Consider the following 72,089-nt stretch of genomic DNA (forward strand, 5'->3'; position numbering starts at 1 on the left):
TCAGTATGTAAATATGTGTTTGGTAGAACTGGTTATTTGGGTAGGTCAAGGCATGGAGTGAGGAAAAGGATTTTGATAACAGAAACTTGGATGTCCCTTAGATAAATCCCGTTGACTCTCTAGGGCAGTGTGATGCTGAGCAGATAAATTCACTCCAGAACTGAATTTTCTTATTGACAATGAGGAAAGTGATACCCACTGTAGATGATGCTGCAGGGATGAGAAGAGGCTGCACCTAGTCATGCCTGATGTGGAGCAGCTGGTTCCACAATGGCCTGATGCTTGCCCATCCATTTCTGACTAAGCCTTTTGCAGAGGGATGATGGCTCAGGGTTTGAGGAAGTGGCCTTGGTTTGTTGAGTATTAAGATAGATCTTTCTGGGATCTCTGTCTGCCAGTCTGTCTTTCTGTCATTCATTATCTCTCTCTCTCTCTCTCTCTCTCTCTCTCTCTCTCTCTCTCACTCACACACACACACACAGACAGACAGACAGAGAGAGAGAGAGAGAGAGAGAGAGAGAGAGAGAGAGAGAGAGAGAGCGCTCTATTCCAAACACATTTCTGCTGATTCATGCCTCTAGCTCACTAGACTCCAGTCAGGCACTCTATAACCGCAAAATATCTTAAAATATGGAGGCCTTTGCCTCCCAAGTGACTGGGATTATATGCCTGTTCTGTCTCCATTTTTTAGAGTTTAGTTTTGATTACGTTAAAAGTTTATGTGCATGTGTGTGCAGACATGAATTGGATCTTCATGGAGCTGGAGTTGAAGGCATTGTGAACCTCCTGATGTGGGTCCTAGGAATCGAGCTCAAGTCCTCCATTACAGAAGCCAGAGCTCTTAACTTCTGAGCCAGGTCTCCAGCCCATTGAGATGCTTTTGCCCAGAGTTCTGTTGCAGCAATGAGACAAGTAAGCAATATATTAACTCTATAGATCTGTGAGATCATCAATGGGATCATTCATGATATTTCTAGAACATTTGACATACACGATAGAAACCTGACAAGATATGATGATGGTGGTGATAGAAAGGAAGATGACAAAGGAAACGGTTGTTGAGGAGCCATTAAGCACTCTCAGCCTTTTCACAAGGTCCCATTTAAATTCTCATGAGCAGCAATGAAGCTAACCAACTCTCTTCTCTGAGCCCCAGTTTCTTCAATTATCAAATAGTCTTCACCAAAGTGGACACTTGTTCGGAACACTGAACTGGGTCATTTGGGATGCTGTGTGGGGTCTTTGGCTTAGAGGACAACCAAGAATAGTGCTGTGGAATGGTAGCAATGGTTTCAGACAGCGGGAACAGGGATTGAGCACTAGGTCTCATCTCTCCTATGTGGTGGAGATAGTAACAAGCTCATCCCATAAGTGATTGACACAGGGCACCAAAAAATATTTGCTCAGCAGTAGGGTCCCTGCCTAGAATCCCCCAGTGAAGGTCTGGGGTGTGTGGCTCAATGGTAGAGCTCCTGCCTAGAATCCCCCAGTAAGAATCTAAGATATAGCTCAGTCGTAGAGCACATGGTTCAGGCATGTGTCACAACCTTATTACACAAAATTTAGTTTAGCAAATACACTGTGCCAAGCACAAGCCAATACGTTTTACAAATGCTCATTAATCTTCAATAACTATAACAATATGTGTAAATACTTTCATAGACAATTATTCAGCCACAACATTTGCCCTCAAACCAGGAGTAACTGGGACTCCCAGGATCCAGGGGACACATGAACCCCGGCCCAGCCAGTGGCATGGAATCTTTCCTGTCTGAGCTTGTGTCCTGAGTAGACCTGGGGTGCTGGCTCCATACCCAGTCCCATAACACCCAGAGGGATCCCGACTCCCAGGTGCTCTGAAATGCCAAGGATCACAGGATCACAGGTGCTCTGACACTCACAGGATCACAGGCTCACAGGCTCACAGGCTCACAGAGGAAGCTTGATTCCTAGGAGATTGGACACACATGGGAGCACTGGAGATCTGACACACTCAAGATCACAGCTGAGGCCACAACATTTTCCCCAACACTCAGTGTAACTGGGACCCCCAAGGAACCAGGGAAACACAAATATCTGCCCAGACAGAGGCACGGATTCCTTCCAGTTTGCACCTGTGCCCAGAGCAAACCCAGGTCTCTGGCTCCCCATCCACCCCTGCAACACCCAGAGAAGCCAGTGACACCCTGGAGCTGGTGGTTACAGGTGAGGGTCCTCTCAGGAGTCTAAGATCCAGATGTTACTCTTAAGCAAATGCTGACCTAACAGTACCTTCTACCACAGGCCAGCTATGGAGGTCAATGTTGATTGCTTATGCTGATTTAATATTTCATATGTACCTTTCCTAGGAATCTATGTTAAACCCATCTTTCAGCCCTGCAAAACTCTGTTGTAAGCTTATGAGTATTTGTGACCATCTCACGTGCCTCAAATCAGAAATTTAACTGATTCATTTTAAGGAACGATGGTCATAAAATCTACAGATCGTTTGGCTTACAAGACCCATACTCTGGGGTGTCTCTCGTCAGGTTCCAAGTGGGTCCAATAACCTCTGAACAAAGGTAGAGATTCAGATGCTATGGCTATTATACAGATAATCCTCAGGTGTGGTCAAAAGCCAGTGACACATTGGAGTACCTGGTCTCAGATGAGGGAGCCAGAGAGTCTCTGTGGAATAACATTGCACCTAATGCTGGTTTCCAATGGAGACCCTGGTATGTGATATGTCTGAGGACCCAAGGCTCCTGAGCCAATGGACACAGTATGCAGACTGTGGCTGTCTTCATTCAGTAAATGGGGGAGGGGGGAGGAGGATGGGATAATGAGAATGGAACCTGGAATGGCCAGGCAAGTAATGGGTCTTCCCACGACATTACCTGTCCTTTGGATACTCAGGGGTAAAGTCAACAGTTAGCAGAGTATGGTTGATCTTTACTGTAAAACTGTGCAAAGTCCCACCTCTTACTCAGCTACTTCCTTGCAGGGAACCTCCAGAAACTCACCTTGTGGGCTGAGCCAGGTTCTGTGATTGAATCAGGGAATTCTGTGACCATTTAGTGTGAGGGGACCATGAGAACCCAAATATATTTCCTGTATAAAGAAGCATCCTGGGACAGACAACTGAAGGATGGAAAAAGAAATTGTGGTATGTTTACTCAATGGAGCATTAATCAGCTATTAATAAAATGGCATAATGAAAATTTCAGGCAAATAGATAGAACTAGAAAAAGACTTTTTGAGTGAGGCAACCTAGACTCAGAAATACAAACATGATGTGTACTCACTTAATGGGGATATTAGCATTATGTAAAGGATAATTACATGACAGTCTGCATGTCTAGAGAAGTTCGATAAAGAGGAGACATCAAGGAGAGGCAACTGAATCTTGCTAGGAAGGGCAATAGAATAGATGTGTTTGGATTGACTGGGGGGCTTCTGGGCATGGGAACCGGAGAACTAAGGACTAAGGTAGGGAGAGAGTGGAGAGAGAGAGAGGGAGAGAGAGAGAGAGAGAGAGAGAGAGAGAGAGAGAGAGAGAGAGAGAGAGAGAGAGAGAGAGAGAGAGAGAGAAAGACAGAGAGAGAGACAGAGAGACACAGAGAGAGACAGAGAGAGACAGAGAGAGAGAGAGAGAGAGACTAAGACAGACAGACAGACAGACAGACAGACAGACTGGAATAGAGTGCAGTTGAGGGGCAATGTGGAAACCTAGTCCAGGGGAAATTTCCTGAAACCTATGAGGGTGGCTCTAGCAAAGACTCCTAGTAAAGGAGGATAGAGATCTTGAACCAGCCAATTTCAATAACAAGGTGAGACCCTCAGTGGATAGATTGGGACATGAACACAGCTACAAAATCTGTGATCCACAACCTGTCATGTCTGTAAGATATGCTGGGGCAATGTTGGCTCATAGCTTGTGAGAATGGCCAACCAATGAGTGGCTTAACTTCAGGCCCACACTATGGAAAGGAGCAGATGCCCAAGACTGCCTGGATAACCATGATCTTGAAGCCAGATGCCACTGAGACCTAAGGTAGAATCAAACATGTCTGACAAAAATGTCAATGAAATGATTGATACCCTAATGGTATTCTATTATCCTCAGACTAGTGCCTAGCCCAATCATCATCAGGGAGGCTTCCTCCAGCCACAGATAAGAGCAGATACAGAGCCGCAGAGGCAATCATAAGGTGATTGGGGATTACTGAAGAAGAAGAGGAGGAGGAGGAAAGGGAGGTGGGGAAGGATGAGAACCAGGAGGACGAGGAAGAGGGAGAGGATGAGGAGGGAAGATTATTGGGACGAGACAAGGCGAAGTGCACTAGAAAGGCACTAGTAGCCCATGGTGTCAACTAAACAGACCTCACAGGGGATCAGACACTGAACCTGAAACCACAGAACCTGCATGGGTTTTTAAAATTAGGCCCTCTGTGTCCAGGCTGAGAGTGTTTAGCTTGAGGTTTTTGTTGGTCTCCTAACAGTGTGAGTGGGAAGTGTTTCTGAAACGTTTGCTGGCTGTGGGATCCTTTTTCCCATTGAGTTGTTTTGTCAAGCCTTGATGGGACAGTTTATGTCTAGTCTTTTCTCCCGTATCACATTTTGACTGCAGTTTCTCATCCTTTATCTGGAATCTCTACTGCATACCCTCACCTTCCCCCATTTCCATGCCTTCTCTGCCACCCCCCGCCCCCCAGGAAAGAACAGCTCTCCAAGGGATAGTAACCAAATATGGCATAACAAGCTATAGTAAGACCAGGTACATATTTTCACATCAAGGATGGATGAAGCAACCCAGTCTGAGTAAGAGCAAAAGGATTCCAAAGGCAGGGAAAACATTCAGACATAGCCCTTGCCCCCAATGTTAGCAATTCCACAAGAACACCAACCTACACAACCATAGCATATATGCAGAGGACCCATGTCAGACCCATGCAGGCTCCCTGATTTCTGTGATCTCTCTTGAGTCCCAGTTGTTGGATTTTGTTTTATTGATTCTTTCAGATTTTCACATCAGAAACCCTAATCATACTTGTTTTCCAGTCCTTCCATGTCTGCCCCCACTTTGGGAACCTTCCCTACAAAATAAAAATAAAATAAAATAAAGTAAGAATACTCCTTTTCAAAGTCCAGTTTATGTCATCTGTGTATTCACTGGAGCATGGTCAAACTCTCAGTGGTCTGTCCTTAAGTAGAACTGAGCCAGAAGCCATCCACTGTGGTGAGCTAACCACAGCATTCTTACCATACTTTGTTTATATTATTAATTATTTATTTTATTTATTTACATCCCACATGCTGTCCCTTCCAGTTCACTCTCGAAGAGTTCTTTCTCCCATACATCTCCCCTTCACATGTGAGAGGTTACTCCCCACCCCCTGTATCCTCCATCATGGGGCATCAAATCTCTACAAGATTAAGTGAATCTTCTTCCACTGAGGCCAAATAAGGAAGTCCTTCTCTTCATATGTGGCAGGGGACATGGACCAGCTCATGGATGCTCTTTGGTTGGTGGCTTAGTCTCTGGTAGCTCCCAGGGGTTCATGCTAGTTGACACTTTTGGTCTTCCTAGGGGGTCACCAGCTTCTTCAGTTTTTTCAATCCTTTCCCTAACTCTCCCATAGGGATCCCAGACCTCAGTCCAATGTTTGGTTGTTTGTATCTGAACCCATCTCAGTCATCTGCTGGTAGAGCCTCTCAGAGAAAGCCATGCTAGACTACTATCTGCAAGCACAACATAGTATCTGTAATAGTGTCAGGGTCTAGTGCTTGTTCATAGGATGGATCCTATGAAGTTGGGCTGGTCACTGCTCAGCCATTGGTTCAGTCCCTGCTCCACTTTTGCCCCTGCATTTCTTTTAGACAGAAACAATATTGGGTTGAAAAGTTTGAAGGTTGGTCAGTATCCCCAACCCACCACGGTGGGCCCTGTATATCTATCTGGGGTTGTCTCTTCAGGTTCCATCTCCTCACTGTTGGGTATTTCGACTATGATCACTCACACCGAGTCCTGGGAGCCTCCCCCATGCCAGGTCTCTGGGACTTTCTAGAGTTTACTCCCATCATGCACCACTCACTCTTGGCAGCTGCCTACTTCCATTCATTGTCCTGGCCCTCTGGGCTTTTCTCTTGTAGCCTCCAATACCTGACCCTGGCGCCCTGTACTCCTTTGCCTCAAGCTCCCTTCTTTCACCCAGATCCCTACCCTCATTGCCTCCCATGATCATTCATTCTCTTTTGAAGAGTAATTGAAGCATCCTCACTTGAGCTTTCCCCCTTGTTTAACTTCTGAGTGTCTATGGGGGGGGGGGTGCATCAAGAGTATTCTGTATTTTTTGGCTAATATCCACTTATCAATGAGAACATAACATGCATGTCCTTTGGTCTGGGTTACCTCACTCAAGATGATATTTTCTAGTTCCATCCATTTGCCTAGAAAATTCATGTTGTCTATGTTTTTAATAACTGAATATTCCATTTTGTAAACCAACCACATTTTCTATATCCATTCTTCCGTTGAGGGACATCTGGGTTGTTTCCTGTTGCTAACTAATATGAATAAGGCTGCTTTAAACATAGTGGAACATGTGTCCTTATGGCGTGGTGCAGCATTTTTGGGTATATGCCCAGGAGTGGTATAGCTTGGTCTTCATGTATAACTATTTCAGATTGAGGAACCACCAGATTGATTTGCAGAGTGGTTGTAAATGTTTGCAATCTCACCAGCTATGCAGGGTGTCTTATGCTGAAAGACTCCAAAACTCCCAAAGGGAGGCACTTACTCAAGCCTCGGGTCAGCCGCGCACCCAAGAAGACACTGAGACCGAACTTAAGATGTATAGAGAGCAAGATTTAATATAGCAACGACAAGAAAGCAGACAGAAAGCACATATACCAGATATCTGGGGTCGAAACTCGCAGAGGAGATTCGGCAATTAGCCCAAACTTTTCACAAGCTTTTATAGGAAATAGCCAGGTAAAAAGTACAAGTTTTACGTCACCAAGGTGTTCTGCCAAGGGGCTTTACATAACCAAGGGGTCGTGTCCTATATTTTGGCAATGTACTCGATCTATTGGAACATTCTGGGACAGTACCAGGAGGCCCCTATCTCAAAAATGTTCTTGGCATAGTCTTCAGTTGGGAGGGGTAGGACTAGGTTTTTTCCAGGAGACCCCTTTATCTAAAAAATGTTCTTGGAGCAGTTTCCAATTGGGAGGGGGTACCTTGGGGTAAAAAGTTCAGGAGTGCTCCGGGAACTATCTCTGGATGGGAGGGGTAAGAGAACTCTGAGCTGAAGAGTTCATGGAGAGTTCAGGTGTCCAGTAATTTTAACTCTTTCATTCCCCCCTTCTTTTAGGGACAAGCTCTAATCTTAGAGCTGGGTACCGGCTTCCTGAAGGACCCGATATTGTTGTTTTAATACCATAACTTGTACTGTATTTATTCTTTCTCTGACAAAAGCCACTAACTTATTAAGAATGCAGAGGCCGAGAGTGAGCAAAAGCATAAGTATAATTAAGGGTCCTGCTATGGAGGAGAGGAGAGTGGTAAGCCAAGGGGACTTATTAAACCAGCTTTCGAACCATCCTTGTTGGCTTTCTCTCTCTCTTTTACGCATATCTAGGCGTTCTCTAAGTCTGGCCATAGAGTCTTTGATTACTCCTGAATGATCAACATAAAAACAACATTCTTCTTTTAGGGCAGCACAAAGTCCTCCTTCTTTAAGGAACAATAAGTCTAATCCCCTCCTATTTTGCAGCACTACTTCAGACAGGGAAGTTAAAGATTCTTCTAATTTAGTTATAGACTGTTCTATAGTTCTAATATCAATGTCCATAGCTGTACGTAATTCTTCATAGTATTGGGGGGTCTGAATTAAGGCAGCGGTCCCTGTGCCTACTCCCGCTGCTACTCCCAATCCCAAAAGTACTGCCAGGGTTAAGGTAATGGGCTCTCTTCTCCAACGGACCCGATGATCAAACTTATCTAAAAAGGAGCTATCATCATGATACAGGAGTCTAGGAATAAGCTGAACTAAAATGCAGAAGTCTTTGGAACTATTAAAAACAGATATAGATACACAAGGAGTGAGACCAGTATTGCAAGCCCATACTGTGTCTATGGGAGGCACCAGATACTGACCACTTTTGCTAGGCTGGATGTTCTGGGTCTGATTACAAAGGTGCCGTTTATCCTGAGGTGCCTGGCCTAAACAGAGTCCACTTCCTGAAACTGCTTCCAGAGTCAGCTTTCTGTTTTCTCCCCAAAGGCATTGAGAATGATCTGAAGTAGTATTATAAGTCCTGATCTGAGCAATTCCTTCATAATAAGGGGGCCTAGAGTCATAGCATAACCAACATGATTGAGTCATATTAGGATTAGTCCTATTCAACACCAAAAAAGCTCCTTGAACTAGACTGACCAGACGGCTTTTTGTATCTAGGGGCGGTGGGGAAACTAAGGTCGGTAGGGAAGGTCTCACTGTTCTGGGCTGTGGAGTTGGTGGAGCTGGTACAGCCGGGACTTGTGGGGGAGCTGGTACTATTGGGGGACCCTGTTCTGTCACAGTCAGCCTGATTGTAAAAATGAACCCAGGGTCTCTCGGTGGACTGGATACACGCCAACCCCACTTATTTCCTTTAAGCCAACTTAAACGATTTTGTTTTCCTTTTTCAGTGAATTTTATAAGTAGGGGGTTGCAGTATTTACCTTTGCATGGTCCTGGGGGGCTGTTTTCAGTAGCACACCCATAAGCTCCTATGGCGGCCTCATCTGGATGGAGGTCGCCATAGTTTGGATATTTATGGGGATCTCTTTCTCCTTGATATGGCTTATCATAACCACTACCTCGTTTTACCGTGATTAGATCCCAGTCAGAGGAAGGCTTCCAGTAGGCCTCCCCTGTTGTTTCACATATCCATTTGCCACAGAAATAATCTGATGCCCCCCCCCATTTTTGTTGAAGCTCTTTGTTTTGACCCTGACCAGGGCAAACATAAAACTGTGCAGCTCTAAGATTAGCTCGGTAGAACTGCCCTGAACACCCATACATGTTCCCTATTCCACCTGAAACACACCGCTGTTCAGGGGGTGGGTTACTAAGATCAGTATGGTCAGGGAGGTCCCAATTGGGAGATCCTGCTACTAACTTACAAATGTCAGGTGTGAGATCAGGCCACCAAGTCCAAGGGGGATGTGCTGCAGTGATTGCCCATACAATGTTTCCCTCCCCATTAAGCACTTCCCATGACTGTTGAATCGGGGCAAGAGGGTTGTCGTTCCCTAGGCTTAGGGTGGCCCCCACGACACAAACGAAGTTTAAGAGGATTGTCAGTAGTTGCCACCGTCCAGTTGTCTTCATGGTTGCCTCTACCCTGGCTAGGAGCCTTCTTGACGTGGGAGGCGTGGAGTTGTTAACAGTATCAGATATGGTCCTTTCCACCGAGGCTCAAGAGCGCCGGTGCGATGTCATCTGACAAGGACCGAACTGCTGTAGTCTCAGGTGCATGAGCTTCTTTGATCTGGTCCCAGATCTGTGTTCTGACAACCTCCAAGGCCTTTAAATGGGTAAACAGAGCAGAGGGTGAGAAAGAGTCAACACAGGGATCCAATATCCTGCTAGACTCAGTCAAAGAAGTAAAACGTCCAGGTGTGTTTCGGACTCTGAGAAGCACAAAGGGAAGGAGGGTCACCCAGTCTTTACTGCCAGTCTCAATAACTAATTTAGTTAGGGTCTGGGCATGACACAGGTGCACGTAGATCAGATCTCTGGCTGGAACTGGTGAGATGTCCTTGGGATATCCAGCTCGTTCACTGTAACCAGTTGTGACCAGACTTTTTTCTGTATCACCTGCAAGCCCTTTTAACTTAGCATACAGAGCATTATTAACAACATAGGTTTAAACACATCATTTGAGACTATGATGGGCATAGGGGTTTCATAAAGGATCTTAAACAGAGTAAAACTGAATCAAGAGATAGGACATAGGGAAGGAACACCAAGTCCATGCCAGTCTCCACGATTAATTTTGTCAAGGTCTGTCTTAGAGTTTTAAACTAATTTTTATCTATCCTGAGCTCTGAGGTCTATACACACAATGTAATTTTTATTTGACCTCTAAATGCTTGGCCACACCCTGACTTACCTGGGCAACTATTGCTTTTGGCACTCTGAACCTTGGAAAAAAATTTTCTTTAATAGTCTTCTTGATGACTATGTGAGCAGTATCATTTATCCATATTGAGAACGTCTTTTTCTGCAGATGTCAACAGCTTTCTTTGTCTGCATATTGTTCCATACAGTGGCAAAAGCATACCCGCTGTCAGTGTCATTTATAAAGCTTGTATCAAAACCACAAGTTCAGCTTTTTGGGCTGAAGTCTCTTTAGGGAAGCTGCTGGCCTATATCACCTGCTTTTTGTCCACTGCTGCACTGCTGTCCCCGCCTTCCGCTTACCTTTAACCATGAGGCTACTGCCATCCGTGTAGGGTAAAAGGCTTAGTCAGATCTGGCAAAGCCAGAGCGGGGGCTGCAAGCAAGGCTGCCTTTATGCTGTCAAAGGCTTTTTGGTGTTCTTCAGTCCAGGTGAATGGGACTTTTTCTTTAGTCCAGAGTCTGTAAAAGCCCACCGTTCCCAGAAACTCACGTGGCGCGGGGTGGTGGGGGTTGGGATCAGCATCACAGCCTTTTCCTTGGCTTCGGTGAGCCACCGCTTTCCGTCGTCGGCACCTCGGTACGACATAGCTGAGCTTTCTTAGCCGATACCCGATATCCCAACTCACCCAGTTCATTCAGGAGCTTCTAGGAGGGCCAGAATTTTTCTTTGTCTTTGATGTCTCTGCCTTCAGCCAACCGCAGGGCTTGGGTTAGTGCCAGGAGTTCAACCTTCTGAGCCAAAGTTCCTTCTGCCAGAATGTCAGAGTGATGAGTAGGTCTTATTCTGTCAACAAAAAGCTCTAATAATGTGTCCATCAGCCAGGGAAACAATTGAATCATGAGTCTCTGACCAGAAGCCACTATGTGCAGACAAGCAGGCCATCCCTCAGTCAACAGGTCTAATTTTTCAAGTGCCACTGGTCTTTTAGGGTCCCAATTTCTGAGTAAGAACCTCTTTAGCAATACTTTTGTTCTCAGTCACATTTAGGAGTCCCAAAGTTGGGGACAACATTAGGGCAGTCTCAATAGCATCTAAGGCCATCCAAGGTTGTTCTTTATTTCTTATACGAGGGGCTGTTTATCTTTTTAATGCAGCAGAACCTGGGATCCACAGTTTGCAAGGACCTGTAGTGTCCAGGAACCTTTTAAACTTGCTTTGCATTGGTTAGTGGAGGAATATGAAAACACAGTCTCTTTTAAGGACTCAGCTTCTGTGTTAGCACCCCTTCTGTTATTTCTTTATTTTTAGCCACGAACAGGTGAAGGGTTTGGTCATGAGGGGGGGCTCCTCTTCTTTTTGTTAGGACAGTCTCTCACCCAGTGTTCTTCTTTTTCAACAGCAAACACTCTGATCTTTAGCCAAAAGCTTTCTTCTTTTTTTTGTTGCCAGGTACTAAGTTTTCTAGTCTCCCTGACTTTTGTGACCAGCAATTCATTTCTCTTATCTTTTTTGAAAATTTTCTGGCTCCCTATTTCTTACAGATCATCTCTAAGTGCTAGTATTATTAGCAAGTGTCACTTTGCTAGGTTCTAGTCTTTGTCATTTATCTCTCTTTGCTCCTGTTTCTTAACTGCAATGGATCTAATTATTACATCTATATTCTGTCACTTAACTTTTTCATAGTTTACCTCTTTTTACTGTTAGGTCAGATTGTCGGGGCACTAGTCCCACAGAGACGAGACCCTCAACAGAGCCTGGCAGTCAGGTGCTCCTTACCTTGTATGTCTCCCTCACCGGAGCTTAAAACAGATTCACTGCCAGCAACTCAGGGCAGTGCCTGAGAAGAGAAAACACATGGGGCAGAGAAGGGAGTGCAGTTTTCACATCAGACCACTGATATTTCAAAATGAACACAATTTTTTTCTCTGTTAACAAGAGACAGGATACAGGGGGCAGGAGAATGAGCCTTTCTCCCACCCAAGAGGCAGGCAAAGGCTGAAAACAGATCCTTTGATGTGAAGAGCCCAGCGCCGAGTCTCCGCTGCGCGCCGGAATGCAGCGTAAACTCCTGGGAGTGGCAAACAAACACTGGCAGGGAGGGGGAACTTAACCACTTGTTACTCTCTGTACTGTCCTCCCGCATGGCCCGGAGGCGGCGGCGGGCCTGGCGGAGCGCAGACAGCAGCCTCCTCCTGCGAAACGGCCCCGCCGCCGGTCGGGGCGGCAGCGGCTGCGGTGGGGGCAGCAGCGGCGGCGGCGCGGGCGTCGGACACAAGGGAGGGAGTGTGGGCGGGCACCTGTGCGCAGACCCCGGGAGGAGCCAAATGAGGATCAATTTAACTACTTGTTTTCCGGCATGGCTTGAGCCCCAGGCATCCACGGAGCTCTCTTGGCCGGAGGCAACGGCGGCCTCCCGAGCTTTGGAAACGCAAGGCACCCGCGCAGCAGGGCGGGGGAACTTCTCTGTGCGCCCCGCGGCGGGCGCGCAGACACAAGGGAGTGCGGGCAGACTCCAGGGGGAAGCCAAAGGAGGGACGGCGGCCACAGTTGGCCCCTCCCCAGCTGTGGCAGGCTTCACGGCTATTCCGGGGCTGGCAGGCGGGGGCCGGCAGGCCGCTGCACTCACTACCAGCATCTCACAACTCGGGGCACAGGCAGCCTCCGCCTCTGCCGTGCCTGCAGAAGCCAGAACCTCAGCGCCACTGCTGCTATCAAAGCCCCACCCGCGCTGCCGAAGCCGGAAATTCTTAGCCCAGCTCTGCAATCTCAGAGCTCTTTTGAGCAGCCTGGGGCTCCCCAGCCGAGTGCGGACCGTGTGCTGCCCCTGTCGGCCGGTGGCAGCTGGTCTTGCCCCACGATGGCCCCGCAGCCAGGCTGGCCGGCGCTGCCCGCCCGCTGCGAGCCGCTGGCACTGCCTCGCCGAGAGCGCGGTGGGCAAGACCGGCCTGATGGTTCTTTTTTCTCTTTTTTTTCCTTTTTTAAAACCATTGCTGACTAATTCTGTCCTGACGTCAGTCCAAGTCTACAGTCGACAAAGGGTTAACACACACACACACACACACAGTCTGTCATGTGGCCACAAACAAGCACACTCGTCCACGCCTGGACTTACACAACCAGCCAAACACTTTTTTTCTGACGGGGTCGGATTCTACATTGACTCCTTTTCCTGATAGGGGTGGGATTCCACATTCACTCCCGCTCTGGCAGAGGGAACACTCTCTCTCTTTCACTCTGCCAGGCAACAGCCAGGTCTTTTTGACTGTTCTGTACCCTGGGCACTCCTTCCAGGGTCTCCCTTGGAACATCCTTTTTTTGGGGTGCAGATTGTGAGGCCATAGACAGTCGTCCTCTCACAGCCACTGCCAGAATAAACCCACAATCTCAGAATACACAAATGCAGCAGTTCCACACCTACACACCCAGCAGATTGTCCCATTTCTAGAATAATAGCAGACACGACAAAAGCAGACACAAGACTTGAGACACTACAGGCAACTTACAGAATCAGATGGCCTCTCCAAGGCCGACAGATTGAGACTATCCCGGTCTCCAGTGGGGTCCACCAAGCGTCCTTGGTCCTCCCCTATCTCACCTGGGACGTCTCCCAGGGGCAGATCGGACGGTGGGCACCTGAGCACGTCTACTCTTACCCACTTCGCATTCCCTCCCGGAGTGCGATCTCTGGTGCTCTTACTGAGCACAGAGCGTCACGCAAAACCAGAACAGCGATCGCTCATACAGAATGGCCTTCCTGGCCTTTCAGAAATTAACAGAACACAGACACCAGACCAAAGCAGAGCAGTAAATCTTACTTCTGAGTGGGTCCAGGACCTCTGGGTAGACGCGCTGATTCCCGGCCAATGCACCAAATGAAAGACTCCAAAACTCCCAAAGGGAGGCACTTACTCAAGCCTCGGGTCAGCCGCGCACCCAAGAAGACACTGAGACCGAACTTAAGATGTATAGAGAGCAAGATTTAATATAGCAACGACAAGAAAGCAGACAGAAAGCACATATACCAGATATCTGGGGTCGAAACTCGCAGAGGAGATTCGGCAATTAGCCCAAACTTTTCACAAGCTTTTATAGGAAATAGCCAGGTAAAAAGTACAAGTTTTACGTCACCAAGGTGTTCTGCCAAGGGGCTTTACATAACCAAGGGGTCGTGTCCTATATTTTGGCAATGTACTCGATCTATTGGAACATTCTGGGACAGTACCAGGAGGCCCCTATCTCAAAAATGTTCTTGGCATAGTCTTCAGTTGGGAGGGGTAGGACTAGGTTTTTTCCAGGAGACCCCTTTATCTAAAAAATGTTCTTGGAGCAGTTTCCAATTGGGAGGGGGTACCTTGGGGTAAAAAGTTCAGGAGTGCTCCGGGAACTATCTCTGGATGGGAGGGGTAAGAGAACTCTGAGCTGAAGAGTTCATGGAGAGTTCAGGTGTCCAGTAATTTTAACTCTTTCAATGCCTAGTCTTACTACGCCATGTTATGCCATGTTTGGTTGATATTGTTGGGCAGTCTGCTCTTTACTTTTCTTTTCTTTTTAGAACAACTCAGCAAAATAAAATTCTGGTTTATTGTTGGACATTGTTTCACAAATACGTCAAACAGTCAAAAAAAAACAAAAAACAAAAAACAAAAAACAAAAACAAACCCAACAAAAAACAAACCAAGCCAAACCAACCAACCAAACAAACAAACAAAAACCCCCAGCAACTTCATAGACAAAAAAGGGAAAAAATCTTTTTATCTTTGGCCTTTTTAACCATCTCATACAAAACAACTACTTATAGTTCAGCTAGGTACATACCCAAAAAAGTTACTGGAATGCTCGGAATAAGATTGCTTTTTTTGTTGTTTTTGTGTTTTTTACAGGCTTTTTTTTTCTCCTTTGAGACTATAATGAACATGGTCACACCACAAGTAAAGTCTGAAGCAGGACGGAAGCTCTGAAGGCTGCTTTGGTTACTGGTTATCATTGAAAATGGCTGACTTCAGCCGGGCGTGGTGGCACACGCCTTTAATCCCAGCGCTCAGGAGGAAGAGGCAGGTGGATTTCTGAGTTCGAGACCAGCCTGGTCTACAAAGTGAGTTCTAGGACAGCCAGGACTCTATAGAGAAACCCTGTCTCGGAAAAAACAAAAACAAAAACAAAAAACAAAAACAAAAACAAAAAAAACCAAAACAAAACAAAAACAATGGCTGACCTCTAACAATATGTACAAAAATATAAAATGTAAATAAAAATACAAACAAAATCTCATTTTAAAGTATTTTTAAGAAAAAAAAAATGGGCTGGCGAGATGGCTCAACGGGTAAGAACACTGACTGCTCTTCTAAAGGTCCAGAGTTCAAATCCCAGCAACCACATAGTAGCTCACAACCATCCGTAATGAGATCTGATGCCCTCTTCTGGTGTGTCTGAAGTCAGCTACAGTGTACTTACATATAATAAATAAATAAATCTTTGGGCTGGTGAGATGGCTCAATGGATAAGAGCACCCGACTGCTCTTCCGAAGGTTCGAAGTTCAAATCCCAGCAACCACATGGTGGCTCACAACCACCCGTAATGAGATCTGACTCCCTCTTCTGGAGTGTCTGAAGACAGCTACAGTGTACTTACATGTAATAAATAAATAAATAAATAAATAAATAAATAAATAAATCTAAAAAAAAAAAAAGAAAAAAAAAAGAAAAAAAAAGCAGGGCATGGGGAGTTCTGGTTCTTTTATTCCCTCCCAAGTTGTCAATTCAAGTTGTGGTTTTGGTGGGGTGATAGAGAGCACATGTGATATGTGGGTGGCACGGCCCTCTGTGGGTGGGCGGGGCCTGTTTCTCTACTCAAGGGTGACCATGTTTAAATTCTGCTTCTTGGTGTCGACATCATCATCCTCATCATCCTTAGCTACCCACTTGACCGTAGGAGCCTCAGCTTCCTCATCTTCATCTCCACCCTCTTCCTCACCGTCACCTTCTTCCTCCTCCTCTTCATCCCCACCTTCTTCCTCTTCTTCATCTACTTCATTGTCAGCCTCCTGCTCCCCATTTTTCTCATTTTGAGCGTTCCTATTAGCAGGTGCATCTCTTCCATTGTCTGCCTCCTCTACAGCTTCTCTTTCAAGTCCTTGGTGGTGGTTTCGGAGCTGGTGTCCACTGCCGCATCTGACATGGTGGGGCATGCCTGTGATCTGATGCAGCAAGTGAGGAATTAGTTCAAGGACTCTGGTGAGGAAACTGCCAGAGTCCGCGTTGGAGGAGGCAGTGGGCAGCAAAGGTGACTGCAGAGAGCGCGGAGCACGAACGACCGGGAACTATGCAATGATTGCTTTTCCGAGGAGCCAGTCCAGTCTGCTCTTTTCTTTTCTTTCTTCTTCTTTTTTTAATTTTTTTTTATTACATCTTTTCCTCAATTACATTTCAATGCTATCCCAAAAGTCCCCCATACCCTCCCCCCCTACTTCCCTACCCACCCATTCCCATTTTTTTGGCCCTGGCGTTCCCCTGTACTGGGGCATATAAAGTTTGCATGTCCAATGGGCCTCTCTTTCCAGTGATGGCCGACTAGGCCATCTTTTGATACATAAGCAGCTAGAGTCAAGAGCTCCGGGGTACTGGTTAGGTCATAATGTTGTTCCACCCATAGGGTTGCGGATCCCTTCAGCTCCTTCAGTACTTTCTCCAGCTCCTCCATTGGGGGCCCTGTGATCGCTTCACTAGCTGACTGTGAGCATCCACTTCTGTGTTTGCCAGGCCCCAGCATAGTCTCACAAGAGACAGCTATATCTGGGTCCTTTCAGCAAAATCTTGCTAGTGAATGCAATGGTGTCAGCGTTTGGATGCGGATCATGGGATGGATCTCTGGATATGGCAGTCTCTAGATGGTCCATCCTTTCGTCACAGCTCCAAACTTTGTCTCTGTAACTCCTTCCATGGGTGTTCTGTTCCCAATTCTAAGGAGGGGCATAGTGTCCATACTTCAGTCTTCATTCTTCTTGAGTTTCATGTGTTTAGCAAACTGTATCTTATATCTTGGGTATCCTAAGTTTTGGGCTAATATCCACTTATCAGTGAATACATATTGTATGAGTTCCTTTGTGATTGTGTTACCTCACTCAGGATGATGCCCTCCAGGTCCATCCATTTGCCCAAGAATTTCATAAATTCATTCTTTTTAATAGCTGAGTAGTACTCCATTGTGTAAATGTACCACATTTTCTGTATCCATTCCTCTGTTGAGGGGCATCTGGGTTCTTTCCAGCTTTTCTAAAGGGGGGGAAAAGTAGCAGCAGTGGATCAGAGGGAGCGGGGAAGTTGTGGGGATATTTCGAGGAGAGGAAAAAGGGGAGGCTGCTGTTGAGATAGATTGTATGAGAGAAGAATAACGAAAAACCAGCAAAACAGAGAAAGAAAAAACAAGTTGCTATCTTGACTAGGTTGGCTGTCCAATAAGTTTCTGAGTTTCCTGACTCTATCCTTTCTGTTTTAGTTACTCTTCTATTTTTGTAATTAAGAACCAGAACCAAGACACTTCATTGAAGGAAGCATTAGTTGGTGGCTTGCTTAGAATTTCAGAGGGTGAGCCCATAATGATCATGGTGAAGAGCTTGGTGTTAGGCAGGTATGTCACTGGAACAGGAGCTGAAAAGTTATATCCTTATCTGTAAGCACAAAAAGGAGCGGGGATGGGCCTGGCATAGGCTTTTGGGACCTCAAAATCCACCCACAGAGGCACACTTCCTACCATAAGACCCCAATTCCTATTTCTTCCCAAACACCTTCCCTAACTAGTTAAAAATATCAAATGTATGACTTTATGGGGTCCATTCTAGTTCGGTTCATGCTAATACACACACACACACACACACACACACACACACACACACACACACACACACCTATATAGTTGCTGCAGTTGTAGACATTTGGAACCATGCATGCCTTTGACTTTAAGCCAATGTCAAATTCCATTGACACTGCTATGGGCGCTGAGACCTTAGACATCCCCCCCAGACAAAAAGTTGTTTCAACTATGGATTTATGACCTCAAATCTCTGTCTAACCAGAATCACTACATGGATCTACATGAGTGTGTTAAAAAAGTCAAATTTATATCCCTAGGCAAAGAAGATGGGTCTGCTCATGGACCTCTTTTCATGATGTGATTCCAAGTCCAGACGAACCACAGAAGCTTTGGCTTCCACCATTCAAGCCAGAGGTCATTAGCACCACCCAACACCATTTCTCACTGCCAACTGCAAGGAGGACAGGACACCTGATCTTCAGAGTCTGTGTTTAGACAGATCCCTTCACAAGTGAACATGTAGGCTAAATATAAAATGATGACTGTCATTATGACATTTTCAAGAATGTAGGTTATGTGTGTGTGACAATAGTAACTATAGAAGAGGTCATACATTTGGAAGAGAATGGGAAGGGCACAGGGGTAATTGGAGGGGAGAGGAACGTGTGGAAATGATATAAACACAATACTCATATATAACATCCTCCAAAAATATTAAAAGGAATTTAAAGATTTTCACTACTTTATTTTACATTATATTTTCCTGTTATATACAACATACTATTTTATACGTGTCAGTTCTGTGACTTGTAATATACATTTATGTATTGTACAATAATTATTTATTTATCATTGGTATTATTTATTTCAGAAATTTTGTATTGTATTTTGATCTTGTTCATCCTGCACCCTCATGTCCTCTTAGATCTAAAGGTCATTCCAACGTCACCTAACTATGTGTCCTCTCTACTAAAAGAAAAAAAAAAACAAATAATGAGGACTGGTTCTTCAAAGCCTCTCACTTTCTGAATCTTGTCTAGCAGTGGATTTCGTTGTTAATTCCTATCTATTGTAAGACGTTTTTCTCATGCTGTTGAGTGACACACTGATCTATGGGTATGTCAATATGTCATTACATTTATTTTTTTCCCTTTGCTCCCAGACACTCTCACCAATTCTTTTTTTAAAAATTGGTTATTTTATTTATTTACATTTCAAATATTATCCCTCTTCCCATTTTCACCTCCACAACCCCCCATCCTAATCCCCTCCCCCCTCCTTCTATGTGGGAGATAATTCACCCACCCACTCCAGCCTCACCACCCTAGCATTCTCCTATGTTGGGGCATCCAGGCACCACAGCACCAAAGGTGTCCCCTCCCATTGATGCCACTAAGGCAAACCTCTGCTACATAAGCAGCTGGATCCATAGACCCCTCCATGTGTACTCATTGGTTGGTGGTTTAATCACTGGGAGCTCAGGGTGTCGGGGGAGGGGCGGTCTGTTTGGTTGCAAACCCCTTCAGCGACTTCAGTCCTTCCCCTAACTCCTCCACTAGGGTCTCTATGCTTAGTTCAATGATTGGCTGCAATCATCTGTATTGGTCAAGCTCTGGCAGAGCCTCTCAGGGGACAGTTATACCTGGTTTCTCTCAGTAAGCACTTCTTGGTACCAGCAATAGTTAGTGTCTGGGTTTCATGCCTGCAGATGGGATGGATCCCTAGGTGGGGCAGTCTGGATGGCCTTTCCTTCAGTCTCTGCTCCACTCTTTGTCCCTGCATTTCCTTTATATAGGAACAATTCTGCGTTAATATATTTGAGATGGGTGTGTGGCCCCATCACTCAACTGGAGGCCATGCCTAACCTCTGGATATGGTCTCTACAGGCTCTCTCCCCCTTTGGTTGGGTATTTCAGCTAATGTCATCCCTCTTAGATCCTTCGAGCCTCTTGTTTTCCTGGCATTTTGGACTTTCTAGTGGCTCCCCAAAGTTCCCCATCCCCCACTGCTCTACACCTCTCCTTTAAATTTCCTGACTCTCTGTACCTCTCCCCTGTTTCCTCCCACACTCGATCCTGTCCCTGATATTTCTCCCCTCCCTCTCCATCCCAGGTTCCTCCCTTCCTCTGCCTCCTGTGATTATTTTGTTTCCCCTTCTAAGTAGGACTGAAGCATCCACACTTTGGTCTTCTTTCTTCTTTAGTTTCATATGGTCTGTGAGCTGTATGATAGGTATTCTGAGCTTTTTCCCTAATAGTCACTTGTCAGAGAGTACATACCATGTGTGTTCTTTTGTGACTGGGCTACCTCACTCAGGATGATATTTTCTAGTTCCATTCATTTGTGTAAGAATTCCATGAAGCCAGTGTTTTTAACAGCTGAGTAGTACTCCATTGTGTAAATGGACCACATTTTCTGTATCCATTCCTCTTTTGAGGGATATCTGGATTGTTTCCAGCTTTTGGCTATTATGAATTTGACTGCTATGAACATAGTGGGGCATGTGTCCTTGTTATATGTTGGAGCATCTTTTGGGTATATACCCAGTAGTGGTATAGTTGAGTCCTAAGGTAGTACTATGTCCAGTTTTCTGAGGAACTACCAGACTGATTTCCAGAGTGTTTGTACCAGCTTTCAATTTCACCAGTAATGGAAAAGTGTTCCTCTTTCTCCATATCCTTGCCAGAATCTGCGGCCACCTGAGTTTTTTATCTTAGCCATTTTGACTGCTGTGAGGTGGAATCTCAGGTTTGTTTTGGTTTGCATTTCCCTGATGATTAAAGATGTTGAACATTTGTTTAGGTGCTTCTTGGCCATTCAAGATTCCTCAGTTGAGAATTCTTTGTCTAGCTCTGTACCCCATTTTTAAATTGGGTTATCTGGTTCTCTGGAGTCTAACTTCTTGATTATATTGGACATAAGGCCTCTATCAAATGTAGGATTGGTAAAGATCTTTTCCTAATCTGTTGGTTGCCATTTTTCCTGTTGACAGTGCCCTTTATCTTACAGAAGCTATTCAATTTTATGAGATCCCACTTATCTATAGATGATCTTAGAGCCTGAGCCATTGGTGTTCTGTTCAGGAAATTTTTGCCTGTGCCGATGTGTTCAAGGATGCTCTTTCCCACTTTCTCTTCTATTAGAGTCAGTGTATCTGGTTTTATGTGGAATTCCTTGATCCACTTGGACTTGAGCATTGTACAAGGAGATAAGAATGGGTCAATTTGCATTCATCTATGTGCTGACTGCCACTTGAGCCAGCACTGTTTGTTGAATATGCAGTCACTTTCTCACTGGATGGTCTAGGCTTCTTTGTCAAAAATCAGTTGACCATAGGTGTGTGGGTTTAATTCTGGGTATGTTCAATTCTATTCCATTGATCTACCTGTCTGTCTCTATATCAATACCATGCTTTTTTTAATATATATATAACTTTGCTCTGTCATATAGCTTGAGGTCAGGGATGGTGATTTTCCCCCAGAAGTTCTATTATTGTTGAGAATAGTTTCTGCTTGTTTGGATTTTTTGTTATTCCAAATGAATTTGAGAATTGTTCTTTTTATTGAACTTATTTAGAATTTTAATGGGGATCGCAGTGAATTTGTAGATTGCTTTTGGTTAGATGCTCATTTTATACTGTTACTCCTTCTAATTCATGAGCCTGGGAGATCTTTCCATCTTCTGAATCTTCCTCAATTTCCTCCATCAGAGAATTGAAGTTCGTGACTGACAGATCTTTCACTTGCTTGGTTAGCATCACACCCAGATATTTTATATTCCTGGTGACTATTGTGAAGATTATCATAAACTTTCAACAAAATTTACCAAGTGAGATGAGAAAGAACACTTCATATTCAAAGGAAAAATCTACCAAGAGAAAGTATCAATTCTGAACATCTATGCCTCAAATGCAAGGGCATATACATTCATAGAAGAAACTTTACTAAAGCTCAAATAACACATTGAACCCCACACAATAATAGTGGGAGACTTCAACATCTCACTTTCACTAATGGACAGGTCATTGAGACAGAAACTAAACATAGACACAGTGAAACTAATAGAGATTACAAACCAAATGAATTTAACACATATCTACAGAACTTCCACCCTAAAGCAAAAGAATATCCCTTCTTCTCAGCACCTCATAGTACCTTCTCCAAAATAAACCATATAATCAGTCACAAAACAATCCTAAAGCATTACAAGAAGATTGTCATAATCCCATGCATCCTATCAGATCACCACAGAATAAGGCTGTTCTTCAATAACAACAAAAACAGCAGAAAATCAACATACCCATGGCAACTGAGCAAATACCTACTCAATGATGACTTGGTCAGGGATGAAATAGAGAAATTAAAGACTTCCTGGAATTCAAGGAAATTTATGACACAGCATACCCCAAATTATGGAACACAATGAAAGCAGTGCTAAGAGGAAAATTCATTGCACTAATTTTCCTCATAAAGAAATTGGAGAGATCATACACTAGCAACTTAACAGCATACCTAAGAACTCTAGAACAAAAAGAAGCAAACACACACAATAGGAGTAGAAGGCTGTAAATATTCAACCAAATAGAAACAAAGAGAATGGTACAAAGAATCCATAACACTAAAAGCTGTTTATTTTTCCTTTTTTTGAGAACATCAATAAAATAAATAAACTGATAGCTAAACTAACTAACTAATAACTAACTAACTAACTGGCCCAAAGACAGTGTTGAACTTAACAAAACCAGAAATGAAAAGGGAGACATAACAACAGACTGAAGAAATGCAAAAAACCATCAGATTCTACTACAAAAGCATATACTCAACAAAACTGAAAATCTAGATGAAATGGATGTTTTTTTGAGACAGATACCACGTACCAAAGTTGAATCAAGAGCAAGTAAACTCTCTAAACAGGTCCATATCCCCATAAGGAAATAGAAGAAGTCATTAAAAAACTCCCAACCCTAAAACAAACAAACAAACAAAAACAAAAACCAAACCAAAACAAACCCCAGGGACAGATGTCTTTAGTGTAGAATTCTATCAGACCTCCAAGGAAGAGCTAATACCAACACTCCTCCAACTATCCACAGAATAGAAACAAAAGGAGCACTACTTAATTCATTCTATGAAGCCATAATCACTCTGATATCTAAACCACACAAGGACCCAACCAAAAACGAGAACTTAAGGCCAACTTCACTTATGAATTATCAATGCAAAAATACTCAATAAAATTCTTGGAAACTGAATCCAAGAACACATCAAAATCATCATGTACTATGATCAAGTAGGCTTTATCCCAGGGATGCAAGGTTGGCTCATTATACAAAATCGATTAACATAATCCACTATATAAAAACAAATTCAAAGAATAAAATCACATGATTATCTCATTAGATGCTGAAAAAGCATTTTACAAAACACAAGTCACCTTCATGTTCAAAGTATTGGCTAGATGAGAAATTCAAGGCCAATGACTAAACATTATAAGAGCAATGTACAGCTAATCAACAGACAATATCAAATTAAATGGAGACATACTAGAAGCTATCCCACTGAAATCAGGAATAAAACAAGGATGCCTTCTCTATTCAATATAGTACTCAAAGTTCTAGCTAGAGCAATAGGACAACAAAAGGAGATCAAGGGGATACAAACTGGCAAAGAAATAGTCAAGGTATCACTGTTTGCAAATGATATGATAGTATACATAAACAACCCAAAAATTCTACCAGAGAACTAATATACAACTGATAAAAAGCTGATAAACAACTTCAGCAAAATGGCAGTATGTAAAAGTAACTCAAATAAAGCAGTCAATTTTTTTATTAGATATTGTCTTCATTTACATTTCAAATGCTATCCCGAAAGTCCCTTATACCTCCCCATACCCTGCTCCCCTACCAACCCGCTTCCATTTCTTGGCCCTGGTGTTCCCCTGTACTGGGGTATATAAAGTTTGCTAGACCAAGGGGCCTCTCTTCCCAGTGATGGTCGATTAGACCATCTTCTGCTACATATGCAGCTAGAGACACAAGCTCTCGGGGTACTGGTTTGTTCATATTGTTGTTCCACCTATAGGGTTGCAGACTCCTTCAGCTCCTTGGGTACTTTCTCTAGGTCCTTCATTGGGGATCCTGTGCTCTGTCTAATGGATGACTGTGAACATCTACTTCTGTGTTTTACAGGCACTGTCAGAGCCTCTCAGGAGACAGCTATATCAGGCTCCTGTCAGCAAAATCTTTGTTGGCATCTCCAATAGTATCTGGGTTTGACACCTATTATTATTATTATTAATTTTTTTTTTTGGTTTTTCAAGACAGGGTTTCTCTGTATAGCCCTGGCTGTCCTGGAACTCACTTTATAGACCAGGCTGGCCTCGAACTCAGAAATCTGCCTGCCTCTGCCTCCCGAGTGCTGGGATTAAAGGCGCATGCCACCATGCCCTGCCGACACCTATTATTCTGTTTCTTTTTAAATTTTTTTTTACATATTTTCCTCAATTACATTTCCAATGCTATCCCAACAGTCCCCCATACCCTCCCACCCACTTCCCTAACCACCCATTTCCATTTTTTTGGCCCTGGTGTTCCCCTGTACTGGGGCATATAAATTTTGCGTCTCCAATGGGCCTCTCTTTCCAGTGATGGCCGGCTAGGCCATCTTTTGATACATATGCAGCTAGAGTCAAGAGCTCCGGGGTACTGGTTAGTTCATAATGTTGTTCCACCTTTAGGGTTGCAGATCCCTTTAGCTCCTTGGGTACTTTCTCTAGCTCCTCCATTGGGAGCCCTCTGATCCATCCAATACCTGACTGTGAGCATCCACTTCTGTGTTTGCTAGGCCCTGGCATAGTCCCACAAGAGACAGCTATATCAGGGTCCTTTCAGCAAAATCTTGCTAGTGTTTGCAATGACACCTATTATTCTTAAGTAGAGGGAATCCACATAAATATATACACATCCAAAATACATATACAAATAGAAAAAGTGCCAAAATATTTCTTTGTTCACAGGAATAAGTACCACAATTCAGGGTTCCAGTTTCATCACATGATAGCTATAACCACTCCAGATATTTATCTTGTGGGCCCTGCTGTCTGTGGTCATTTTCAGGCAGCTGAAAAGGTTAGAGGCTTGATTTTAATCTGAGAAAACAATTTTGTAACTGGGGAAGCAACTGACAGAAAGACTGATAACTTTGCCTCCTCTTTGTACTATTACCTTTTGTTTCCGGTCTGACAGGCAGGTGTTTCTGATGACTGGAAAAACAGCTTCACCGCGGCCCAGAGTGAAGAGTTTGCCACGATCTTTCAGGGGAAGATGTTCATTTGGATGTTGGCATCCTCCCTAGTCCTGAGATTATACCTCTTAAGGCTCTTGATTGTGAGCTGTCTTTGCCTCTTTTCTTCTTTATTCTAGATGTATTGAGCAGTAAGTAGTGTGAACCATGACTTGTTCATGCAAAAGATGTTTAACGCATATTTATGGAATAAAATTCTTAATGGTATTAATAAAACTGCCTTCTGTGTTTGGCATTTTTCAGTGACTCTGGCTTTCAACAGCTGAATAGCACAGAACAAGGAGCCTTAGGATCTCTGAAGATCAACAGTAAGGGAGAAATTGTGGGGAAGCCTGCAATAAAAACTTCATCAACATGCCTCACAAAGAGACGAGAATCTATAAAAAATGTTTGAAAGATGATACAAATACAATGTAGAAGATAAAAGTTAACAAATGTGACCACCAGCATCAGGATAGTATGGGTTGCTCTGGTCTCAGCTTGGCCTCTGGGGTTCTGATTGGGTTTGAGGATGTGCTGCATTCGCTGGTGATGTCTATGGAGGAGAAGTACCATGGAGACACTGGTCCAGACCATGATGCTTATGAACGTGGCATCATGGGCAAATTGCAAGAAGATGATGCCTACACTGAATCCAGAAGTGGAACAGAACAACTTGCTTTTAGAGCCATTATTATTGTCTGTTATCTGTGGACCAGTGACTTTAATTGGAATGTGGATGTTATTTAAGACACTGAAGAACCAGCAACTGTAACAAGAATAACTTGCCATGTTTGTGACACTTGCTCTGAGTATAAGTTTTCCTTTATTAACAGGAACAAGAGTGACAAACTGATGGATACTCAGGACACAGGTGGAACACAAGTTTATGCTTCTTGCCACCAGGCGAGTGAAGAATTCTAATTTACATTTGAGGTCACTTAGAGGATTTCTTGGAGCAAAAGCCATCATGTTGTTTGGAAATATAGTGAACAAGAGAGTCAAGGCATTGGTCACAGCCATGTGGCTTAAAATCACCTGTCTGGGCCTCTGTTGAGAACCAGTCAAGACTGGATAGAAATTATGGACAAATAGACAGACATTGGCCACAGTTCCAACTCCAAACTGGCAAAGCAAGAGGATCTGAAGAGTCACTTCCTCAGTGGTTTTCAGGGATTTATCATGAGCAGACATGAAGAGGCCTTTATTCAACTCTGGAGTGATGATTAGGCAGGACACTGCTATCCTCAGGAGTCTGTTCTATTGTCCATGCTTATCAATTGATTTGGGATAATTTCTTCTCTTGATAAGTGAGACACTATTCTTTCACAATAAAGGAACTTTGCCTGGAGAACAATATAGGGACAGTAACTCAGAATAATATTTTATACTTATTGAATCACTCCTGCCTCGATATATTTTGTATAGCAACTACATCTTTATGATCACATAGGTCAATAACCTACACAATAACACACATTTTCACATACCATGGGCTTTTGATTACTAATAAAGACAGGAAAGAGACTAGTATGAGTATGTAACTCCATCATCAGAATTCAATACAATTAGGAGGGGAGGATGTTGCAAATGGCATGTAAATTAATAAAAATCAATTAATCAATAATAAATTAAAGAGTCCTTCATCAGATTTTGGCATCAGAATTCAACATAATTAGGAGAGAGAAGAGGCTGAAAAAGAAATGAATCTTAATCAATAAAATAAATTAATCCATAAAAAAGAAAAGAAAAGAAAAATACACCATAAAATAATTATGAAAATGTCCTTATATTAAAGTAACATGTTTAAAGTAATGTGTATGTTAATAACATGTATGGTTACATATAACAATCAATAAGGTTTGGAAACTGAATTCAGTTGTAGAATATTAAGTTGTTGGCTTTTGAGAATTTTTTTTATGCTATTCATCCACACAACCAAATATGAAATATTTGTGATAAATCCACCTGTGTTCTAATCACACAGATGAATATACGTTTACATATGTATCCTCCATGTGAAAAAAACCAACTGCTAACAAATTACATTTATTCACAATTTTTCTGATCTTAATTTTTGGTCTAAAATGTCAGGTGCCAGAGTCTTACCTACATCATCTCCAGCTTCCTGCCAAAATTATTAACACAGTCAGTATTATACCCTTTGCAAGCTGATGCCTAGTCTCCACTTTACTCATTTATTTGTTTTCTATAGGAACATGAGGGCCTCTACCCACCAGATAAAATTCAACATCTCACGTGCATAGGTTACACTAAATGCTGTTTTCTGCTGAGTACTATTCTAGGACACAGATATTTCTTTGAGATGAAAGGAAAATATTTACCTATTTGTATTAAACTGCAGTCTTATAAAAGAAATAATGGTTCATGTTGGCTATAGAACACAATTTTCACTGAAGACAGGAGAAAAGAATTCTAAGCAGAAATCTATGGTTGAAAGAATCCCATCTTCTGTGCCACAGTCAGGATGAAGATGCTCATCTGAAGGCCAGCTGCAGAGCCCAGCTCTTAAAGAATCATATCTCATAGTGCCTGTTACATTGAAGAAGTTCTCTGTGTCACTCTTTGCCTGAGAAAGAATGCAAGGGAATGGAGATTGGTTTCTTAGTCTCGATGCAGTGCTTTGAAGGTAACCCAGCAGAGTCTAGTTTTCCAGTCTCATAAAATAATAGGGTACATGGATGTGACATCCTTCAGAGAGTATATTATTGTGTCATCTGTGGCGTCTGCACATTTGTCTGCATGGTGTCTTTGGGATACCTCCAATGAAGGAAAAATCATTTATCCCCAGAGCAAACCTCCATTCCTTTTTGATGCTTACTAATGATGTCTAGGAGTTTGTTAGGTGTTAATGAGTACCTGGGCAGAAGTTAGAGGAGCGTTTTCATGTTCCCTTTGGGAGAATCTATGTTCTGAATTGATCTTGTAGTCAAATGTGAATTGGGGCGCTCAAGAGTAAAACAAGGGATACATTATGTGCATTTCTACAGAGTACTATTTCACTCTTGCAAAATTATACTGACAACAGGTCTTTGGAGAAAACTGGCAAGAAGTTATTCAGCTTTCCTAATTTCCCAGGAAGTTGCATCATTCCAACTTTCCCCATGTTTATCCCAGGACACATACTTCTGACAAATTTATTAATTGAAGCTACTCTTCCCCACCTGGGTCCTGGGGTTATTCCAGTATCCGCTTCTTTGAAGGTAGATGATGACTTATTTTCTGACATACTCATGAATCCTTATCAGAAGTCTAATATACTTTGTATATTATCTGAGTATCTGAGAATCTGCTGTATAAAGAAGGAACCTGGGTATACAATAAACAAAGACATGGATCCAGCAATCATAAAGAAATAAATAGACCCATCCACACTCATTTCTTCTCTAGGTATAATAGAATACTAGGGACTTATTTTGATATTCAATGATGAAAAGTAAAAACTCAGGTTATAAATATAAGACTTGTATGTTCTAAACCATTATAGACATTCATACCTCAACAAGATTGTCTTAGGCACAAAGAACATACACTTGGATGTATGAGAAACAAGTTATTATTGCACAGTATTTTTTTACTAATGAAAATACCAGCATTTAGATGGGATATATGTGGAAATAAGACAAAAAAGAATAACTTGTCATTAATTGCTCAGATACCTTATGTTTGTCTAGGACGAGCATACAACCATGATTTCAACTGTGAAATTTATGTTGGCTAATTGAATATTACATGTATAATGAGGAATAATCTTAAATGTCAGGTGTTTGTAAAAGTCATGGCATGTTGAAAAATAGGAGATAGACTACAGTGTTATAAAAAACTAAGAGTGATAATGGAACATGAACTGTTAATTTCAGTGTATGTAGGAGGGAATGTAGACAAGAAACTATGGAGAGGAATAACTACCACTAAGTGTCTTTTAAAAAAACTGTACAGAAACATAGTGCTATTGGGGTATCCTGTAATACATTCACATGCATATTTCAAATGTTTTAATAAGACTGCACTATATTAGGTAGACAGTCCCCCAAGTAGATATTTCACATTGATTAATGTAAACCTCTATTCCAGGATTAGGTGACTTCTTTTTCTAGCTGCTTGACAACTCTCAAACCACAGTCCACCCCACCCCCAAGCATCACAGGCTATTACCATGTGTACTGGCAATTCTCCAAAACGTAGAGGCTGAAGTCACCATATACCAGACACACAGAACATGCAGAAATCAGACTGGAACTTACTTTGAAGGTTTGTATGCCACTCATGTGTCCACAGGGGGTATAAGAAAGGAGGGTGAACCACCAATAGGGTTGCAGACCCCTTTAGCTCCTTGGGTACTTTCTCTAGCTCCTCCATTGGGGGCCCTGAGAACTAACCAGTACCTGCAGAGCTCGTGTCTCTAGCTGCATATGTAGCAGAAGATGGCCTAGTTGGCCATCATTGGGAAGAAAGGCCCCTTGGTCTTGCAAACTTTATATGCCCCAGTACAGGGAAACACCAGGGCCAAGAATTGGGAGTGGGTGGGTAGGGGAGTGGGTGGGTAGGGGAGTGGGTGGGTAGGGGAGTGGGTGGGGAGGGTATGGGGGACTTTTGGGATAGCATTTGAAATGTAAAATAAGAAAATACCTAATTAAAAATGTATAAATAAAAAAGTTCAAGAAACCTAAAACAAACAAACAACCAGACAGATAGATACATAGATTAGAATAAACATCCCAGAAATACACTATATGTTGAACTGATGTTAGACATGGGAATAAAGGCCATATTATGGAGCAGTGATAAAAATTTCAACAAAAGATACTAGAACAATACTCTTTTTTTAAATATAAAAATGTCACTCTAGATATAAGCCTTGTATATTTTACAAGAGTAAACTGTTGAATTTTGAAATAATGCTTATCAATGGGTTCTTGCACAAAGAGAAATGCCTTATAATTATTTCCTAGAGAAGAGCTTGTTACTCTTTTGTTAAAATGTATTGGCTCAGTGGAACAGATACTGTGATGAATGAAATGTGATTTCTATATTTTAGCACCAATTACTACTGATGGTAATAATTTGCATATGTGATTGTCTATGTGGTGGAGAACGCTGACTGATAATTTTATTAAATTAACTCTATTTGAAAAAAAAAGAAAGGGTGAAGCACTCATGTGGAAAACCCAGTTTTCAATTTCTTTTAAAAAAATATTTATTTATTATATATGAGTACACCATTGCTGTCTAGTAACACAGCAGAGGAGGGCATCAGATTTCATTACAGATGGCTGTGATCCACCATGTGGTTGCTGGGAATTGAACTCAGGACCTCAGGAAGAGCAGTTAGTTCTCTTAACTGCTGAGCTATCTTTCCAGCCCCAGCCATCTCTCCAGCCCCTAGTTTTCCCTTACTTAAAAGGTGCTACATACAATACTGGTAGAGAAATGTAGTCAGAAACCCCTCCCTTCTGTGAACCCTGTCAAGTACAGCAATTATGGCCTTGATGAGATATACTCATTGATTCAAGAGTGACATATATGTCATGTGTGAAACTTACTATTTTCTTATTCAACTTAATGCTCTGTCTATGAGCTAGAACTCACAAAAGGCACTATTTGTATTGTCTGTGGGCAGATACAGAACCTAATACTAGTGTTCTTCTTAATGAAGAGAATTGAAACATTTCTTGATGATGTATTGCTACACTTGTAGATCAGTGCATCTCTCAACCCTCATCAGATAAGCTACTTGGAAGTTAATTAACACAGGAATAGTCAACTGGTCGTTGCACAGCAATATGAGTTTGGTATGCTCACTCAGTACTAGAATGTACATATCATACCTATTCCACCAAGGCTGGGAAAACGCTTTCATCAAATTACCTGTAGTCAATTCTGTAGGGCATTTTCTTGATAATAGTTGATATGATAGTTCCTATGTCAATGGGGAAGCGCTCACACTGGGAAGGTGGTCTGGATAGCACAGGAAACATACTGAGTAAATTATGGGGAACAAGCCAATAAGCCAATCTTCTCTTCCAGCTTCAGTTGTTAAGTTCAGGTTCCTGTTCTGGGTTCCTGCCTTGGTGTCCCCTGATGATTCATGTAACCTGTAAAAAAGTAAACCCTTTCTTCATTGGTTGTTTTATTCATGGCGATTTTTGCAGCAAGTGAAGAGGACTAAGACACTAACAATATCCCAGCATAGTGGGATGAAGGCGGGCACAAAGTCCACTGTTTTAAGGCACTATTTTAAGTGATAATTGATGATACAGAGATTCAATTTTTAAAAGATTTGACCCCTGTCAGGTTAGTCACATTGTGGAGAAGGCCATCTTCTGAAGAGGAATGGATTTGATGGAAATAGAAGTCAATAGAAAGTTGGATGGGTAGGGCTGAAAGAGTAGATGTGCACAGAGCTTGATGAGTGAGCTGAGTTTGACCCCCAAAATTGAATGAAATCCTCCAAGTTAATATTATTAAGAACTAAAGAATTTCATGTGCCTGAAATCCTAGCCCGTGAAAGGTATAGTGAACTGTCATCTCATGTTTGAAGCCTGCCCCTTCTTAGTAAGTGGTATGATTCTAGGCACTGCTACACAGCAAGGTTCTACCTCATAAAGTTGAGAATATACATGTTTTGTTTTCTATTATTAGAAAAACTTACATATATTAACAATGAATCTAAATCATTCACATACCACTCATTTTCTGCCATTTCTCTACTCTTTCCAATATATCCCAAGTCATGCTTTCTGTCCTCCTTGTATTTTATTTTTTATAAAAAATAGATTTTTTTCTCACGTAGTATATCCTGATTACAGTTTCTTCTTCCACTTTTACTCAAAGTTTCTAAACCTTTCCTTTCCCATCCATATCCATTCCCTTTCTGTCTCTCATTAGGAAACAAACAGGCTTCTAAGGGATAATAGTAAAACTAAGAATATTAACAAAAACCAATAAAAATAACAAAACAATATACTATGAGAAAAAACTAACACATCAAAATTGAACAAGACTGACAAACAAAAGAAAAGAGTCCAAGATAAGGGACTAGAGTGAGAGACCCACTTGTTTAAATATTCACAAATCCCCCAAACACTAAACTCTCAGCTATAATATAGATACAGAGGGCCTGATGTAGACATGCAGGTCCTCTGTCTCTTCCTTCAGGTTCTGTTTCTAACTTCATGTCCTCTTTTGAAAATTACCCTGTGACTCCATGAGTGCTTTTCATAGAGTTATGGGTGCCTGGTCATGCACCAGACCATGGGCAGAGAGTCACTCATAACAGAAAGAAAAGTGACCCTCCCTCCCTCTCTCCATCCTCATCTAATATCAGGCCATCCTTAGTCCCTCCCTTGTTCAGCTTGTTATTTATACTGTTTGACCATATGCAGGCCTTCTCTTACAAAAAAACTATGAGTTCACGTATGAACATTTCCATGAATGTAAGTAGGTGCACTAAAAACATGTCTGCTACCCCCAGAGGTCAGAGGATAGCATTTGATCCCCTGGAACTGAAGCCACCTATTGTTCTGAGACCCAAGTGCCTGTTTGAAAACAGAAATTTAAGATTTTCCTTCAACTCTTTGTTTGAAATGATTCATTTATTTTTATTTTCTGTGCATTGACATTTTCTTTGCATGTACATTGTATGGAGTGTCAGATCCCCCGGAACTGGAGTTCTGGTGAGCTGCCATGTGGGTGCTAGTAATTGAACTTAGATCCTCTGTAAGAGCAGACAGTTCTCTTATACACGGAACCGTTTTTCTAACCTTGTTGCAGAGGTTCTGATTTCTGAGCAATCTCTACTGACAACTCTGGTATTTTTAACTGTTATGAGGAAAAATAGGATTAAATCAACCCTGATAAGTTAAATATTTTTTTCTTTCATGCCTCTTCCTGATATTGCCAAGGGAAGATCAATACATTGATAGAAACTCCATTGGTTTTAGAGTATTGACTTTGATCTTACAAATTTTAAGATCACAGATATCATAATTTCATCTCATCATTTACATTCCTTTTATAACTCACTCAGTGTTTTTAACATGGAAAGAGTATGGCTTGCATGCTTTCTAGTTCTAGAGCAACATTCAGCCCTTTTGCCTTTAAAAAATTCTCTTCTCTTTTATTACATTTTCATCATATTTTCCTTTCTGTCTTTTTCCTCCCAGTTCCACCCTACAACTTCCACTCTTCTCGCAGGTCCACTCCTCATTTTCCATGAAAAACAGGCAGGCCTCCAACCAAACATGGCATATGAAGTTTCAATAAATTTAGGAACCTTGCTCTATATTAAGGTTGGGTGATGAAACCCATAGGAGGAAATGGTCCCCAAATTATCCAAGAGTCAGAGACAGTTTCATTATCATTGTTAGGTGTCCCACAAGAAGACCAGGCTGCATAATTATAATACATCTTCAGAGGGCTAGGTCAGATCTTTGCAGGCTACTAGGAGTCAAGTTGTCTCTAACATATCCATCCATGCTGGGTCTCCTCATATTATTTAGCCTGTGCCCTATTAATACATCCATGATATTTCTTGTTCCACCATTCAGCTCACCTGCTCTGAGCTCAGCCTAGGCTACTTCAGTCAGCAGTTATCACATGTAAACAACAGCCAGGAGGGGATCCAGTTCTAGAAGGGCTAAGAGCTAAGTAAGTTCTCTGGAAGCTGCTCCAGATAACAATTAGGAATGGAGAAGCTTCTCCAGAGCCTGAAGATAAGCAGGGGCCAGAGTAATTTTGATTTCAGTTTCCAGAAGAATATTCTAACTTATTTCCAAAAATAAAAAAGTCTGTTTGGAAGGATAGCAAGCTTCTTTCCAGAGGTGCTCAAGGAGATAAAACGGCCTGGTAGAGCACTTGAGAGGTGGGAGCAGGAGTTCAAAGTAATCACTGGTACAGAGCAAGTTAGAGGCCAAGCATGGGCTATAATGGACTGTCTCAACACCCAAGAGAGAGCATATCATGTGAGTTATTTTGTGATTGGGTTACCTCACTCAGGATGATACCCTCCAGATGCATCCATTTGCCTAGGAATTTCATAAATTCATTATTTTTAGTAGCTGTATCTATCCCTCTGTTGAGGGATATCTGGGTTCTTTCTAGTTTCTGGCTATTATAAATAAGGCTGCTATGAACATAGTGGAGCATGTGTTCTTATTACCAGTTGGAACATCTTCTGGATATATGCCCAGGAGAGGAATTGCTGGATCCTCTGGTAATACTACTATGTCCAATTTTCTGAAATTTTTTATGCAAACGGCAAGAGGACTTTTATTTCAAGAGTGCTCTTGGGCCCACAGTCATACACCACACAGGGCTAGAGGACCAAGGTGCCCCGAGTAGCTGGGTAAGGCGGTATTTAAAGGAAGAAACCACAACTCAAGGAGGTGGGGAGGGCATTGTTGGAAAATACCAAAAATACCAGTTAAGAGTCATGAGGAAGTGGAAAGTCAAGACAGTTTTCTAGGAGCCTCTAACAATAGCACCTTTGCATAGTGGGTTCCAGCAAAGGTCAGGGTGGGTCAGGGTGACTTTCTTTGAATGAACACTTCCTGAACCCAGGAAGCAGGTGGGTGGAGGAATGTCACTATCTGTTTTATGATTAGCATACCTTGGAGAATTGAGTCACAAAGGTCACATTCTCAAGCCTGGGCCTAAAGGCCTAGCATTTTGTTTTTATGTTATACTGTTTCATTCCCCACTTCTACTTGTTAGTATTTCTAATCTTAGAACTAGACACTATCTTCTCCCTAATGCACTTGATCATTTAGGGCATGGTACTATTGTCTCAAAATTAAAAGCTACACTGCACTAATTTTTGTTCTAATAAAGGCAACTTGCCTATTTAACACACATGAACCTATAATTAAAAGCAGAAGCAAAATCAAAAGGGGTCCCATAAGGGTAGAAAGTAGGGTGGTCAAGAGTAAAAGATAAGGACCTTTTCACCGAGTCTCAAGGTTTTCTGCATGGTGGTATCTAATGTAGACCGAATCTCTAACTTGGAAGCAATGTGGGGCTTGCAGGTCTCCTTCTCTTGAGTAGGCCTTCTGGAGCTGCTTCCACACTTGCTGTCTCACCCACTTGAGTGCCTTGAGCCTAAAGAACAAAGGCTGGGAAAACAGCACGTCAGCACTATGTACAGGGGCTATTTTTACCAGTGGAGGGTGCTCCCCATAGAGTAATTTATAGGGGGGTTAGTCCAAACTGTCCAGAGGTGTTTCTAACCTTGAAGAGCACAAAGGGTAGGAGAGCTATCCAATCATTAGTACCAGTCTCTGCTGTCAATTTGGTAAGTGTCTCTTTAATGGTTTTATTCATCCTCTCTACCTGTCCTGAACTTTTGTTCCTGTATGCACAATGTAACTTCTAATCAACCCCCAATATCTTGGCCAGTCCCTGACTCACATGGGCAAGAAAGGCAGGTCCATTATCAGACCCGATTACCTTGGGTATCCCAAATCTCAGGAAGATTTCTTCTAGGATCTTCTTGGCCATCACATTGGCCATCTCAGTCCTGGTAGGAAAAGCTTCTACTCAGCTTGAAAAGGTGTCTTCAAACACTAATAAGTACTTGTTACCATACTTGCCTGGTTTCACCTCAGTCTTCTCTCAGGCGGCATTCTGGAAGGATTAGCATTAACCAGCTGGCAAGGCACACAAAGTTTGATGACCGAATCAGCCACTCCCAGTAATCTCAGAACATGATAAGGGGATGTTCTAACCAGTCTCTGCAGATATTTAGCTCTTAGGTGGATTGGACGATGCATCTATTGGACATATTCTGATCCTTTTTGTAGGGTAGGCTCTCCTTCCCTTCTGAGGTTTAGCAATCCTCTCTGGGATCCTAGAGAACTGGTCTATCTTTTTATTTCTTTCCAGTCTTCCAGGGTGTATGGCCGCTTGGGTCCTGGGGTTTTGGACTTTTCTGCTACAGGCAGAAGGTTAACACTCTGGGCTTCCTGCTTGGTGGTTAGGTCTGCCATCTGATTCCCTTTAGCCATACCATGTTAGGTCTTTCTCTGCAGATGTCAACAGACCTCTTTGTCTGTATATTGCTCCATGCAGTGGCAAAAGCATACCTGCTGTCAGGCAGATGTTGATAGACTTCCCTTTTTTCCATTTGTAGAGCTTGTATCAGAGCCACAAGTTTGGCTTTCTGGGCCGACGTCCCTTCAGGGAGGCTGCTGGCCCACATCACTTGCTTCCTGTCTACCACTGCTGCCCCTGCCTTCTGCTTACCTTCAACCAGGAAGTTACTGCCATCCATGTACCAGCTTGGACTCCCAGGCCAAGGCTGATCCTTCAGATCATTTCAAGTACCAGTTTCTTCTGCCAGATTGTCAGCGTAGTGATTGAGTAGGTGAACAGTCATCAGTCTTGGGCAGTAGGGTGGTGGGATTGAGGACAACAGGGGGAGTGACGGTCACTCATTAAGTCAACAAAAAGCTCTGATAATGTGTCATACGATCATTGGTCATCCATTGGTCAGGGGGCTGTCAGATAATGCTTTCAAGAGCATGGGTTGCCAGTACAGTTATTTGTTGTCCCAGAGTGAGCGTATCAGCATCCTTGACAAGTAGAGCTATGGCAGCAATAGCTTTTAAGCAAGAAGGCCACTCGCTGGCAACAGGTTTTAACTTCTTGGATAGATAAGCCACTGGCCTTTTCCAAGGTCCCAAAGTCTGAGTAAGGACTCTTCTGGTGACACCTGCTTTCTCATCCACATAAAGAGTGAGAGGCTTGGTTAGGTCAGGCAAGGCCAAGGCTGGCCATCAGTAGGGCCTTTTTAATTTCTTTAAAGGCTTTCTGGTGATCTGGGGTCCACACAAACACCTTTCCTTCCTTAGTTAGGTGGGTACAATGGGGCAGCTAAGGTCGCCAACCCAGGTATCCAGAGTCTGCAGAAGCCAGCTGTGCCCAAGAATTCTCTTACTTGCCTTAGTGTAGTTGGGGTGGGGATCTGAGTTACAGCCTTTTTTCTGGCTTTCTTTAGCCACCACTTCCTGCCTCGAAGGGTGTATCCCAAATAAGTAACTTCAGTCTGACACAGCTGAACCTTTTTAGCTGAGGCTCGGAACTCCAACTCACTTAATTCTGTTAAGCACATTGGTCTTCTGTTGTCCAGGTTCTCTATCTGTCTATGTCCTGTCTTTTTTTATTTTCCTCTCTTACCACTGTGGCCAAGATTCTAGTCAAATTTCTCTCTTGTCTACGATCCCTCCTGTTCTCTTTCTTCTGCCTCCCACCTCTCTGTTTCTTCTGCATCCCATCTCTCCCTCTCTCTCTTGTAATATACCTTCTATTACCTTAGCCAAATTAGTGGGCGATAGATTTCAAGATCTCCCTACCTTTAGCCAAGTTGTATTCCCAACTGGGTAGAGTCAAAGGGAATCCCATGTCGATCTCATTTTGTAACTGTGTAGGCCGCCCGTCGGCTCACGGGATATTTTTTCTAGCCTCTAACAGAATTCTCTCTCGCTCCTCAGTTGTGAAGAATATCTGCAGTAGCTGCTGACAATCATCCCAAGTAGGCTGATGAGAGAACATAAGGGACTCCACCAACCCTGTGAGGTGTTGGGGATCCTCTGAGAAAGGGGTTGGTTAGTTTTCCAGTTATAAAGATCAGCAGAGGGAAATGGCCAGTACTGACGGGGTTGAAGGTTGGGAGGATCCACCAGAGTCCGTCAGGACTCTGTGCTCTCCAGCTCCATGTACCCACAGTGGGTCCGCCTCCCACTGCCCCAAGGAGTTCGGGGTTCCCCAGCGGCAGGGGTTGAGGCTGTGGATAAGGGGAAGGTAGTGGACTAGGCTAATCAGGAGGCTTCTCAATCTCGGGGTAGATTTTGGAGGAGCCTAGCTGTTGGCTCCGATTCAGGAGAAGCCTTCACTTTCGATTTCTCTTGTAACACCAGAGCACAACCACAATTTTGGGAAGCAAAACCCAATTTTAACAGTGTAAACAATCCATTTTCTTTAAAAATCAACACCAAAAACACTACTTGCTACAAAGTTTGGCTGCCTGTTCTTGCACACAAACGCAAGAAGGTGCAGCCTTCAATTCCTCAAAAAGACACTGCCCTAAATTCTATCTTTTATAAGTCTGGTTTCTAGGATAAGAATTACGTAGAATATTACCCAATTCAGGCATAGCTTTAGAGACCTGTTTCCATGGGTTGGCTCATGCCACATGTTCTGAATTATTTTATTTTTCCAACCCAGTGTTACCAGTTTTAAGCCAACTTTCTGTTACAAATGTTACAAATTTTTAATCATAACCAATAACTTATGAGCCAATAATCTATAACCAAGACTTATAAAACATCAGAAACAAAAATGAAATGGCTGCATACATTTGCTTATTTAAACCAAACAAAATTCTTTTTTTCTAGCTTTAATTTCAAGAGAGGAGTGTTTCGCCAACCTTGGCCAGCAAGGAAAACTCAACATGGTCAGAATCTTCTCAACAACCTGTATTGCATGAATGCCTCGATGCTGCTATGGGAACCTTGGGCACCCAGGAGGACTCCTTATATACACCCCAGCACAGGGAAAAGCTTTGTGTGCTCCTGGGATTGGTCAGTCTGCTGGCACCTTAATTTGCATGCACCCCCTAGGGAGGGGTTGGTGACAGATTCAGGCTAGCACCTGCACTGTAGTGTTGTTTACGGCCACGGTGTACCAGAAACCGGCGCCATCTTTTAGGCGTCGGCTGCCTACATCTCCCCCTTTTTTTGTTTAATAATATGATGTTGGACTAGGTCTGGGCAAGTCTGTCTATCAGCCATGGCTCCTGTCTTAGGTCAATCCTTTCATGTCACAGCCTTACCTGTCATAGGGTTACCCTATTGCCTCCAGGCCCTGTGTCTTAGGTTGGTCTGTGCATAAGGAAAGTTGCCCGTCACTGGATACACTGGATCTGTGTGACTACAACTGCCAGATGACCTAGGGCGAATTCTTAATTTTTTAAAGAGGCCAGCTAAACATTGGGAGATGCACCATCTTTAATTGCCATCAATGCTTTGTACACCACTGCCTTATACTGAGCATGCTCTCATTTGAATTGACACAATAGCCAGACACAAAAGACACAACCCAGGAGGACCACTGCCCCCCAGGCCAACATTCCTGCCCATTCCTTAAAGAATGAGAAGGCATTGGTGATCCAGGAGGTGAAGTACCCCAAGGTGATAGGGTCTAGTCGAGTGTTGTTGAGTTTGGCAATCTGGAGAAGCAGCTTTCTGGACAACTGCTCTGCTTTAGCCGACCAATTTCCTTTAAGGTATTTAGATAAGAGGCGACTCTGTTCAAGAGACTAAGAGAAATTAGCTTGTAGAGGGGTAGATGAGACACAGGACATTTGGACAACTTTATACAATTCTTCAACCTGTTCTTGAACTAAGTCTATTCCTATGGAACTCCTCAAGGTTGCAAGGAGAAATAAGAGAGAGTCCCATCTGCTTTGATATGATTGAGGAGGCATACATGACAAAATGTGGCCACAGCTTTTGCTACAAGTGTATTCATTGGAGTTTGGAGGACAATAATAGATGTCCCAAGTGTAATTATGTTGTGGACAATATTGACCATCTCTATCCTAATTTCTTGGTGAATGAACTCATTCTCAAACAGAAGCAAAGATTTGAGGAAAAGAGGTTCAAATTAAACCACTCAGTGAGAAGCATCAATGGGCATAGGTGACAAATATTTCAAATTCTTCTATAGGCACAAAGGTGGGAAGTTTGAGAACCACAGCAGTATACCCTGCCAACACTATGCTAAAAATATGTCCTTCTGGAACTATTACAATCTATATCTCTTTCGGAGGGAGCAATTTTTGTGTCAGCCTCTATGGTACCCAAATCGGGTGTTCTTGACCCTGTGGTAAAACACAAACAACTCCCCTGGATCTTGAAATAATGCGATCTGGGCCATACCATTTTCCAGTTAAGACATCTTTCCATTTGATATCCTGTTTAAGGATAGGCGAGGTCATGGCATGCCTATCTGCAGCTGAACGACCATGTTCATCCAGAATTAAAAATTTTAAAGTAAAGAGGGCTAAAGATAATTTCTCTTTGGGTGGCCGGCCATGGGCGATTCCCCCTTTTTGTTTTTGTAAGAGTTCTTTTAAGGTTTGATGTGCTCTTTCCACAATGCCTTGGCCCTGTGGATTGTAGGGAAGGCCAGTAGAGTGACTAACCTGCATTATTTTGCAATTGGTTTGGAATGATTTTGATGTATATGCGGGACCATTATCAGTTTTTAAACTACCTGGCCTTCCCCAAGCTGCCCAGGCTTCTAGGCAATGGCCAACCACGTTGCGGGATTTCTCACCGGACATGGGGGAGGCAAAAATGACACCTGAACAGGTGTCAATTGAAACATGAACATATTTTAATCTTCCAAATGCTGAGACATGAGTAACATCCATTTGCCACAGTTTTAAAGGGATCAATCCGCAAGGGTTAATACCAACATGAGGAGGGTGGTGTAACTGTACACACTGTGGGCATTGTAACACCACATCTCGTGCTGAGGCTTGAGAGATATCAAATTTCTTCTGAAGTGTGGCAGCAGGAACATGATACAATTGATGAAAATCTTTTGCAAGCTCCAGTGCGGTGGTGTCAAAAATAAATTCCATGTGAGTGCAAGCATCCACTAAGGCATTTCTTTCAGCCATAGGGCCTGGCAAGGTATAGTGAGTTTGAATATGGTGAATAAAGAATTTATGTGTTCTTTTCCAAATCAATTTTTGTAACTCTAATAAGATGGTGCACACAGGGCTGGTGGGTCTAATGGGTCCTGCAATTTCTAATGCATGCACTGCATTTACTACATAAGCTGAATCAGAGACTAGATTAAAAGATTCCGTAAAAGCTTTGAATACTTCCAACACAATTTTACATTCAGTAAGTTGCGGGGTGCCAGGATTGTATTGAAAAAGAACGGGCTTTTGAGAATTAACTACATAGGTACCAACACCTGTTTTAGAACCATCTGTATAAATATCCAATGCACCCGATATGGGTTTAGATGCTGTGACTTTGGGGAAAATCACTGGATGTTCACTAAAAAATTGTAGCAAAGGATCTTTGGGATAATGATTATCTAATTGCCTATCAAAACTACAGCACAATAGGGCCCAATCATCTATCAAAGAACTTAGGATCTGTATTTGATTAGCATTATAAGGTGTAATGATTTTCTGAGGGGGTGCTCCAAAATGTTGAATACACAATTTAATGCCCCAAATCGCTAATTGAGCTACAGCAATGGGATAATATTCAAGGGTTTTATTGGGAGACACATGAGGATGAATCCACAATAGAGGACCTGACTGCCACAACACTCCTGTTGGTTGACGGAATGTCTTCAAAACACATAGGAGGATGTCCTCTCCTTCTTTCCATCTATACAGCTTGGCCTTTTCTAAACACTTTTCTACCTTTTCTAATGCTACTCAGGCCTCAGGGGTGAGAGCATGAGGTGACGAAAGCTGTGGATCGCCCTTCAATATATCAAAAAGAGGGATTAATTCAAAATTTGATAGCCTCATATATGGACGAATCCAATTTAAATCTCCCAACAACTTCTGGAAATCATTCAATGTGTTCAAATGATCTTTACGTAATTCTATCTTTTGAGGTGTAATAAAATGTGGAGTAATTCGAGCACTCAAGAGCTCTCCTAAATTTCCCATTTCAACTTTATCAGGAGCAATAAATAATTGTTTCATATCTAATTCTTTTACTAGATAAATATAGGCTTCATCTAAACTTTCTTTATTCTTTGAGGCAAGAAGGATATCATCTATATAAAGTACTATCCTTAATTTTGGGAATGTGTCACGGACAGGTTGTAGGGCTTCTCCTACAAAAAGTTGACACATAGTAGTACTGTTTGTCATCCCTTGAGGTAAAACTATCCACTGAATCCATTTATCAGGCTCTTCATTATTCACAGAAGGAAGAGTAAAGGCAAAGCGCTCACTATCACACAATGCAAGGGGAATAGAGAAGAAACAATCCTTAATATCAATGATTATAATAGGCCACTCTTTGGGCAAACTAGAATGTAGGGGCAGACCCCTCTATATGGGGCCCATAATCTGCATTTGATTATTAATGGCTCGAAGATCATGCAGGAGCCTCCATTTGCCTGATTTTTTTCTTAATCACAAATATGTGTGTATTCCAAGGTGACTGGGAAGGTTTAATATGTCCTAATTTCAATTGTTTCTCTGCTAATTCTCTGGCAGCTACTAATTTTTCAGAGGAAAGAGGCCATTGAGGAACCCATACAGGCTCCTCTGTTTTCCAAGTAATGGGTATACCACCCTCAACGGCACCTAAGAAAAACCCAATCCCTTTTTATCTTGTTTGAACTTTGCAGGCACTGGCATAGTCATGCCTTGTAATGACTTTCCTAACCCTTTTGCTGGAGTGTAGCCCATACTAGACATAATTTCTTGGGTTTGTGGGGAATACTCATTAGTTAATCTAAGATCCATCTTGGTTAAGACATCCCTACCCCATAGGGTCACAGGAATATTCACAATATAAGGAAAAAATTTCCCTGACTTACCTTCGTCATTTTTCCAAGTCAATTCCTTAGCACTTATAAGGGGAGCAGTCTCATAACCTAGACCACGGAGGCTTTGAGATGATGTTTGCGAAGGCCATTTTGGCGGCTAATCATGAGTGGAGATGATACTGCGATCTGTACCAGTGTCTAATAATCCTAAAAAGGATCGTCCTTAAACCTCTAAAGTTTACATGGGGTGATCTCCGAATTCCATTGAGAAGAAAGTGAACCGAGAACCTGTAGAACCTAGTCCACTCTCTCCACTTATTTTATTATTTGCTGGGAAATATTTATGCAAATGGCAACAGTAATAATTGAGCAATTCTATCTCCTGGGGAGACAGCTGAAATGCCACTCGGGGAGGCCACTAAGATTTTCACAACCCCTGTATAATCTGGATCAGTCACTCCAGGGGTACTTTGTAATCCTTTTAAAGCAGAAGATGAGCGGCCAAGCAATAGTCCTACAATATCTTTGGGAAGGGGGCCTTTAAAATCTGTATCTATGGGCTGTACCCCCATCTGTGGGGTTAATACAAGTCTGGTGGTAGAGTGGAGGTCCAATCCTGCGGAGCCAGTAGTGGCTCTCTGCACTCTCTCGGATGATGGAGAGAAGGCCAAGGTTTCTTCTGGTCTTTCTGAAGAGCCCCATATATTTGAGGGCCCTGGGGATGTGGGCCCGTTGTCTGTTTTTTGGCCTGGTGCCACCATATCCTGCTTGTAATGGTTGGCCTTCTATATCTTGTAGATCTGCATTCATTAGCCCAATGTTTTCCCTTCCTACATTTCTGGCATAAGCTGGCTGTCTAGGTTTATCTTATGCGGCCCATTTTTTATTTTCAGGGCAGTTTCTTCTAAAATGTACTCTTTGGCCACACTTATAACAAGCATCATTATTAGATCTGCTCAATTGCATTACAGCTGCCACCAGGCCTGCATTGGTTAACGGGCCCACCTGTCCCTGTGTTATCCACCCTCTGTAATAGACATCTGCACTGATTTTCTAGATATTATCACACAAAATAGTGTCTCAGATATAGAGTCCTTTGGGTACATTCTAGGCATTTAGTACTGTCATTATTAGCTTTTGAAAACCAAAAAACTATTTTCATTGTGGGTGGACCAGTTTACATTTCTACTAACACTGAATAGGTGTTCCTCTTTCCCCAATTTCCTAATTTGTGTTGTGGCTTTTAACTACAAACAAAAGGGGTTGATTACTCAAATAACTTTCATACTATTGTTGCATGTGTGGCCATATCTTGCATGCTAGGCATTATTGTAGTTTATAGTGATCTCAGCTGGGTCGGATTGATGAATGCCTTTTCTCTCCCTAGAATGTAAGTAGAAACTTCTGGTGGTGTCAAATTTAGCCAGAAATGAAGAAGCTTCCAGATCAGTACTAACTTGATTTGTCTGTCCTATAACTTGAGGGGTAAGTTCTTACTTTAAAGTTCTAGAGGATAATAAAGAACAATGGCAATAGTCATCACATTTGGGTAATTTTATAAGATCCCTTTGATCAACACTGAAAGAGTCTGAAAGGAGCCCCTCGCTCAGGCCTCAGGACAATAGCGGACACCCAAGAACTCACGACAGACCGAGCTTGTTGCAAACCTCATGAGGCTTTATTTGGGGAAAGCCAGAGCTCTGGGGACAACTAATATTCCATGTAGCAGTAGAGGAGTCGACCTCGAGGGGAAAGAGGTCCCAGTTTTTATAGGCCCTCAGGGGGGAAAGGAAAAGGGGGAGAGTAGGGGATTTCCAGATCTAAACAATGTCTATTCTCAAGAAATGGGTATGGGAGGGGTACAAGGAAAGAGTCTAATGAAGGTGCAGTAATGGGCACACACTTGGTCAGAACATTGGCAGACACACAGGTTCAAGGAGTGGCCAGAGCATTGTACACCTCTATTTTTCTAAATCAGTGAAGCTAGTTCTGCTAACACTGACATCTATCTTGTTAATTTCAGGGCTTCTGTGTCCTTTTACATTCTGCCAGGATCTTTCAAACACCACACAAAGGGATTACTCATACCTGTAACTGGCCTATAGTGTGTTGATGAGCTATTGTGTTCTAACCCATTGTGAGGTAACTGAATTTAAACCCTTTTTACATAACAATATGCATATGTGCATAAGTAAAAAGATTATTTTATTTGTATATGTGTGTGCCTGAGAGTATTAATAAGCCTGTGGAAGCCAGAAGAGAGCAATAGATCTCCTGGAACTGGAATTACAGGTGGTTGTGAGTCACCTATGTAGGTGCTGAGAAATAAATCTGAGCATTCTGCAAGATTGTCAAGTGCTCTTAATGAGTAAGCCAGGGTTTGCGCTCTCTCTCTCTCTCTCTCTCTCTCTCTCTCTCTCTCTCTCTCTCTCTCTCTCTCTCATCTTAGAAGGCTTTTGTAATAGTAGGTTTCCATATGGCCTTTTCACAGTTTTTTTAGTATCATTTCTTATAATTCCTTCTCTACTGTGCCCTCTTACCCTCCACCTCATTTCTTCATTCCTGTTTCATTATTCCCCTTTACTCCTTAATACCATCCATTTTCCATCTCTGTTTCCTTAGAATCTCTTCACTTCACACTTACTTTCTAGTTTCTTGTTCTATGGGCTAACTAATTTAAATGAGTCTGTCTAGGAGGGTGAAACATTTTTGTTTTTCAGCCCAGGCTCTTTTTTTTTTTTTTTTCAGAACAGTATCCTCCACTATGAGTTGTATAACTCTCTACATGCCTGTGGACCTTTCCAATTGTCAGATCTGGTCCCTGTCCTTGGTCCACAGCTTCTTATAAAGCCTTTGTAAATATAGTACTCCCCAAGTTCCCATAGGTCTCACCACATTTTAGGACTGTTTCTCACCCTGGTGTTACAGAGATATGGTTCAACCTCAATACCCACAAACCTAACACAGATCAAACCTTGCCCCCATTTTAACTTCCTGGCTACCACTGAAGCCAATTCATGGTTTAGATAGGTATTCTTACTAGGAAGATATCGAACAGCAAAATAGTTTCAATTGGCATTTCCACAATAGCAAATTATATCAGACATTTTAAAAATGACTATTAGAGATCTCTAAGTTCTAAATTCTATAATTCCCTAAAGCTTTAGGTGAATTATTGCTACATCCACTCCAGGAGTGACTTGCATGACAGGCTGGAAACCTGGAAGCAGTCCTGAGGCAAAGAGTTTCACAGAAACTAAGCCTCCTAGAACCTCGGCATTCTCATAGCAGGTACACTCAAAACCTGTCCCTGTGTTAGTCTGTTATATGGATCCGTGTTCTCTCGTTCAGTATTCTTTTATTATAAGTGCCTTTAAGGATTGATTTTGACATATAGCTAAGCTTCCACCAATGTTCCAATGTCCTAGAAAGTCCTTGAAGCCGACCCTGAGCTTGGAATTCAGTAAGAATGTTATCTATTCAGTAACATTCAAATTTACTTCTAGTAGAGACAGTGAAACTAATTAGGCATTACAATTTACTTTAATAGAACTAGAAAAGCTCAGCGCTGGTCTACATAGTAATTACTTAGAACAATAGCTGAGTCACACCCATACACAGGAATACACAATGGCCTAGGAAATAGGTGGGTTGTAGTATTATTCATGAATTGGTTAGTAGAATGGAATTCCCCTGGTGCAGGTTTTTCACTAGGCCCAGAGGAATAGCATAATTGGGTATTTACTAAAGGACCCCAGGTGGTGGGCTTAACAAGAGACTAGCATTGCATCAGAGCATTCACCTGGCTCCTGTGTTTAGCTGATCTTAATTAAGGGTTGTTCCTATTCTCAGTTGTAAACATGGCCTAGCTCCCACCATCTTTTTATGTATGCATTTTCTTTGTTTTATGTTAAGAACCAGTGTACTTTGATGGATGTATTCGCCTAGCTTTCTTGTTTTTCTTCTGTATTATAAGACTGGTGCTCACTTTGAGAAAATATATCCAGATACAGCACTCCCTTGTGTCCGTGTCTGTTTGTTACCCTTTTTTTGTCACCAACTCCATGCCCACCTGTCTGGAACCCTAATTTCCCATGGATTGAGAAAGGCCGACTGAGACCAGTCCATGGCAAATTATTAAGACATTTATTTGGCATTTATCTGGTTTTATTTCCTTTTCAGCTTCTCTCTTAGTAGTATCTTAATTGTATCCCAACATGGTTTGTGTTGTAAAATTTTTCATTCAGGTCTTTGAACTTTTCTAATTTCATTCTCAATTTCTTTAATGACCACTTTACCTTTCAGGAATGTGTTTGTAATATCTATGGATTTGTGCATTGTTCATAATGGCTCAGAAACTTAGAAAAATCTTTAGCTGCTCTGTCTCATTTTGCAATTCATAATACTGACTAGTAAGTATCATCAAGGTTGAGAAGCACTGCAGTACAAAAACAGGGGGATTTCTCTTCTGTTTTTCTTCTTGTACAATGGAATAGAGCAAGGTGAGCACACATGATCAATGATGCAGCCACAAAAGGACAGATGACATTAAAGTGTACATGAGCAACATCAATACCAGTCTCTGTGAATAAGTGTTGCCAGTTGTCCAGCGGCTCACAAGGACTGGTACACCTGAATAGCAGGCTGGCACTGAAAGAGAGGGAAACTAGGCAACGAGAGGAAGATGGAACCAAGAGAGTGTTCTGATCAAAGTTCAAAGTTTTAATGGCGGACATGCTTTATAAAAGGGGGGGGGAGTCCATTCCCACCAATTCATCCTTGGAGCCTGGAACCAGCTGCAGGTGATGACTTGCAGGATAGGGTGTAGTCTCCAGAATAGCTCCGGGGCCTCTCAGCAGGTAGCAGTATCTTGAAGAGGAACAGAGGCAGTGGCAGAACAATAGAGTGATCTAGGGAGGAAGGCTCCACCCTAGATAATCTCCTTAGTGGCAGCAAGGTCAAGTTCTGGCTCAGCCTGCTTCAGGCTTATGGGAGGCTACAAATAAGGACAGATAATGTAAATGGAAATTACCCAATGAAGGTTTCCTTTTCTTACATCTTACAGAAGTTCCTCTAGAAAATCTTGTAAAAACTCCTCTTGGGGGACAGGGAGATAGTCCAGCTGCTAAGAGCATGTATTACCTTCAATAGTATCTGAGTTTGGTTTCCAGCAGAAATGTAAGCTGGCTCACAGATGTCTGTAACTCTAGGCCTTAGAGATTTAACTCACTCTTCTTGCTTTCTTAGGCACTACCTTCATGTGTAAAGATCCATAGTCAGAAACTTACATGAACATTCAAAAATAAAAATCTTAAGATAAAGAAAGCAGACTTATGAACTAGGTACTTTATCATATCCATTTTATCTGTGAACAGTGGGGTTTTGTTGGAAGGTTTTTGAGATTGGCAAGAATCATGAAGGCAACAAGCATTAGAACCTGATTAGCATGAAACCATCTATATACTTCAACAATTTTTATAAGTACTAGGTTTTAATATGCTTTTATCCCTACCCCACCAGCACACAAGTTAAATTTTTCAAAAGATGTGTCATGTTCTTGGCACTCATTTGAAGCCAGAGAAGAATCTGACATGGATTCACCCATATTGAAAGACAGTTCCTCTTCAGTTATGAAGGACAGATAAATATTCAACTCATTTAGAGATAGAAAGAAAGAGGGAGAGGAGAGAAGAGGAGAGGAGAGGAGAGGAGAGGAGAGAGAGAATATGAATGGAACATCTGTTAGTATACCACTGCTGAGAAAAAGTGAGTATATCATTGCTGAGTAAAATTGAAACATGTTGAGTTTGTACATATAAATCAGTTGGAGCAGGGCAGTGGTTCTGAATGCCTTTATTTAGTCCCAACACTAGAGATGCAGAGGCCAGTGGCTGTCGATTCAGCTAGCCTGGACTACAGAGTCAGTTCAATGACAACTGGAGGTCCACTGAGAACCCCGTATCAAAAAACAAAAAGAAAAACATGAATGTCTTCTTGGGACTGGGTTACCTAACTCAGGATGATATTCTCAAGTTCCATCCATTTGCCTGAAAAATTCATGGTGCCTTGGTTTTTAATAGCTATATAGTATTCCATTTTTGAAGATGTACCAATTTCTTAAAGATTTTTTTTATTAAAAAGCCACTTTTATTAATCATTTCTAATGATAGTCAGCTTCCCAGTTACACCTCCACAACTCCCATTATACCCCCCACTCGCCCCTCACATTTGCCTCTATAAGGTTGATCATTCACCCACTAACCTATTCTTGCCTTACCACTCTAGCATCCCCCTACTCTAGGTCATCAAGACTCCATCTTCTCCTATTGATGGTAGACAAGGCCATCCTCTGCTAAATATGTGTCTGGAGTCCTGGAACACTCCAAGTATACTTTTTGGTTGCAGTTTAATCCCTGGGAGCTCTGGGTAGTCCAGTTATTTAATATTGTTCTTAATATTGGGTTGCAATCACTTTCAGCTCCTTCATTGCTTCCCCTAGCTCTTTCATTGGGGTCCCCAGTATCAGTCCAATGTTTGGATGTGAGTATCTGCATCTGTATTTGTCAGGTGCTGGTAGAACCTCTCAGGGAACAGCAGTATCAGGCTCCTGTCAGCAAGTGCTTCTTGGCACCAGCAAGAATGTGGTGGTTTAAACGCTGACACCATTGCATACACTAGCAAGATTTTGCTGAAAGGACCCAGATATAGCTGTGTCTTGTGAGACTATGCCGGGGCCTAGCAAACACAGAAGTGGATGCTCATAGTCAGCTAGTGGATGGATCACAGGGCTCCCAATGGAGGAGCTAGAGAAAGTACCCAAGGAGCTAAAGGGATCTGCAACCCTATAGGTGGAACAGCATTATGAACTAACCAGTACCCTGGAGCTCTTGACTCTAGCTGCATATGTATCAAAAGATGGCCTAGTCGGCCATCACTGGAAAGAGAGGTCCACTGAACACACAAACTTTATATGCCCTAGTACAGGGAAACGCTAGGGCCAAAAAAAAAAAAAATGGTAATGGGTGGGTAGGGAAGTGGGCGGGAGGGTATGGGGGACTTTTGGGATAGCATTGGAAATGTAATTGAGGAAAATATGTAATAAAATATTAAAAATTAAAAAAAAAGTGGTTTAGCCATGAGATCTGCCCTGGAGTTTGGTTGATAAATCTAGTAATTCTCTAGTGGAGAAAAATCTATTTCCCCCTTCTCAACAGGTATCAATTACAAACAGTTGCCTAGTTGGGGGGTGGGATCTTATGTGTACTGCCTGATCTTGGTGATGGGACTTTGTCTAATTTGAACACATACGAGTTTTATGCTTGCTATTACAGTCTGTGAGTTCCTCTGTGTATCAGTTCTGTTTGTGTTTTTTTTCAAGTTTTGCTTTCTCTTATTTATTGAAACAAAGAGAGAATATATGACGTTGGGTGGGCAGAGAGGCTGGGAGGACCTGGAAGGATTTGGCAGAGGGAAAATAGTTCAAAAACCACTGTCTAAATTATTTGATCATCAGCACAGTAGTAGGAAAATCTTGGGATTGTAATTCTTGAGTAGTACCTAAGCACAAGTAAACTAACAACACATGGATAAAAGGCTTTGACAGAATTGCTGTCTCTCGTGTATTATGAGGTGACTTGATATTATGGAAGATTTAGATGATTTTGATATTGAAATCAAGGTAGAATGCACATTAAAAATGTAATTAAAAGAAAAAAAAGAATGTGGTGGCTTGTTTTCTGCAGATGAGCTGGATCTCTATGTGAGGCAGTCTCTGAATGGGCTTTCCTTCCATCTCTGTTCTCTTTTTTGTTCCTGTATTTTCTTTGGACAGAAACATTTCTGGGTTAAAAATTTTGAGATGGGTGGTCCCGATCATGTAATGTGCTGTATAAATCTACTGGGGATGGTCTCTAAAGGTTGTGTCTTTCCTTTGTTGGGTATTTCAACTAATGCCAGAGGCATTGATTCCCAGGATCCTCTCTTTTCCATAGATTGTGGGACTTTGTGGTGGTTATGCCTAGTTTACCACACCCCGCTGCTACATGTTTCTATTCAATTTCCTTACTTCTCTCCTGTACATTCCAATATCTGTTCCTGCAGTTTTTTCCATGCCACTCCTCTCTTCCTCCAAGGTCCCTCTAGCTCCTGTGATTATTTTGTTCTCTGTTTTATGTAGAATTGAAGTATCTATAATTTGGTCTTCCTTATTCTTAAGCTGCATATGGTTTGTGGTTTGTATTGTGGCCATTCTGAGTGTTTGGCCTAAAATCTACATATCAGCGAGTACATACCATGAGTGTTCTTTTTTGTCTTTGTTACCTCCCTCACGATGATATATTCTAGTTCCATCCATTTGCCTGCGAATTTTATGAAGTCATTGCTTTTAATAGCTGAGTAGTACTCCATTATATAAATGTAGCACATTTTCTGTATCCACATCTGGGTTGTTTCCAGCTTCTGTCCTTTATGAATAGGGCTGCTATGTACATAGTAGAGCATGTGTCCTTGTTATATGTTGAGGTATCTTTTGAGTATATTCCCAAGAGTGATATTTCTGGGCCCTCAGGTAGAAGTATTTCCAATTTTCGGAGGAACTGCCAGACTGTTTTTCAGAGTATAGATCCTGGGGCTGGAAATCAGGTAACCAATTCTAAGTGGTGAGTTTTTTTTTTTTTTTAACCTGTTGAGCTATCTTGCTGCCTCTTATTATTGCCAATGTTATGATCAAGATATGGTGCTATAGTTTTGTTCGTTTTAATGTTAGTGCAAGTCTGTGAAAAGGTACTTGAAGCCTTAGTATTACTTTTGCAACCCAGTGTAAATCTATTCCTCAATATAGAATGTGCAAACTGTCGTTTCCTGTTCAATTATTTCAAGCTCTTTCACTATAGCTGTTTCTAGTGATTTTTCCTCCCAATTGGAAAGGAAGCCTCAAATGGGCCAGATAAATTTCTCAGTTTGGGTGGAGATGGTTTAGCAGAATAGAGTCTTAGCCATTTTTACAGAGGATCATAACTTAATTTGTAGAAACTGTATTTATAGGCTTACTTTTGCTTATAACTCCAGCTCTAGAGGTATGACACCAATTCTTCTTTTTATTATTATCTTATTTATTTGCATTCTAGCCATTTTCCCACCTCCCAGTCAGTCCCCTGTTGCACTATTGCTCATCTCAATCCTCCTTCCCTCCACTCTTGCAGGATGCTCCCCACAACAGGACTCCATCTTTCCTGGGTCCTCTCAAGGGTTAGGCACATCTCACACTGAGACCAGAACAAGCAGACCTCTGCTATATCTGGGCTGGGGGCCTCTAACCAGCCTGTATATGCTGCCTGACTGGTGGGCAGTCTTTAAGAACTCCCTTGGATCCAGGTTAGTTGAGACTTCTGGTTTCTCTATGGGGTCACCTTCCCCATCAACTTCTTCAATCCTCCTAATTCAACCATAGTGGTCAATGAGTTTAGTCCAATATTTAGGTATAAGTATCTGTGAACACGTCAGTCAGCTGCTGGTAGAACTTCTAGGAGGACAGCCATGAGAGATGTCAGGGGTCTGTGTTAGTTCAGACTTACTTGCCTTCCTATTGGGTTGCCCTCCTCCTCCTCACCTTTTTCTAGCCTTGTCCTAATTCAACCACAGGGGACCTTGACTTCAGTCCATTTGTTGGGTATAGTTATCTGCATTAGTCTTAGTCAGCTGCTTATTGAGCCTCTCAGAGAACAGCAATGCTAGGCTCCTGTCTGTTAGCACACCACCGCATCAGTAATAGTGCTGGGCCTTGGAGCCTCCCCTTAAGATGGATGCTGATTTGGGCAGTTGCCTGTACCTCCTTTTCTTCAGTCTCTTTTCCATTTTTGTCCTTGCAGTTCCTTTAGACAGGAACAATTCTGTCTTGTTGCCCTTTCTTTGTACTGGAGGTGGATTCTACAAGTTCCCTCTCTCCACTGTTGGGCATTTCATCTATGGTCCCTCCCTTTGAGTCCAGAGATTCTTCCACCTCCCACATCTCTGGTAGCTTCTATAGGGTCCAGACAACTTTCACTCTCTGAAGTTGCATATTTCCATTCATTTTGCTGGCTCTCAATTCTTCTCTCCTGTTCCCCCAGCCCTGAATACCTGATCATATTCCCCCTTTTCCCATGCCCATATCCCTTTCCGGTCTCTCCCTCCCTCTATCTCCAGTGATTGCTTTCTTCTCCCTCCCAAGTAGGAATACATCCTAATTTGTGCCCTTCATCCTGTTAAACTTCCTGTGTTTGGTGGATTGTATCCTGTTTATACTGTATAATTTTTGCTAATATCCATTTATTAGTGAGTACATACCATACATTTCCTTTTGGGTCTGAGTTACCTCATTCAGGATGATATTTATTTTTTAGCTCCACCCATTTGCCTTCAAAACTAATGATTTCCCATTCTTAATAGCTGAATAGTATTCCATTGTGTAAATGAAGCACATTTTCTGTATCCATTCTTCTGTTGTGGGACATCTGAGTTGTTTCCAGATTCTGGCTATCACAGATAAGGCTGCTATGAGCATAGTGGAGCACATATCCATGTAGTTTGGTGGAGCATCTTTAGTGTATGTGCCCAAGAGTGATACAGCTTGGTCTTCGGGTAAATCTATTTCCAATTTTCTGAGGAATCTCCATATAGATTTCCAGTGTGGTTACACCATTTTGCAATCCCACCAGCAATGGAAGAAGGTTTCTCTTTCTCCATATCTTTGCAATATGTTCAGTCATCCTAGTTTTTTAACTTAGCCACTCTGATTGTTATAAGGTGGAATCTCCTTGTCTTTTGATATGCATTTCTCTGGCCACTAAGGAAGTTTTAGCATTTCTTTAAGTGTTTCTCAGCCATTTGAGATTCCTCTGTTGTGAATTCTCTTCTTAGTTATATATCCCATATTTTATTGTGTTGTTTTCTTATTTTGGAGGCTATCTTCTTGCGTTATTTATATATTGTTCATATTAGCTCTTTATCAGATGTGGGGTTAGTGAAGATCTTTTTCCCCAATCTGTGACACCTATTCTTCTTAAGGGGAGGGAATCCCCATAAATACATACACATCCAATACACATAAAAATGCTAAAATACTTTACTCACAGATGTAATTAGCACGTCAGATTTTGGGTTTCATCATACTGACTGCTATAACCACTCCAGATACTTATCTTGTGAGCTCTGCTGCCTTTGGACATTTTCATGCATCCAAAATGTTTCAATGCTTGACTATAATCTCCTAAGAAAATAATTTTCTGACTGAGGAAACCACTAACAGACAGAGTGACAACTTTGCCTCCACATTGATATGGTACCTCTTGTCTCCTATTGGATGCATAGGTGTTTCTGATTGGAAAAACAATTTCACCGTGACCCAGAGTGAAGACACTGCCAAGACCTTTCAGGAGAAGATGTCCAATGTGGATCCTGGTATCCTCCGTGGTCCAGAGACTTTAAACCTCTTAAGGCTCCTGAGCATGAGCTGCTTTTGCCTACTTTTCTCTTTACTCTTGATGTAGTGAGCAGCTTGCACTTCTCGAGAGAGCATGAAGTGATGCTGTTCAATGGTTGACTCTCAACTTGAGTGGAGTCTAAGATAGCAAAACATATTTCTCCTAACTAAAATGAAATGAAATGTAATATATGGAAAATTAACAAGCATTTCATCTTTGAAAAATTTAGTCATAACCATACATCCTTATTTGTTCAGATGTAGAACTATGGAGGGATTCTGTTGTTATCTGAAGTTAATGTGTTAATTTAAAAGGAGAGAAAGAGTAATTATAACATGTTAAATTTTTTAGGGAGGATGGATTTCATCTGTTTTAGACTAGCCTTCAGCAGAGTGCAGTTATATACCAGAGAATGGAGTGTGGTGAATAACTCACTGTTTCAATCTCAGATTCCAACAAGAAATCTTTTCATATCAACAAGTGATTATAACCTTACTCTTTTATAAGTATAGCAGTGAGCACCATACCTTGTTCATACAAGCTTTTAAAAACATATTTATGGAATAAACTATTTAATGGTATTAGCAAAGCTGTCTTCAGTGTTTGGCATTTTTAGTGACTCTGGCTTTCAACAGTTGACGAACACAGAACAAGGACCCTTAGGGTCTCTGAAGATCAACAGTAAAGGAGAAATTGTAGGGAAACCTGAAACCAAAATGTCATTGCAATGCCTCAGAAAATGATGAGAATATATAAAATAGGTGTAAAAGATGATACAAATAAGGCTTAGAAGATAAAAGCCAACAAATGTGACTACCAGCATCAGGATAGTATGGGTTGCTGTGGTCTCTGCTTGGCCCCTGGGGTCCTGATTGAAAGTGAATATATGCTGCATTCTCTGACAATGTCTATGGAGGAGAAGTACCATTGAGACACTGGTCCAGACCATGATGCTCATGAATGTGGCATCATGGGCGAACCTCAAGAAGACAATGCCTACACTGAATTCAGAAGTGGAACAGAACAACTTGCTTTTAGAGTTATTGTTATTGTCTGTTATCTGTGGACCAGTGACCTTAATTGGAATGTAGATGTTATTTAAGACACTGAAGAACCAACAACTGTAACAAGAATAACTTGCCATGTTTGTGACACTTGCTCTGAGTATTCCTTTACCTGAATTAACAGGAACAAGTGTGACAAACTGATGGATACTCAGAACACAAGTTGAACACAAGTTTGTGCTTCTTGCAACGAGGCGAGTGAAGAATTCTAATTTACATTTGAGGTCAGTTTGAGGAATAATTGGAGCAAAAGTCATCATGTTGTTTGGAAATATAGTGAGGAAGAGAGTTAAGGCATTGGCCACAGCCATGTGTCTTAAAATCACTTGTCTGGGCCTCTGTTTAGAACCAGTCGAGATTGGAGAGAAATTATAGACAAAGAGAAATACATTGGCAAAAGTCCCAACCCCAAACTGGCAAAGCAAGAGGATCTGAAAAGCCACTTCCTCAGTGGTTCTCAGGGATGTATCGTGAGTAGACATGGAGAGGGCTTTTTCTGACCCTAGACTGATGATTAGGTAGGACACTGCTGTCTTCAGGATTCTCTTCTATTGCCCATACTCATCACTTATCTTTGGATAATATCTTCTCTCGATCAGGGAGACACTATTCTTTCACACTACAGGAAATTTGCCTGGAGAACAATACATGGACAATAACTCAGAATAAAATTCTGTACTTATAAATAACTCCTGCCTCGAGATATATTTGCATGGCAACTATTTCTTTATGTTCATCTAGTTCAATAACCTACAAAATGACACCCGTTTTAACACACCATATGGTTTGCATATACATAAAGAGAGGAAAGAGACCAGTATAAGTATGTGATTCCAAAATCAGAATTCAATACAATTAGGAGGGTGGATAGGCTTCAAATATCATGTAACTTTATCAATAAAGTCACTTAATGAAACATAAATATTTCATCTGAATTCAATATAATTTGGAGGGAGAGGAGGCTGCAAATGGGATGAATTTTAATCAATAAAATAACTTAATCAATTAAAAAAGAAAAGAAAGGAAAAATGCACCATAAAAATAATGAATACAATTTCCTCATGTTATAGCAACATGTTAAAAACAATGTGTATATTAATAAGATGTATGGTTACATATAATAACCCATAAGGTTTTGTAACTGAATTCAGATGTAGAATGTTAAGTTGTTGGCCTTTGAGGACCTTTTATACTACTCAGCCACACAATAAAATATGAAATATTTCTGATAAAGTCACCTGTGTTCTCATCACACAGATGAACATATGTTTACCTATTTATCCTCCATGTCAAAAAATCCACTTGCTAACAAGTTTCATTCATTCATATTTTTCCCAATCTTAATTTTTGTTCTATAAACCAGGTTCCAGAGTTTTACCTGCATTATCTCCAGCTTCCTGCCTAAATTATTAACACAATCACTATTATACCCTTTGCAAGCTGATGCTCAGTCTCCACTTTGCTCATTTATATGTTTAGTATAGGAACATGAGGGCCTCCATCCACCAGATAAAATTTAACATCTCACATACATAAGTGACATTGAATGCAGTTTTCTGCTAAGAGTAAATCTAGAAAACAGACATTTCTTTGAGATAAAAGAAAATATTAAGCAATTTGAGTAAAATTTCAGTCTTCAAAAAATTAATCAGTCATGTTGGCTTTAGGAGACAATGTACACAGAAGAAGGGAGAAGAGAATTTTAAGAAGTCCATGGTTGCAAGAATCCCACCTTCTGAGACACAGGATGAAGATGATCATCTGATGGCCACATCTGGAACACACCTCCTAAAGAACCATATATTGTAGTGCCTTTTACAGCAAAGAAGTTCTGTGTGACTCTTTGCCTGAGAAAGAATGCAAGGATATTCAGAATGGTTTTGAATCTTTATCCAATGCTGTAAAGGTAACCCGACAAAGTCTAGGTTTATAGTCTCAGAAAATAGTAGGTTACCTGCACATGACATCCTTCAGAGAGTTTATTATCCTGTTCTCTGTGGTGTCAGTGTATTTGTCTGCGTAGTGTCTTTGGGACAACTCTGATGAAGGAAAGCCATTTATCCCCAGAGCAAGTCTCCATCTTTACTTTCTGATGCTTAAGGATGATGTCTAAAAGTTTGTTAGATGTTAATGAGCACCTGAGCAGAAGTTATGAAAAGTTTTTCGTGTTTCCTTTGGGACAATTTAATTTCTGAATTGATCTTGTAGTAGATGTGAATTGGGGCATTCAAGGTTAGAACAAGGAACTCATTATGCACATTTCTATGGAGTACTTTATCACTATTATTTCAGTCTTGCAAAAGTATGCTAACAAAAAAATTCTTCCAGAAAACTGGCAATCTGTCACACAGATTTTGTAATTTCCCAGGAAGTTTCTTCATTCCAACTTTTCTCACGTTTGTCCCAGGACACATACTTCTGTCAAATTTATTAACTGAAGCTGTTGTTTCCCACCTGAATCCTCAGGTTATTCCCATATCCACTTGTTTTCTGGTGGATTGTTACTTGTTTTCTGATATGCTCATGAATCCTTATCAGAAGCCTAATATAATTCGCTAGTATCAAGAGAATCTGCTTTGTAAAGAAGGGATCCATATGTAGCAGAAGATGGCCTAGTTGGCCATCATTGGGAAGAGAGGCCCCTTGGTCTGGCAAACTTTATATGCCTCAGTACAGGGGAATGCTAGGGCCAAGATGTGGGAGTGGGTGGGAAGGGGAGTGGGGGGGAGGGTATGGTGGTCTTTTGGTATAGCATTTGAAATGTAAATGAAGAAAATACCTAATAAAAAATATAATAAAAAAAGAAGGAATCCTGGACAAACAAGTGATATATGGATTGAGCAATCATTAAAAAAATTAATAGATCCAACCACACTCTTTTATATCCTAGGTATAATTAAAAATAAACTGTGGACATAGTTTTGGTTATGAACAATGAAAAATAAAACCTCAGGTTGTAAATGTAAGAAGTGTACACTTTAAACCTTTATTGATATTCACACCTACAGTAAGATTGTCTTAGGCACAGTTAAAGTGCATATATTAGGATGTATGAGAAAAAGATATCATTGCCCATTTTTACTAATGAAAATATCAGAATTTAGAAGAGATACATGTGGAAATAACTTGTTATTTATTGCTCAGATACCATATGTTTATCTGGGACAAGCGTGCATCCATGATTCCAACTGTGATTTTTTTGTTGGCCATTGATAATTACATACGGGTTATTAGTCTTGTACATGAATGTATATATAGTAGAATAACTTTCGAAGTCAGGAATTTTTAAGAGTCATGGCGTGTTGAAAAAATAGGAGATAGAATACCATGTTATAAAGGATTAAAGGGTGATACTGGAGCATGAAGATAATTTAACATGAAGTGTTAAATATGGGTGTGTGTAGGATGGAAAGTAGATGAGGAAATAAGGGAAGGAATAATGAACACAAAGTGTATTTTGAAAAACTGGAAAGAAACATACTGCTTTTGAGGAATCCTGTAATATATTCATTTGCATGTTTCAAAAGAGTTTTAATAAACTTGCACTACACTAGGTAGACACTATCTCATGTTGAATAATGTAAACTAAATTCTCTTCCAGGTTTAGGTAATTCTTTTGTAGCTGCTTGACAATCAACTCCCAAATCAACTATGCACCCCCCCCCCCAAACATCACAGGCTTTTACCAGTACTGCTGGAAACTCTCCAAAACCAGGTGGCTGAAGACACCATATACTAGACACACAGAACATGCAGAAATCAAAGTGAAACTTACTTTGAAGATTTGTATGCCACCTCTGTGTCCACAGGGGGTATAACAAAGCATACTGAAAAAGTTTTTAAAGCTTTCTTACAAGGTGTGACAAACAGTACTGGAGAAAAAAAAGTGGTCAGAAAGTCCATCCTGTGAACTTTGCCAGGGACTGCAGTTACTGGCTTGATGAGATATGCCCATTGATTCAAGAGTGACATAAATGTTATGGGGGAAACCATCTAGTTTCTTATTCAAACTAAGTCCCTTTCCGTGAGCTAGAACTCATAAACATCACTGTTTTTATTGTTTATGGGCAGATAGGTCCTAGTAGGGAATCCAATAGTAATGTTTTCTTTAATGGACAGAGAATTAAAGCATTCCTTGATGACTAAGTGCTACACCTGTATATCAGTGCATCTCTGAGCCCTCATCAGAGAACCTTCTTGCATACTAATTAACACAGTTACTCTCAACTGGTCATTGTGCAGTGATATTAGTTTGGTATGCTCTCCGACTTAGAATGGATATGTCATACCTCTCCCACCATGCCTTAACAGTCTTCATAGAACATGGGTTAGCAGAATTTTAGAGCCAGAGTTAGTTGATAACATCAATGAAACAATGTTTTCTGGACACATCAGGGGAGGAACAGATATATTGACCCATGAGGATTGTAAAAGAATTCAGAAGACTTGTACAAGATTAAGCCCAATCGATATTGTTGTTCTTTGTCAATAGGTGAGAAGAAAGTATTTTCTGGGTAGATTAACCTCAGTTGGGAAAATGTTTTCTTCAATTTACCTGTAGTCAAGTCTGTAGTGCATTTCTTCATAATAGTTGATATGATAGTTCCTATGTCCATGGGGAAGTGCTCAGCCTGGGAAGGTTTTCTGTGTTGTTTATGAAAATAGGCTGAGCAAGTCCTGTAACAAGCCAGTAAACTGAGCTTCTTTTCCTGATTCAGTTGCTGAGTTCAGGTTCCTGTACTTACTTCCTACCTTGGTGTCTCCTGGTGATTGATGTAACCTGCAAACCAAGTAAATCTTGGTTGTTTTACTCTTGGTGCTTTTTGCAGCAAAGTAAAATGAACAAAGACACTAAGAGAATTCCACCATGGAGTGATTATAGCAAGCACAATCACACCATTACTTGGGGTGCAATTGTCAGTGATAATTGATGATAAATAGACTGCATTTTAAAATGATTTGATCCCTGGCTGGTTAGCCACATTGTGGAGACTGCCATACTCTGAAGAGGAATGGATTTGATGGAAACAGGAGAAAACAAAAAGTTGTGTGATTAGGGTTGAGAAAGTGAGTAGATGTACAAGAGTTTGATGAGTGAGCCGACGATGACCCAAAACTTGAATGAAATTCACCAAGTTAATTAAGAACTATAGAAAATCATGCCTGTGATCCTAGCATGTGAAAGGTATGGTGAAAGGTCATCTCATGTTTGAAACTTGCATGTTCTTAGTAAGTGTTATGATTCCAGGCACAGCTGCACAGCAAGGTTCTTCCTCATAAAGTTGAGGAGTAATATACAAGTTTTGTTTCCTATTCTTAGAAAAGCTTCCATGTATATACAATGAATCTAAATCATACACACACTACTCATTTTCTGCAATTTCTCTACTTTCTTCAGTATATCTCAAGTTGTGCTTCACATCCTCTATTTTTTTATTAAAAATGCATTTTTCCTCATACAGCATATTTTGTCTACAATTTCTTCTACTTCTTTTCCTCTTAGTTTCTAAACATTTTAGCTCCCAACCAGATCTATTCCCTTTCTCCCTTTCATTAGTAAACAAACAGGCTTCCAAGCAATTATAGTAAAAGTCAAAATATTAACAAAACCAGTAAAAATCATAAAAATATAATAAGATAAACAATACTAACACATCACAATTGGACAAGACTGACAAACAAAAGAAAAGCGCCCAAGATAAGAGACTAGAGTGAGAGATCCACTTGTTTAAATATTCACAAATCCCCTAAAACCTGAACTCTAAGATGTTACATAGATGCAGAGGGTCTGATGTAGACATGTGCAGGTTATTTGTCTCGTCCTTCAGTCTTCGTTTCTAAGTTCATGTCCCTTTTGAAAAATTACGCTGTGACTGAAGAAGAGCTGCCATAGGGTTATGACTGCATGGTCAGACACTAGGTCATGGGTAGTATGACACACATAACATGAAGAAAATTACCCTCCCTCTCTTTGTGTTCAGGTAATGTCAGGTCATTCTTCATCACTCCCTCGTTCTCCTGGTGTTTTATATTGTTCAATCATATGCAGGCTTTCTCTTAATAACAATAAATCTATGATTTCATGTATGAAGATTTCCATAAATGTAAGTATGTGAACTAAAAGCATGTCTGCTACCCTCAGAGGTCAGAGGATGGCATTGGATTCTCTGGAACTGAAGGGAATAAAAAACCTATGGTTCTGAGCATCAAGTGCCTTTTTGAAAAAGGAAATTTTAGATTTTCTTTCGATTTCTTATTTGAAATGATGTATGTGTTTTTATTTTCTATGCATTGGCATTTTGTCTGCATGTGTGTTGTCAGATCCTCTTGAACTGGTGTTCCAGTGTGCAGTCATGTGGGTGCTGGAAATTGAACCTAGGTTCTATGGAAGAGTAGACAGTACTCTTTACAACTAAGCCATCTCTCCAACCTAAAAGCAATGTTTCTGACTGCTGAGCCGTCTCTATAGCCAACTCTGGTATTTTTTAACTGTGATGAGCCAAACAGGTTTAAATAAACCCTGATCAGACAAATGTTGTGTTATTTCATGCCTCTTCCTGATTTCCATCTCAACCCCACCCTACAACCTCCCCTTTTCCCAGATCCACTCCTCATTTTTCATTTAAAAACAGGCAGGCACTCAGCCAAACATGGCATCCACTTTTGCAATAAGGTTATGCACTTCACTTAATATTAAGGTTGGAGGATGCAACCCAGTAGGAGGAAAATGGTCCCCAAGTCGGGCAAGAGTCAGACACTCCCATTAATATTGTTAGGAGTCCCACAAGAAGACCACACTGCATAATCATAATACATCTTCAAAGGGCCTACGCCAGTACTTTGCAGGATAATAGGACTCAATTTGCATCTGAGTTATCCATCTATGCTGTGTCTTCTCATATTATCTACCATCTGCCCCATACAGATATCCATGATATTTCTTGTTTCACCATACAGGTCACCTGCTCTGATCTCAGCTTAGGCTCCTTCCCATAGCAGTGATCACATGCAAACGACAGCCAGGAGGGCAGCCAGTTCCAGAAGGGCCCAGTGCAAAGCTAACTTTTGGGAAACTGTCTCAGGTAACAAGGAAGAAGTGAGACCCCTCCCCACTCATCGAACCCTGAGCCTGAAGACAAGCAGTGGCCAGCCTAGTATTTTTTATTAACTAATTCATGTTTTTATGTTCCATATTTTGTTCCCCCATCCACCCTCTAATTGTTCCATATCCCATACCTCCTCCCCACCCACCTGTCTCCATGTGGATATCCCCACCCACAACCCACCTGGACTCTAAGCTCCCTGGGGACTCCAGTCTCTCGAGGGTTAGGTGCATCATCTCTGAATGACACAGACCACACAGTCCTCTACTGTATGTGTGTTTGGGACCTCCTATCAGTTAGTGTATGCTCCCTGTTTGGTGGTCCAATGTTTGAGAGATTTCAGAGGTCCAGAATAATGGAGACTGCTGGTCTTCCTTCTCCTCATCTTCTTTCAGCCTTCCCTAATTCAACAAGAGGGGTCAGCTGTTTCTGTCCATTGTTTGGGTGCAAATCTCTGCATCTGATTTTTTCAGCAGCTTGTTGGGTCTTTCATAGGGCAGTCATGCTAGGTCCCTTTTTGTGACTACTCCATAGCCTCAGTAATAGTGTCAGGCCTTGGGACCTCCCCTTGAGCTGGACCCCACTTTGGGTCTGTTGCTGGACATTCTATTCCTCAGGCTCCTCTCCATTTCCATCCCTGTAATTCTTTCAGACAGGAACAATTATGGGTCAGAGTTGTGACAGTAGGATGGCAACCCCATCCCTCATTTGATATTTTGTGTTACTGATGGAAGTGGGCTCTATAATTTCCCTCTCCCTACTGTTGGCCATTTCATCTAAGGTCATGAGAGTGTCTCACCTCCAAGATCTTTGTTGCATTCTGGAGAGTCCCTCAACCTCCTATTTCTGGAGGTTGCCTGTTCATATTATTTCTGCTGGTCCTCAGGGCTTCAGTCCTTTTCCTTTACCCAATACCAGATCATGTTCCCCTCTCCTCCACCACTCCCCTCCACTGCATCCACTCTCCCCCCCAGACTCCCCCCTCCTCCCTGCTTGTGATAGGTTTCTTCTCTCTCCCAAATGGGACTGAAGCTTACTCATTTGGACACTTCAGCTTGTTGAACTTTTGAGTTCTGTGGACTGTATCTTGTGTATTCTGTACTTTTATTTCCCCTTGGCTATTATCCACTCATTAGTGAGTACACACAATGCATGTCTTTTTGGGTCTGAGTTACTTCACTCAGGAAGATATTTCCTAGTTACATACATTTGCTTGCAAAACTCAGGATATCCTCTTTCTTAATAGCTGAGTAATATTCCATTGTGTAAATGAACCACATTTTCTGTATCCATTCTTCTGTCCTGGGACATCTGTTTTGTTTCCAGCTTCTGGCTATGACAAATAAAGCTGATATGATCATAGTGAAACACATGCTCCGGTGGCACGGTGGGGTATCTTTTGGGTATATGCTCACAAGTGGTATAGCTGAGTCTTCAGGTAGATCTATTTCCAGTTTTCTTTATATATTCTACTTCCACTTTTAGGTCTTGGATCGCTTTATTCAATTTCTTCCACTGCTTACCTGTGTTTTCCTGTATTTCCTTCGATGAGTTTTCAATATCCTCCTTAAAGGACTCTATTATCTTCATCAGATAGGATTTTAGGACAGATTCCTGATTTTCAGGTTTGTTGGGGTATTCAGGGCTTGCTGTGGTGGAAGAACTGTGTTCTTATGATTCCCACATATTTTTGGCTTCTGTTGTTTATGGTCTTGTGCTTGCCTATTGACATCTGGATATCCCCGTTGTTTGTTGTTCTGTGTGACTGTCTTAAATCTGTCTGTTTTGTCCCTGTGTTGCTTCAGATCTTCTGGGTAGGCCTGTGGCCCTGGCTGTATCAGACCCCCTGTGGGGTCTTCCAACGGGGGGCACTTCATAGTGGTATAGAATCTGCTGATATGTTTCCCTGGCTGCAGTAGATCTCCTTGGAGGCTTTCAGACTGTTGGATCTTCAGTGGAGCCTTCAAGCTGTTGTACAACTGCCCTTAATGCAGCTGATCCTTAACTGCTCTGTGTGCAGATAAGATCCTCAACTGCTCAACTGCTCTGAGTGCAGCAGGTCCTCAACTGATCTGAGTGCAGCAGGTCCTCTAGGATGAATCAGGATATGGTGTCTTCATGTGAGCAGGCCAATTAGGAGTCTTCCCCAGCATCAAGGACTGTGTGAACAAGCCTAGTTTTAATTTCATTCACTAGAAGAGTGTTTAAGCAGGTTTCCAAAAGTAAAAAAGTCTGTTTGGAAAGATAGCTAGCCTATCCTCAGAGGTTATCAAGGAGATAAAACAAGGCATAGTAGAGCACTTGAGAGTTGGGAGCAGGAGACCAAAGTCAGTCCTGGCTACATAGCAACCCAGAGGCCAGCATGGGCTACAAGAGACTCTCTAAAATACAAGACAGAACAGAGGAGCAGGGGAGGAGTCAGGCTAGAGGATATTAAAATGTAGCTACTCAAATTTTTTCTAGTCCTTGAGTTCTATGATTTTGCTGACCTTAAACACCACTCAAATTTAGGAGACTTTACAATTCCACTAGAAGGCAGGAGGCATTTTCCAGAAATGCAAGTAATATGACAAAGCTTGTTAAAATGTGACAGGTCTTTGTGTGTGTGTGTGTGTGTGTGTGTGTGTGTGTGTTGTACCTGTAGAGACAAGAAAATGGCATCATATGCTCTTTAACTGGTCTCATAAATGGTTATCTGCTGCCATGATGTTACCAGGAATCAAACCCCAGTTCTCTGCAAAATGCTAAAGCACATAACAGGAAGCTATTTATTTCTCAAATACTCCACTATCCCCCTTTTACAGGGCATTTGAACTCAGGTCCCAGTGCTTTTACAGCAAATACTCAACAAGCCTTTTAATCACAGCAAATTGCCACAAGATGAATTTATTATCAGCCTAAGAGGGGCATTGAAATAAAGGAAAAAGTAAGTTTGTGACATGTATCTGCTTGTTAGGATTGAAGGTACTGAAGGACTGACCTGAACCCTGATTGGCTGTCGGTGGAGTTGGTACCTGCAGGGTTACTAATCTTTTAATATAATGGAAAAGTAAGGAAGAAGTGTTAGCTGGTCAAGAGATGATGAGCTAGATTTAAATCCATGATTTACAGACTATTTTTGAGTCCCAAACTCAGTGGTGGCACTGAATGGTGTCCTTACCTGTAATCCTGTAATTCCAATATGTGAGACAGAGGCAGTATAATGAGTGGGCCAGCTAAAGAGGTTATCAGGCTGGTTAATTAGGGGCACCCATTGAATAGACTTTAACACTGTCCTCAAGACTTCTATAGCTGTTTATAATCTTTTCCTTAATTTGGCCATGTTTTTTTTTTTTAACAATCCCTATATAGTCTGAATACATACAACATTCTTCTGGAAGTCCCACATATAGCCCTCCTTGCTTCAGGAAGAGTAGATTCAAGCCCCTTCCATTTTGTAAAACTATTTTGATAGGGAGGAAACAGATTTTTCTAGTCTTTGGCAAGTCTCTATCAATGACTTCTTGTAAGTTTCAGTACTGGGAAAACTGTAATAATAAGGCTTTGATCCCCGTTTTTCTGACCTCTATTATACTGAAACATAAGAGGGTAGACAAAAACAATGTTTGTAATGGGTTCTCTTTTAAGCATCTTATGATAGCCCAGAACAAGGTGGTTGAGAACTTTTTTCCCTATTGGTAACTCACCATGTAAACCAGATGAACCACAACACAGAAATCAGGGGAAGCTTTAAGTGTTTCCATCTGGATGCATGGGGTTAGGCCAGTAGACCCTGCGTTTTCTGGATGGATTGAGTAGTACATATTGGATAATCATAAGAAATAGTCTGTATAAAAGGCAGGAATATTCTTGGAGTACTTTTTAGCCTCCACATTATCTTTGTCCTTTAACTGGGTTCAAATTAATTTGAATAGGACCTGTTTGTTGTAGTCTACAATTGCTTCTGCAGATTCAGTTACTGAGGCTTTATAAGAAATGTCATCAAAGTAAAGTGGACTAACATTTAGACGTACTAACATTCAGAAATAAGGTCATTGTCAGTCACATTTGTGACTACATAGGTGGATTTTAATAAGCCAATGAGCATTGGGTCTTCATCAATCTGGAAATCGTTTTCTGTCTGTACTTCAGAGAGCATACTGTCATTCAGCTTAGGGTAAGCCTTATAGAAATGGCAGGCTTTGGAACATGGATTTGTTGGGTTCTAAATGAAGCCACCAACTAGATTTGCCCCCTTTTAACAGTAGGAATCCATGGTTCTTTGACGAGTTGGATTGTAAAAGTGTCCTTGGATATAGTACTATCCAAATGTAATATACCTTAAGACCCCAAGTATCCTATTTCCCTTCCTGAAGTGGCCTTCCCTCTGTGGGTGAACTGATTGAGTAAAGCATTACAAGGCTTTTATTGCTCTTGCCCACAGGAAGATCCTTTTTGGTCTCCTGATTTTTCAGCTTGGTTTACATGAGTGAAGTTGTCCTTCATAGGTGCTACCCACCAAAATATCTCTAGTGCACACAATCCCATGCACCATAGAAACAGTAGTCAGTACACACATATTTTACTCTAGGTTTTGGCCTAATGTTTGGGCCCTGGGCAATGTTTTATAAGTTTGCAAGATCAACTGAGTGACTATGGGTCAAAAATTTATATTGAGGAACGAGGTCCCTTTGGGTTCAACTTTGTGCAGGTATTTGAGCTCATCTCTATTGGAAGCATCACTAAGGACCCAGGTCAAATTCCAAGGCTGGTAAAAGTTGTTTTTGGAGGAAGAGCCAGTAGTTAAATATTTGCCCATAAAAATATAGGCATTGTAAGTTGAGTTTTATACGATTGTCTTTTTTCTTGAGTACCTGACATTTGAGTAAGATGTATCTGAGTCTGGGTGTGGTTCAACCAGAGGAGCATCTATGATGAATCCACATAACTGATCCTGTCAAGTTTGAGAGCAGTGAGAGTAGTCAGAGAAATTTTGTATGGTCCTATGTGGTGTGACTTCAACAATTGCTTTTGATGTCTTTTAATGCACACCCAGTACCCAGGCTGGCAAGTATGAAGAATAGGTTAAACAGAACCCTCTTAGATTGGCTTTAGCCATGTCCAAGCTTCTTTTGCCCATGGACAAAATTCTCCACAGAATCGAGAACATATTTGGAAGTGATTTCATTAAGCAGAAAAGCTCTTAAGTTAGGAGGTATAGGTCTTCCAAACACAATCTCAAAAGGGGTTAATCACAAAGTATTGTTTCTGGCAAACATTTGAATCCAGAAAAGAGTCTGAATTGGATTCATCCATAGTGAAAAACAGTTCCTTTTCAGTCATAAAGGACAGGTAAATATTCGACTCAGAGAGAGAGAGAGAGAGAGAGAGAGAGAGAGAGAGAGAGAGAGAGAGAGAGAGAGAGAGAGAGAGAGAGAGAGAGAGAGGGAGAGAGAGACACAGAGAGGGAAAGAGAGACACAGAGAGACACAGAGAGACACAGATAGACAGAGAGAGAGAGAGACAGAGAGAGAGAGACAGAGAGAGAGACAGAGAGAGAGAGACAGAGAGGGAAAGAGAGAGAGAGAGAGAGACAGAGAGAGAGAGAGACAGAGAGGGAAAGAGAGAGACAGAGACAGAGAGAGAGAGACAGAGAGAGAGAGACAGAGAGGGAAAGAGAGAGAGAGAGAGAGACAGAGAGAGAGAGACAGAGAGAGACAGAGAGAGAGAGAGAGAGAGAGAGAGAGAGAGAGAGAGAGAGAGAGAGAGAGAGAGAGAGAGAGAGAGAATATGAATGCACACCTCTCAGTGTACCACGGCTGAGAAATTGTGAATATACCGTTGCTGAGTGAAACTGAAACAGGACGAGTTTGTACATATACATCACTTGGCACAGGGCTGTAGTTCTGCATGCCTTTATTTAGTCCCAGCACTAGGGAGGCAGAGGCAGGTAGATTTTGATTCAGATAGCCTGGCCTACAGAGTCAGTTCAATGACAACTAGATGTACACCGAGAACCCCGTATGAAAAAAAAGTAAGGAAGAAAAACTTGAATGTCCTTTTAGCCCGGGTTACCTAACTCAAGATGATATTCTCAAGTTCTATCCATTTGCCTGAAAAATTCTTGGTTTTAAATAGCTGAATAGTATTCCATTGTGTAGATGTACCAAATTTTTTTAAATTAAAAAATATTTTTATTAATCATTTCATTCATTTATATTTCAAATGATATTCCCTTTCCTAGTTACCTCTCAGCAAACCTCCTCACTCCTCCCTCATATTTGCTTCTATGAGGTTGATCTTTCACTCACTCACCTCCTCCTGCCTCACTGCTCTAGCATGTTAATGACCTCTACTCTAGGTCATCAAGTCTCTGTCCCTTCCCATTGATGTCAGATAAGGCCATCCTCTGCTACATATGTGTCTGGAGTCCTGGCACCCTCCATGTATACTCTTTGGTTGAGGTTTAGTCCTTGGGAGCTGTGGATGGTCCAGTTAGTTGAGATTATTCTTCTTATGGGGTTGCAATCCCTTTCAGCTCCTTCAGTGCTTCCACTACCTCATCCATTTGGGTCCCCAATATCAGTCCAATATTTGGATATGAGTATCTACATCTGTATTAGTCAGGTGCTGGTAGAACCTCTCAGGGAACAGCCATATCATGTTCCTGTCAGCAAGCACTTCTTGGCAGCAGCAAGAGTGTGGTGGTTTGGTTTCTGCAGGTGAGATGTACCTATATGGGACAGTCTCTGGATGGCCTTATCTTTAGTCTCTGTTTTATTTTTTGTCCCTGTCTTTTCTTTGGACAGCAACATTTCTGGGTTAAAATTTTTGAGATGGGTGGGCCCCATCTCTCAACTGGGTGTTGTGTCTATCTGCCAGACTTGGACTCTATAGGTTGTACCTCTCCTTTGTTGGGTAATTCAGCTAACGTCATAGTCATAGGTTCCCAGGATCCTCTCTTTTCCCTAGATTTTGGGCCTTTGTAGTATCTAAGCCCTTTTCTCACCCCTCACTGATACACACTTCTATTCCATTTTCTGACCCTCTGCACTTCTCTCCTGTCCCTTCCAAGATCTGTTCTTGCCCACTTTTACCCTACCCCTCCTCTCTTCCTCCCAGGTCCCTCTAGCTCCTGTGATTATTTTGTTCCCTGTTCTATGTAGGATTGAAGAATCTATAATTTGGTCTTCCTTCTTCTTAAGCTGCATATGGTTGTGGGTTATATTGTGGCTATTCTGATCTTTTGGCCTAAAATCCACATATCAGTGAATACATACCATGAGTGTTCTTTTGCGTTACCTCTCACAGGATGATATTTTTTTAGTTCCATGCATTTGCCTATGAATTTCATGAAGTTATTGTTTTTAATACCTGAATAGTACTCCATTGTGTAAATGTAGCACATTTTCTGTATCCACATCTGGGTTGTTTCCAGCTTCTGGCCTTTATGAATAAGGCTGGTATGAACATAGTAGAGCATGTGTCCTTGCTATATGTTGGGGTATCTTTTGAGTATATTCCCAAGAGTGATATTTCTGGGCCCTCAGGTAAAAGTATTTCCAATTTTCTGAGGAACTGCCAGACTGTTTTTCAGAGTATAGACCCTGGGGCGAGAACTCAGGTAATTAATTCTAAGTGATGTGTGCTTTAGCTGTCGAGCTATCTTGCTGTCTCTTATTATTGCCAATGTTATCATCAAGATATGGTGCTATAGTTTTGTCAGTTTTTTAAAATTTTTTTATTTTTTATTTTTTATTTTTTTTTTTAGTTTTGTCAGTTTTAATGTTGGTACAATTCTGTGAAAAGGTACTTGAAGCCTCAGTATAACTTCCTAACTCAGTGTGAATCTATTCCTCAATATAGAATGTGCAAACTGTCGTTTCCTGTTCAATTATTTCAAGCTCTTTCACTATACCTGTTTCTAGTGATTTTTTCCTTCAAATTGGAAATGGAGTGTCAAGTGGGTCAGATAAATTTCTCAGTTTGGGGCTGGTATGGCTCAGCAGGTCAGAGCCTTAACCACTTTTACAGAGGATCAGAACTTAATTTGTAGAAACTGTATTTGTAGGCTTACCTCTGTTTGTAACTCCAGATCTAGGGGTATGACGTCTATTATTTTTAATTATTATTTTTAAATTACTTTTTTAATTTACATTATAGCCATTGCCACACTTCCCAGTCCCCTTTACCACTGCTGCTCATCCTACTCCTTCTCCCTCTCAACTCCTGGAGGGTCCTCCCATCAACATGCTTCCACCTTTCCTGGGGCCTCTCAAGAATTAGGCATATCTCCCACTGAGGCCAGAAGAAGCAGACCTTTGCTATATATGTGCTGTGGGCCACTAACCAGACTATGTATGATTCTTGATTAGTGGGAAGGCTCTAGGAACTCCCTGGGGTTCAGGTTGGTTGACACTGCTGGTTTTCCTATGGGGTCACCCAGTCCTTCATCTTTAATCCTTCCCCTAATTCAACCATAGGGATCAATGACTTCAGTCCAATGGTTAGGTATAAGTATCTTTGTATGTTTCAGTCAGCTGCTGGTAAAGCCTCTCAGAGCACAGCCATGATAGATGCCTTTCTTCAATATCTTCCCATTTTTGTCTGTGTATTTCTTTTAGACAGGATCAATCCAGCTGGCATCTGTTGCCTGGTTGGTGGCTCAGTGTCTGAGAGATGCCAGGGGTCTGTGTTAGTTGAGACTGATTGTTTTCCTATGGGGTTGTCCTCCTCCTCAGCTTCTTCTAACCTTTCCCTAATTCAACCACTGGGGTCCTTGACTTCATTCAGTCCATTGGTTGCACCAGTCTCAGCTGCTTGTTGAGCCTCTCAGAGGACAGCAATGCTAGGCTCCTGTCTGTAAGCACACAATAGCATCAATACTAGTGCCAAGCCTTGGAGACACCCCTTGAGATGGATCCCAAGTTGGGCAGGTCACTGTACCTCCTTTCCCTCAGTCTCTTTTCCATTATTGTCCCTGAAGTTCTTCTAGACAGGAATAATTCCAGGTCAGAGTTGTTATTTATTTATTTATTTTTTATCATTTGGCAAACCCATCCCTCCACTTGATGCCCTTTCTTTGTACTGGAGGGGGAATATACAAGTTCCCTCTCCCCACTGTTGGGCATTTCATCTATAGTCCTTCCCTTTGAGTCCAGAGAGTCTCTCACCTCTCAGATCTCTGGTTCCTTCTAGAGGGTCCAGCCAACCCCCACTCCCTGTAGTTGCATAATTGCATTCATTTTGCTGGCCCTCAGGTCTCTCCTGTTCCCCACACCTGAATACCTGATCATGATCCCCTTTCCCCTCCCTCACGTGCCATACAGGTCCTTCCCTCACTCTGCCTCCAGTGATTTCTTTCTTCTCCCTCCCAAGTGGGATTGAAACATCCTCATTTGTGCCCTTCTAATTGTTAAACTTACTGAGTTCTATGGATTGTATCCTGGATATACTGTACTTTTTTGGCTAATATACATTTATTAGTGACTGCAAACCATGCATGTCCTTTTGGGTCTGGGTTACCTCATTCAGGATGATATTTTGTAACTTCATCCATTTGCATGTTAAACTCATGTTTTCCTCATTCTTAATAGATGAATAATATTTCATTATGTAAATGGACCACATTTTCTGTATTCATTCTTCTGTTGTGAGACATCTGGGTTGTTTCCAGCTTCTGGCTATCACAGATAATTCTGCTATAAACATACTGGGCACAGGCCCATGTGGATTGGTAG

At 41.7% G+C, this 72,089-nt stretch overlaps 3 protein-coding genes and 1 pseudogene across 4 annotated transcripts; all 4 read right to left on the minus strand.

The window, feature by feature from the left end:
- Window positions 1-8,925: 8,925 nt before the first annotated feature.
- On the minus strand, window positions 8,926-12,805 carry LOC147003389 (uncharacterized). Its single transcript, XM_085842054.1, has 2 exons — window positions 11,872-12,805; window positions 8,926-9,555 (listed from the first exon to the last, which is right to left on the minus strand). The coding sequence occupies exon 1, from the start codon at window positions 12,728-12,730 to the stop codon at window positions 11,981-11,983; it is 750 nt and encodes a 249-aa protein (XP_085698180.1). The 5' UTR covers window positions 12,731-12,805; the 3' UTR covers window positions 8,926-9,555; window positions 11,872-11,980.
- A 3,164-nt stretch (window positions 12,806-15,969) lies between these two features.
- On the minus strand, window positions 15,970-16,270 carry LOC147003390 (prothymosin alpha pseudogene; annotated as a pseudogene).
- An 8,202-nt stretch (window positions 16,271-24,472) lies between these two features.
- LOC147003391 (vomeronasal type-1 receptor 4-like) lies at window positions 24,473-27,924 on the minus strand. 2 transcript variants are annotated; one of them, XM_085840974.1, is made up of 2 exons: window positions 27,531-27,924; window positions 24,473-26,531 (listed from the first exon to the last, which is right to left on the minus strand). In XM_085840974.1, exon 2 carries the CDS (start codon window positions 26,377-26,379, stop codon window positions 25,462-25,464), a length of 918 nt encoding a protein of 305 aa, XP_085697100.1. In that variant the 5' UTR covers window positions 26,380-26,531; window positions 27,531-27,924; the 3' UTR covers window positions 24,473-25,461. The 2 variants fall into 2 exon arrangements, 1 of the variants encoding a protein (XP_085697100.1); XR_015047760.1 differs by lacking the exon at window positions 24,473-26,531 and adding an exon at window positions 26,685-26,877.
- Window positions 27,925-54,381: 26,457 nt separating this feature from the next.
- Window positions 54,382-55,808, minus strand: LOC147003392 (vomeronasal type-1 receptor 2-like). Its single transcript, XM_085840975.1, has one exon. The coding sequence runs from the start codon at window positions 55,747-55,749 to the stop codon at window positions 54,832-54,834; it is 918 nt and encodes a 305-aa protein (XP_085697101.1). The 5' UTR covers window positions 55,750-55,808; the 3' UTR covers window positions 54,382-54,831.
- Window positions 55,809-72,089: the final 16,281 nt, after the last annotated feature.

This window comes from Mus caroli, unplaced genomic scaffold (genome assembly GCF_978045245.1).
Source record: "Mus caroli unplaced genomic scaffold, Mus_caroli_1 scaffold_8, whole genome shotgun sequence".
NCBI classification, from domain to species: domain Eukaryota; kingdom Metazoa; phylum Chordata; class Mammalia; order Rodentia; family Muridae; genus Mus; species Mus caroli.

Excerpts from the sequence above, each read along its gene's own strand:
- LOC147003389 (XM_085842054.1), bottom strand. The coding sequence starts at position 12,730 with ATGCTGGTAGTGAGTGCAGCGGCCTGCCGGCCCCCGCCTGCCAGCCCC.
- LOC147003391 (XM_085840974.1), bottom strand. The coding sequence starts at position 26,379 with ATGTCTGCTCATGATAAATCCCTGAAAACCACTGAGGAAGTGACTCTT.
- LOC147003392 (XM_085840975.1), bottom strand. The coding sequence starts at position 55,749 with ATGTCTACTCACGATACATCCCTGAGAACCACTGAGGAAGTGGCTTTT.